Source organism: Chelonia mydas, chromosome 20, assembly GCF_015237465.2.
Source record: "Chelonia mydas isolate rCheMyd1 chromosome 20, rCheMyd1.pri.v2, whole genome shotgun sequence".
Classification (NCBI taxonomy): domain Eukaryota; kingdom Metazoa; phylum Chordata; order Testudines; family Cheloniidae; genus Chelonia; species Chelonia mydas.
In genome coordinates, this window is record NC_051260.2 from 14,340 (window position 1) to 86,035 (window position 71,696).

The window sequence follows — 71,696 nt, forward strand, 5'->3', positions numbered from 1 at the left end:
ACCTCTGGATAGCTAGGAGCAGGAGGAACTGCCCAAGTTCAGGATGAGAGCAAAGTGCTGGGTGTGGGGTGAGTGGGGGATGAGTGGCCAGGAAAATCCCGGGGCTGGTGGCTGAGGAGCTGGTGGAATGAGTTCTGGCTGTGCTTTGGGGAGTGAGGGTTTGGGGCAGACAGTGTTAGTGGGGGGGTGAATGAGTTGTGGGAAAACAGAGGATGTTGGGACAGGGGGTGGGCTGGGATGTTGGGGTGCCTGGGGGCTTTTGAGGACTATGACTTGGAATTGCGATGGGGTCCCTAACCTATTCTTAAAAAGAAAAGGAGTACTTGTGGCACCTTAGAGACTAACCAATTTATTTGAGCATGAGCTTTCGTGAGCTTCATCAGATGAAGTGAGCTGTAGCTCACGAAAGCTCATGCTCAAATAAATTGGTTAGTCTCTAAGGTGCCACAAGTACTCCTTTTCTTTTTAAGAATACAGACTAACACAGCTGTTACTCTGTAACCTATTCTTGCATCAGTGCACTTTGGGGCCTTATTACACCAGTGATTCTGAGAAATAACCATGCCAATTCTTGAGGGCGGGTGATATGACTCAGAAAATAGAAATGCCAAGTTTGAGGATGTAATGGATTAGTCTGGTTAGGTGACGCTGAAGACAAATGTCTTACAAACTTTATTATGTTATTATGTAAAACCAAACGGAAGTTTTTTTCAAAGTTTCTCATCAGGTCTTTCCTGATCACTACAGCCCTACCAAATTCACATCCATTCTTGTCAATTTCACAGCCAGAGGGTTTTTCAGTTGGTCAATTTCATGATTTCTGATGTTTATATCTGAAATTTCACAGTGCTGTAACTGTGGAGGTCCTGACCCCAAATGGGATCATGAGGGGGTTGCAAAGTTGCCACCCTCACTTCTGTGCTACCTTTAGAGCTAGGCTCTGAAGGTAGCACCCTCCCAGCTTCATGTAGTTAGAGGAGCTTCCTGGAGGTGGGTAGGATCTCCCCCATGCTGCAGGGAGTGTCCCAGCCAGGGGCTCCTAGCTATTAGTCCAGGCCAGGGACAGATTAAGGCAGGGGCCCCTGCCCAATTTGGGGGGCCCCCAGGAAAAATGGGTGCCCCAGGGCAGAAGCCCCTACTGGGTCATCCTGAGACCTGACAAGGAGCTGCAAGGGAAGAAGCCCCAAGCCCAAGCTGCCCGTGCTCCGGCTGCAGCCACCAGGAGGAAGCCCTGGGTTTGGTGCCGGAGCCGTGGTAGGAGCTGCAAAGGCAGGGTGGGGGGGGGAGGATGCAAAGGCCAGAGCCCAGGCTGCCCCAGCTGCAGGAGGAAGCTGGACCTAGAGCTGTGGCAGGAGTCGCGGGGGTAAATGGAAGGCCGGAGCCCAGCTCCTGGGCTGCTGCAGCACAGAAGTGAGGGGATACCACCTTCATTTCTGCGCTGCTTCCGGAGGTGGGTCTGATCTCCCCACCAAGAGTAGCCATGCAGGAGAAGGACAATTCCTGTCCCTCCCCAGCATGGCTAGACTAGTAGTTAGGATTCCCGGGCTCCCAGCAGCAGGGGAGATGAGATTTCAGGGGGCAGGGTTGATTTCACAGTCTGTGACATGTTTTTCATAGCTGTGAAATTGGTAGGGCCCTACTGATCACTAGCTCCAGATTCCATCAAAGGCATCATGGGAGTTGCAATCTCTGTGTTCTGAACCTCCAGGATGCTGCTCCCCACCAGTTCCCAAGCATTGTGGGAGTTGCAATCTCCAGCTTGCAATCTTCCACTACCCCAACCTCCTGCAGCTACCTCATCCTGCTCCCCCCCATTCCCTGGGTCACCCCACAACCCCCCAGGCCCCCAAATTCTCCTGGGCTCCCCAGTGCCTCCCAACCAACCAGGCACCCCCTCCTGAGTCCCAGCCCAGCCCCTCCCAGTCCTCCTTGCTCCCCCAGCCAAGGAATACCCACCCAGCCCAAGGGAACTCCACCCTCCCAATCACCCCATCCTGAACATCCCCAGGCCCCTCCATCTCCCTCTCTCCTGCTATTCTTATGCCCCTTACTGCTCCACCACTCCAACTTGCCTGAGTCCATCCTTAATCTCCTCAACCACATCATCCCACCTCACTGCCCCATACCTTCCTGGTCAGCCTGCTTCTTAATGTCCCACCCAGGCACCCCCCCCCACCATATTTCCCTCAGGGTTCCCCCAACCACCAAACCCATCCAGCCTCCTGCCCCACCATGAACCTCCACTTATAAAATCTCCCACCTACTTGAGCCCCCCCATTCCCAGGCAAACCATTTCAAGCCCTCCCCAATATCCACAAGGCTCCCCCATCCATATGGTCCCTCCCACCCCAGCTCCTCCACTCACTCACCCCAGTCCCCACTATCTTCTCCTCTGACTGTCCATTCCCAAACCCCACAAACCCTGTGGTGGCGGTTGGGGGAGGGTGTGCACTGGTCTTGGTCTGTGTGTGAAATTCCAAGGTCCCCACAGGAGTTCGTCTGCCCTGCCTATATTACACTAAGATGACAACAGCGCAATGGAACACACACACATTTCTGAGGTTCAGAAACTGGGTTAAGTCTAGTACTGGGAGCTAAGACCCTGGGACAGTGGGGAGTGGGGTGAGGAAGGAGCATTGATGTGTACTGAACTGGGTAGGTCTAACACACTCCTTCACTAAAGAATTTCCAGGTTCTGGATTTCCTGGTCCTGCCCAAGTTTACAAACTAACTTATTGACATAGTGTTTCCTCAAATGTTCTCCAGTAAAAAGGAGCTCCAGCATTAGAAACTCCCTCTGTCCCTCTCACTGTTGGGCTCATGAGAGGATGTGGAAGGAGGTGCTGTCTGTGACCTTTTATCGGGCTGTTTTCTCTGAGTTCCTAGCCACCTCCATCTACGTCTTCTTTGGCCTGGGCTCAGCCCTCCGCTGGCCCTCAGCCCTCCCCACCATCTTACAGATCTCTATTACCTTCAACTTGGCTGCAGCTACTGTGGTCCAGATTGCCTGGAATGTCAGTGGTGCTCATGTCAACCCAGCTGTGACTATGGCCTTCCTGTTTGGCTCTCGTATCTCTTTGGCAAGAGCTGCTTGCTATATGGTTGCCCAGCTGGCCGGAGGCATCGCTGGAGCAGCCACGCTGTATGGAGTGACGCCTGCAGAGGTCCAAGGAAGCTTAGCCATTAACATGGTGAGTTCTTCACCTCTCTTTTTGATAGTGTTGATGAGAGTGAATGACCATTAACATTGCTGTGAGCCAGACATGTGCAAGCTTCCCAACCACACCTCTTCCGGTCCCCTCACTCTTTACCTATGTGGCCCCCCTGCTAGTCCAGGCTTGGGTTAATATGTAGCTATATGTAGTGACAGATAGCAATGTCAATGCCCCTCAATCCTGACCTGAACCCTGCTGCAGGAGGAGAAACTGCCAACCATGCTGAATTATGTTGTAATTCTAAATTAGGAGGCCAGTGCTGTGGTAGGTATGAATTGAGGGGGATTTGTGATAAAAATCACTGCCATCTGCTCAAGATGGAAACACAAATGGGCTGATCTTTACAGTGAAACCTGCCAAGTGACCAGCTAGAAATGAATGCTCAGTACAGGCAGGTTTTTTAGATACAGGTCAAACAAAACTATACTAGATACCTTGTGGATCTGTGCCTATTTAAGTCAAGCCAAAGAAGTGGCTAGTGGAAGTGCTTACCCTTAGTAAAGGTTTGTGCATGTACTAAGCATTTATTACTGTGACTATCGCACTTTTACAGATGAGAAGTGAGGCTCAGAACGAGGAAGAGACTCACCCAAGATATCAGAACAACTTAATGGACTCCACAGATAGGACCTACAGCTGAGCATTCCTGCTGTTTACATATGTTTCAAATAATTTCCACGCATTCCCAGCTAAGTGGATTTTAGTTGCATGAGTACTTGCCTTCCTCTCTGCCTTTTCATGCTCCCAGCAATATAGTACCTAAGCCATAAGGAACAGATTTTCAAAAGAGCTCTGCACCCTAGAGCCCCCATGGTTCTCAATTGATGTGCATGTGTAGAATTCTCCATTGTTCTCAATGAGAGCTGCTGGATGCTGAGCCATTCTGAAAATCTGTCCCCAATAGCCTACGAAAACTGGTTACTACTGTTCCAAAATCTGCTGTCGATGCCTGATTTGTACATTCTGTGCTTATCACTCCTACACTCGGTCAGTTGGTACTGCATGGCTCCAAAATTAAGGATACAAACCATGAAAGATCCCCTTACCCCCACTGTTAGACTTAAGTCTCCCAGGAGCTTGTGTTACTGCAGATGCCTGCTTTTGAGATGGATTGTGTTGAGGCAGCAGCGTTACCTAGTGTGGCTGGTGGGCAGAAGTCGATGGGCTGCTGTGGTCTCCTAAGAAGTCCCTTTGCCATCCCTTTCCCCAGGTGCGGAGCAACATCACTTCTGGACAAGCAGTTGCTGTTGAGCTCATTCTCACCTTTCAGCTGGTTCTTTGTTATTTTGCTTCCACCGACAGACACAGAAATGCCAACTCCCCAGCCACATTCATTGGCCTATCCGTTGGTCTGGGACACCTGATTGGGGTAAGCTTGTTAGGCACTGCATAAAACATGGAGAGGTTTATACCTAATGGAGTGCATGCTTTTTATTTGTTTCTAATCAACCAATTCTGAACACCCAAGCAGCGCTTTTGGGAGGCAGGAGGAGGGCAGGAGTGCTGGCTGTGGGGAAAGCTTATTGTTATGCCAGGCCCAGTCTCTCCCCGTACAAGATGCTTGCTGTGGGAGGAACTCCCAACTAGGCCAATCCAGGCTTCTCCCATCATACAGCAATAATGACTAAACTATAAATTAGTAGAGAGAGATTTGTAAATGTCTAACTGCATAAACTACAACCAGAAAGATATGACAAATCAAACATGAGGTTCATTTGGACTTCATTCATCTTTAGACCATGTCATTCTCCTAATACTTTCTTCCCCATTTCTGTTTACTAGATCTACTTCACTGGCTGCTCCATGAATCCTGCAAGATCCTTTGGCCCTGCTGTCATAGTCAATAAGTTTACTGTTCACTGGGTAATATCATTATGTCCTTTCCCTTTCTGTCCCAGGGGTCTCTACCATCTCCAAAATACCTTGGGTGAGATGTTGAAATTTGGCCTTATTGCACCCCAGGTTTCTAGGAGCTCCTTATATCAATGTACTGAGACCCAACAGTGAGTAACATGAGTTGAGCTTTATCAATTATGTCTGCACTGAATGTGATCAATCCAGCACTTACTAAATCCCCAACTCCTTCCCCAGCAGGCACTGGGCTCAGTGTAAAGTCTGGGAAGGACACATAGGAGTCAGTCTCCTCTTTAGGTTTCAGAGTAGCAGCTGTGTTAGTCTGTATCCACAAAAAGAAAAGGAGTACTTGTGACATAAGCTTTCGTGAGCTACAGCTCACTTCATCAGATGAAGTGAGCTGTAGCTCACGAAAGTTTATGCTCAAATAAATTTGTTAGTCTCTAAGGTGCCACAAGTACTCCTTTTCTTTCTCCTCTTTAGATGTTCCAAAGACCTGGAAGGGAAGGTCCCCAGGAGTCTGAGTTAGCTGGGTGTACCACTTTGCAGGCAGGGACCAAGTTGTCTTCATCTTCTTGTAATCAGTCAGTGTTTCACTGTTAAGGGGCTAGCTACACCTTTTTTTTCCCCCTCCCACTATCTGGTCTGTGAGTGCACCATGTTGGGTGTTAGGCCTCTTGCCCTCACTTCTCTTGGGGTGAAAGCTTGTGATTCTTCTACTCTTAGCTCAGGGTCCCTTGTATACCAACTGCGTGTTGCCACATAGGGCTAGTTCAGTTTAATCACCTGCTTGTGCCTCCCTTCAGGAACCCATGATCAGTGACATTGACCAACAGGCCTCTTAAAACAAAGTTGTTTTTTTATGTAGCAGTTGGAAGAAACATAAGAACAGCCATACTGGGTCAGACCTATGGTCCATCTAGCCCAGTATCCTGTATCTGACAATGTCCAAGGCCAGGTGCTCCAGATGGAATGAACAGAACAAGTAATCAAGTGATCCATCCCCTGTTGCCCATTCCCAGCTTCAGGCAAACAGAGGCTAGGGACACCATCCCTGCCCATCCTGTCTAGTAGTCATTGATGGACCTATCCTCCACAAATGTATCTAGTTCTTTTTTTGAACCCTGTTATAGTCTTGGCCTTCACAATATCCTCCAGCAAAGAGTTCCACAGATTAACTGTGCATTGTTAGTAAGAAATACTTTATTTTGTTTGTTTTTAAACCTGATGCCTATTAATGTCATTTGGTGACGCCTAGTTCTCGTTTACTTTTGCCACACCCATCATGATTTTATAGGCCTCTATCATATCCCCCCAGTAGTAGAAGGTAAATCGTGATACTGGAAAGGGCTCCAGTTCCACTGCCTCCCCAGTTCTTGGCACCAGTTAGCTAGCCTCCCTCACCCCCAGCTATAGCTGCCAGTGTCTTGGCACCATCTTTAGTTTGTGTCAAGGGCTTCTTCCTCCAACTAGAGTGCTTCCTATTGAATGTTCCAAGCTGTTCTTGTTTTCAGAATGGGGGGGCACTTCTCCATTTTGCCTGGGAAGGAAAAGGGGATGGAGCCAGGAGTCTTTGCAACAAGGTTTTCGGTACTGAGGTTGACATGGTCAGTGTGACGGATTCCCCATGGGGTGGCACCTGGAACTGGGGTACCACTGAGCCCTCTGACCCACCAGCCTGGGCTTCTTCTCACACTGTGCTGCTGTGACAAGCTGCAAAGCCCTCCAAGCTTGCACTTTCACCAGCATTTACACAGGTAGGGACACACCCAGCTGCAGTTACATGCAGGCTCTCTAACCACCGGCCTAGGACCCCAGAGCAGTACCATCCTTCCCTGGTCAAAATCTGGCCAGTATATGGGTTTAACAGCTGGTCTGCCTCTCCCTCAATGTGAAGCAGACCATGCACGCTTGTGGTATCCAAGATGAGATTTTTTTCCCCAGACTCCTTAGTCAAACGCACACTGGTTTGGATTAAAACATAAAATAAGTTTAAGTGTTTATAAGTGATAGCAAACAGATTAAAGCAGATTAACTAGTAAATAAACAGAACCACAAACTGAGTTTAACATACTAGATAAGTAGGATATGAATTAGCAAATTCTCACTGTGAGTGATAAACAGGCTGTCAGATTCTTAAGGCACAAGCTGCCTTTGCTTTGCAGCTTGGGTTTCCCAGGTTTTCATATACAGGCTGTATAGTCTGTTAGTCTATAAGGAGGTGCCACAGGACTCTTTGCCACTTTTACAGATCCAGACTAACATGGCTACCCTGCTGATACTATATACAAGCTGAAAGAAAAGGAGTACTTGTGGCAACTTAGAGACTAAAATTTATTTGAGCATAAGCTTTTGTGAGCTGAATGCATCCGATGAAGTCAGCTGTAGCTCACGAAAGCTTATGCTCAAATAAATTTTAGTCTCTAAGGTGCCACAAGTACTCCTTTTTCTTTTTGTGAATACAGACTAACACAGCTGCTACTCTGAAACCTGTCATATACAGGCTGGGTTCTCTGCTGTCAGGACATCAGTTGTGTACTAAATGCAGGTACTTTGAGGACAGTGGGGTATACATTCACTAAATATTGTACTTGAGGTCCATATTTTTGAGATTTGCCTGTTGGGAACCCACCTGGGCAGACCAGAGACAATGAAAGTGTGGGAGGGTCACTCTGATGACAATGCATATTTACTGAGGTGGGGTAAGAGGCCCTCACAAAAACTGAGGAGCAAAAGCAGAGCTATTATGTTGCTGTGTTATTGTGGGGCTTTTTTGTGATAAGGCATCCGAGGGGATCATAAGTTTAATTCTAGCCAAAAAGGCTATGGGGAGGTAAGGGGTGTGATTCTAGACAGTGATTTCACATGGAAATAGAAAACAGAGCCGAGCAGCAGCTCTAATTACCTGAGCAACAGGCAGAGTAAAGCAACCCTTGGATTCACCCCACTGGGTACAGTTTGTAGCAGAATAACCGCAAAGTGAGAGCGGTTGCATGCACCAGGCTGGGAGCAGAGGAACTCACACCAACCCTGTGTGTCAGAGTAGGTGTTAAAAGTGTAAATATTTATCCCAACCTGCCTTTCCCTTTTCTCCAATCGCTCCCCCACATAAAGGTCATTGGTTTAAACCTTTGTGCTTGTGAGTACAGATTTGCCTGGCAAAGACACCCAGAGTGATTATGGATGCCTAGAATATTGGGTTGGGGGCTCAAACCAAAACTGAAGAGATGGTCCTAAAATAAGGACCCAGGCTTTGTCACTGCTGGTACATTGCAGAAGGGTTACAAACCCCATGGCCTTTGAATCCACCATAACTAGCAGTTGGCACAAAACACCTCACTCCACTATACAGAGGGGCATAAAAGGCCCCTCCTGTCTGTCCAACCTGTCTTTTTAATTAATTTATTGGGAGGAAATGGCCACCCCTCAAAAAAAAAATCAATAAAGAGTGAAGATGCAACTTCACAAGTTTAAAACATTAGAATTCTGTCAGCCACAATGAAGGTGCAGTCTTGCTATCACAGGTGGTAAGAGGGAACTGAAGGAAGGGCAGGCTTGCTTCACCTTTTAATCCTTTGCACAGGAGCATGAGGAGGCAAAAGGTGCATTCGCAGCCTTGCCAGACACTGAAAGTTTTCAAGCTTATACACATTGAGCTCCATACTGACACATATTCAAAGAATGTAAGTTATTTGGGGCTACAATCATTGCCTAGCACAATGGAGTCCTGGCTTCTAGGCACTATCACGATACAATAAATAATAATAATGTGCTATTTGTCTCCCTCTCCCTATCTCTGCAGATTTTCTGGGTGGGCCCTATGACAGGTGCAATTCTTGCTTCTCTGATGTATAATGTACTTCTCTATCCTGACCTGAAGAGTATCTCGCAGAGGCTGGCAATTCTAAAAGGCACCTTTGATGTGGAGGCAGAAGATATGGAGGAAGCAAAGCAGAACAGGCAGCCTGTGTCATTGATAAATGTCATACAAAGGGTTTAATCACACAGCATCCCAGAGATAAGTGGGTATCTTCCGAATAGGCCTGCATTCTAGAGTTGGCCAGGTACCATCCCATGAGCTGGCAGAGCACAATGATATTTGATGGTATCTGGTGGGTGCAGGATCATGGTAGGAAGAGACCTAAGCACAGACAACTTGTGCCTTCTGAGGGGGAGGATGTAAAGGGGATCACATGATCGCCCCCCTGTCTCCTCCTGGAGAAACTTCCAGCTATCTCCCTGGTCCAGGGCAGCCAATCCTGCCAGCTCCTGTGGGGGCTGGGGCCACAGCAGCGGGGAGCACATGCCTTTGGAGAGGCCAGGGAATCTGCTCCCAGCACCTTCCCCAGTGACCCCTGAGCCCAGTCCAGGGACTGCTGCGCTCTCCCCACCTCACCAGAGTTACCTGGGGTAGGGGGACACTCTGTCCTTCTCCTGCTCTGCCTCTCCCCCACCCCAGCACATTCATCCACTGTCCCTGGCAGCAGGGCATGGGCAGGGAGTGGGACAAAGCTGCTTCTCACATGGCTGAAGATGGCTGCTCAGGGTCACTGCTCTGTGCAGTGGTTGCCTAAGAGAGCCTGGCTGGGAGGTGGTGGCTGCAGGTCCGCTCCTCGCTCTGTCAGGATTTTCTAAAAAATGTGGCAGGGTGAATTTTTTTGCTTAGGAAATTTAAAAGCTAATCAGGGAACGCTACTGAGTAGTTCTATTTAGGACCTCAGGCACAGTTTGAACCAGGTGTTCCTCTCCCCAATAATGAAAGGCCAATGGAGCACACTGCATTTATGAAGGCTGGGCTCTAAGCCCCATTGGTTTAATAGAGAAACCCACTGCCATTGTAATAAAGAATAAGACTGGTCCCTTTCCTGAGCTTGTGACTCTTGAATTTACCCTGGGTATTTCATCTTCCTGAGAAACTTGAAATCCATCATAAATACACAGTTTGTTGAGCAGTGAATCCACTTTATGTCACTCACTGCATCAGGCTGTGGATACATTTTACAATGCACACTTCAGTCACGTACTGAGCATCTTTAATGAAGGCTCTAAGATGCCATAATGAGCTAACTACCTATAACTATTAGCAATATAATTGATCAATAATTTAGTAAATAAGATTAATGTATCAACTGAACACCCTCCTCCCTGCCAAATCCTGCTCCAACATGCATGGGGCTCAGTTTAACACCTAAGGTGGATTCTCAAGAGTTAGTGGCTTTTTTGTATGATCTACGTCCCCACGACATTACAGCCAATATGGGAGTTTTGAAAGCTTATCCAGGCATTTCACTTATTCATGGGAGCCATACTGAACCAAGGAATTTCCTAGCCCTTCTCCTCCAAGGCCGTTCTTCTAATAGCCATGAAGCAGGGAGCAAATGTCTGTCAAGAGCCCTTGATGGTTTCTCTTCTACAGGGCTGGTCAAGCCAGCAGAGTCCAAAAGCCATTGAATGATATTCCATTTGCTGGCAGTTTACATTTCCTTTGTTTGTTTTTCTTGGAATCAGTTCTGTATTTATAACTTTGTAAGTAAATTATTTTGCAAAAGGCTTTTCAGAGTTCTTTACACTGCCCCTAAAAACCTGACTACTAATGTGATCAGACCACTTGTTATGCCAGAGGATAGATGAGAGAGCTAGAAAGTGTATAGGTGCATCCCCTTACCACCAACAGGCCTAGATCTACAAAAGGACTTGGGAGCCAAGAAAAACACTGGCATAATGAGATCCACAAAACCTGAGTCGGGTGCCTGGCCCCCTGCACAATGACTGGGGGAAGACAAGCACCTAAGAATGGGATTCACAAAAGCCACCATGCAAAGCGAGGCACTCCGTACATTAGCCAATGGGAGATGCCAACACACAGGAGGATTTGTCCTAAACCTCACTCCTGTCATGAAGTTAGGCACACAAGATGCAAGTACATGTGACTGTTTGGATTGCCAGATGTCCAGTTTTTGACCAGAATGCCCGGTCAAAAAGGGACCCTGGCAGCTCCAGTCGGCACTGCCGTCCGGGCCATTAAAAGTCCGGCTGGTGGTGCAGCAGGAAGCTGGGCTAAGGCAGGCTCCCTACCTGACTTGGCCCCATGTTGCTCCCGGAAGCGGCCGCCAGGTCCCTACAGCCCCTAGGTGCTTGGCAGCCAGGGACTGGGAGGCTCCACACACTGTCCCCCACCCCAAATACTGGTTCTACAGCTCCCATTGGTCACAGGGGCTGGAAACCACAACCAATAGGAGTTGTGGGGGGGGGTGCCTGAACCCCCTCCTGCACCCCAAGCCCCTCATCCCCAGCCCCATCAGAGTCTGCACTCCCAGAGCCTATACCCCCTCCCACACTCCAACCCCCTGCCCCAGCCTGGAGCCCTCTTGCACCCCAAACCGCTCATCACGAGCCTGCATCCCTAGCCTGCAGAGCCCATACCCCCTCCCACACCCAAACCCTCTGCTCCAGCATGGTGAAAGTGAGTGAGGATGCGGGGGAGAGAGAGCAACGGGGTTGGGGAGGGCTTGGAGAAAGGCTGGGGTGTGAGCAGGGCCTCAGAGAAGGAGCAGGGCTGTTCAGTTGTGTGTGATTAGAAAGTTGGCAACCCTAAGCAGCAACAACTACTCGCCATGTACAACCACAACACTTTCAAAAATGTGCTTGGCTCACTCTCTTCTATGAGTTGTCATTTACCGCTTCCAGCTGGGGCCAAGCAAGCTGAGGACTACAACTCCCAGAATGCCCAGCAGGCTATTGCAGCTGCTGTGTGATTCAGCCAGCCCAGCTAGAGTCTGAGAGTTGGGTAACAGCTGCTCCAATCCACGTGAGAATGTACTGCAGATGCCCTGTGGCATCCGAGCTGTGATCCGCAGATATCCACACCCATGGATTTGCAGAGCTCTACGTACACCATCCTCCCTGACGCTTAAAAATCCTAGCTCCCATTCCTTTGTTCTAACCTCTCTAGACTACCTTCCTTCCCCTTGGATCATGCTTGCCCATAGCTGTATATTTTACAAACCAAGTAGCGAAACTGCCCATATGAAACTGGCTCATTTGATTTGTTTTATCGATTGATCACTAGCAGAGAAACAGATGACATAAGCAAAAATTGCTCCTCTCACAATTCTCAATTTGCTTCTCATTGTTTTATTTCTCATGCCTTCTGTTCAGACATCATAATGATGCCAATAATACTTTGCACATCAACTGCTAATAATACTTTGTGAAGCCAATGATCATCAAGTGCTAATTAGTTAAGCCTCAGAACATGACTTATTCCTCTTTGTTTTAACCACCTTCAAGCTTGTCTGGTTCTTGTGAGCATTTTTAAAATCAAAGGTCCTCAGATATTTCTTCAGGCTTTCTGGGATGCTTCTAAGTGGGAAAGTCTAAGCATATTGTGTCCAGATTGCACTACTGAGAGAGCAGAGCCTTTAACAGACCCTTTGCCAGAGCTGCCTCACCTTTGTTTCGTACATACAACTCTCTATTACTAAAGAATTTCTCTTTTCATCATGCTTTCCAGTCTTCCTGACCTTGCTATTTCCTCATGATTGCTGCCAATTTTAGACACTAACAGAAAATACTAAGAGCATTAAATAAGATACATTTCTCCAATAAAATGGGTGTCTTGTATTTTTTCCACCAAGATACAGAAGAGAGAAGAACAAGAGAGAAAATGTCTGTCTGGGTAATAATTACCTTGTAAATCTTTTTGTCTGAAGCTCAGCAGATGGCAAATATCCCCTCTACTTGGAACTTTAATGGTCAAGTTTTTATTGCTTTTCAGGATATTTGCAAAAGCTTTTTTATGCAATTTTTACAAGGATTTATATACATCAGACTGGAGCATAAGCATAGGGGATTAAAAGGATGCTGTCCAAAAAAAAAAAAAAAAAAAAAAAAAGCTACCAGCAGAAACCAACTGGACCTGACTGCAAGGTACTAAAGATGTGTTGATTTGTTAATGCCATGTTTAAACGAAGTCTGTAACAAAGGTTTAGGGAGGCAAATTGTGTTTAAGGGAGGGTAATCTAGATTACAGCAAGGGACTGGAAAGCTATGTTTCTATTTTAGGTACTTGTATAGATACTATGGTAATAGGAATTAAGTATTTCACAATTGTTAATGTATTTATCTTCATACTACCCCTATGAAGTAGGGATGTACTATTACCCCCATTTTACAAATAGGAATGGAGGCACAGAGTTTGTCTACATAGCAACGTAATACGCATGGCTGGTCACATTAGCAAGTGCAGCTATAAGGGGAAACACTCTAGAGATGAACAGCTTTAGGGTGACAAAAGTAGACACATAGGGTGTCTATTTTAGACATCCTCTGTGACAAAGTTCCTCCTCTACCTTGGTGGGTCTTGCGCTTATTGGCGGATTTGCTCGCCTTGGAGCTTCACAGTAGTCCTCAGTTTGGCCGTTTTCATGAACCCACAGTCCAGGTCGACTCCTCCTGTCTCTGACCAGGAGTTGGGAAAATCTGGGGAGAACCCGGCCCGCTCTCTACTCCGGGTTCCAGCCCAGGGCCCTGTGGAATGCAGCTGTCTAGAGTGCCTCCTGGAACAGCTGTGCAACAGCTACAACTCACTGGGCTACTTCCCCATGGCCTCCTCCCAACACTTTCTTTATCCTCACCATAGAACCTTCCTCCTGGTGTCTGATCATGCTTGTACTCCTCAGTCCTCCAACAGTCCGCATTCTCACTCTCAGCTCCCAGTGCCTTTTGCTCCCAGCTCCTCACACGCACCCCACAAACTGAAGTGAGCTCCTTTTTAAAACCCAGGTGCCCTGATTAGCCTGCCTTAATTGATTCTAGCAGCTTCTTGATTGGCTGCAGGATTCTAATCAGCCTGTCTGTCTTAATTGTCTCCAGAAGGTTCCTGATTGTTCTGGAACCTTCCATTACCTTACCCAGGAAAAGGGACCTACTTAGCCTGGGGCTAATATATCTGCCTTCTATTACTCTCCTGTAGCCATCCGGCCAGAGCCTGTCACACCTCCTATAGCACTTCAAGCAAATGCAAAAGTGGAGTAAAATTCCTTATACAAGCTGTGCTATTTAATAGGTTTTCTGAAGTTTCAATATGGAGTGGATTGCTTACCCATAAAAGGCCATCTCCCCTCCTTTCTTTTAGTTCAAGATGGCATCTGCTTCTTTAGTATGATAGCATTTGTAATTATGTCATCCCAATCCCAAGTGACTCAAGCAGAACTCCTTGTGTCATGCATTCTATCAGACTTTATGAAGCCCTGAAAGGCACACTTGCCTAATTCTCGATCCTCCCTTCATCTCTAGGAAAATCTAAACAATCTATACCTAAGTTCCCTCTAAACTGCATGGTCGCATGGCTGCGCAGCTGCCTATTAAGCCCTGTGCAGGGGCTCATGGCTACAGCAGGGAGAGGCGCCTCTTCCCCAGCACAAACCTGCCCCAGACTTGGGGCAGCCAGGGGAGAGGCACGTCCCCCCACCCCCAGCCCAGGAGAGAGAGCTGGATGGAGTCCTCTCTTCCAGCCATAGCCCCTAGCAGCCTGCATCCCAAACTCCTAGTCCCTGGCCCCACTCCAGAGCCTGCACCCCACAGCTGGAGCCCTCATGCCCCTACACCCCAACCCTCTGCCCCAGCCCTGAGCCCCTCATCCCCAGCCCAGAGCCCTCACCCACCCACCCACCCCCACACACCAATCCTCTGCCCCAGCCCTGAGCCCCTTCCCCCACTCAGCCCCCCACCACATGAATTTTGTTATGTGCACCAATACGGAGGTGACACATCACCTCCATATTGGTGCACATAAAATTCATTCCACACGAGTGGGAAAAGTTAGATGGAACACTAATCTGTACTAACACCACAGACTGGGCAAGAACAATTATCATTCGTGTTAAAACAGATCAGTAAGGATGGTCAGAAACTTAACCTGACACACAGATACCACACTGAAGTGTAGGAAAGCCTGTTACAGGCAATGGAGGGCAAGATGATCTCCTGACACTTACAAGATTGTAGGTGAGGGGAGAGGCCCCTACAAGTCCGTAAACTTCTCTTCTCCCTCAAGTTGTTACACCTGTTTATTTCTAACCTCTGCTGATTCAGAAAAATCTATTTTCTTACCCACTTTCTTACTACAGTCATTGATCTATCGGATCACATCCTGGGCAGGCAAGGTAAAAATATTTGTTTCCTGGACTGTTCTGGCAGTATTTCAAAGGGGGTGGGTTTGCTGTGGGGGGCAGCAGCAGAAAGAAAGTAAGAGTGGAGAGAATCTCAGGCCTAGCATGAACTTTGGTCTGAAACATGCCATGTTAAACACACAAATGAGGGAAATGCATTAGCCAAAATACAAAGCAAGCTGGGCCTCATTAGAAAACTGTGATTTTACTTTTTTCAGATATACCAACTGTACATGATTCTTATAGGCAGAAGTCAGTACAGTTTCCAGGAACTTAATACAGAGAAGCAATGTTTAGAAGCATTGGTACATGTTTAACAAGTCTTCTGGTGCAACATTGGGCTAGGTAAATTAGCATCCCCTCTCATATCCTGGAATTTGGAAAACTATTAACAAACATGTCCATCCCAAAAATCAAGAAGGGTAGTACAATTTTTAAAAGCACCCACAGTACCAATCCAATAATTCTTTGTGCTAGTATCTGCAGACAGTCTTATCTATAAAACTTTTCTTTACAGACAGCAGATATTTTTAATGTAGTTCTGCTGTATAAGTCATATACCAAGTGGCAATTCATTAAGAACAAACCAAACTCACTTTTGTAGAAGCCGAGGCCAAAATTACTGGCCTGTACTCAAGAGAGATACAAACTTCAGTAACACATTTACAGGCTGAGCCACTTTATAGTGCACAAATAAGTCTCAAGATTTATGGCAGGTTTAGGTGCATTATGGAACACTGGTTTTTGTAATTTTTCACATGGCCAAGTTTTAAGAGTTCTCACTTTCTAAAGTCACTGGCTTCACTAAAAATAGACTTGCAAAAGGAAGAACAAGTGTTCCTCAGCATTCACTGCTTCTCAATAGACAGGATCAGTACTCTTTCCCCAAAGGATTATGCTAGTTCTCCTGGAACAAGGTAGGATTACTGCTGGTGCAAAATGCTGCCTTATAGTTTTCGAAAAGTGTTTAAATGGAACTCCAATAAGGTGCTCTTAAACAGATGGAGGCCAGCTTCCCATTGAAAGATATATATTTTCCAAATTAAAATATTTGTGGCAATTTGCGCTAACATACTGACTAGATCTTGCCAGTTACTTTTCTCGCTAATGCTAGATGTAATATAGCACTAAATATTTAATAAAATACATTGCACAATAAAACTCGATTAAAAATCTCAATTAAGCTAAAAACAAAAGTCATAAGATTACACCCTAGTAAACAGGCTGCTGAGAGTAGTGAAGGGCAGTTAGTCCTTTATTGTAGTCATGCATGTGTGGGCTGTAAACGTTATAAAAGGGCTGAAACTCCATGTCCATTTTACTTCAGCATAGGAGAGGCAAAGAAGTATCCCTGGCGTCCAAGGTTGGTTGCTGACTTGCTTTTGCTCCCAAATCTAAACAAACAGAAATGGTAAGGATCTGTTCTAAAGCAATAATTCCCAGCCCTGCCATTAGAGCACCTCCTTGTGATGGACTAGTGAATTAGCACCTCTACATGTACAGTGACATCTTTTTTCACCATTCTGTGCTTTTTTAACACTCCTTTTTAAACTTTGATTTGTTTGTGGTCCCCCCTCCCTGCTCACGATGTCACATACTACTTATGATGCAGCTGCCTTTTGTTGGTTCCGAATGCCTGTACTTCAGACTCTAGGTTTAACTTAGTGCCATGGAAGCTAGGGAGGGAAGCTTGGACCTGTACACATAAGCTGTCCCTCTGACCAGCTGCACTAAGAGCCATGGAGGAGCATGTTATGAAGTTTGCATTGAGGAAGGGCAGATCCAAGCCCCTGTAACTTTCTCAACCCCTTTAGTTCTCTGCCATATATTCCACCCCACCCATGGAGTAGTGCCCCTCTCCACCACAGTAAGCAGTTGATTAGTCCCTTATAAAAAAACTACCATCATAAATACAAAAGGGAAGGTAACCACCTTTATGTATGCAGTAACATAAAATCCCTCCTGGTCAGGGGTACAGAATCACTTACCTGTAAGAGGTTAATCAGTTCAATTAACCTAGTTGGCACCTGACCAGAAGGACCAATGGGGAAAGAAGATACTTTCAAATCGGGGGCGGGGGGGAGGTTTTGTTTGTGCTTTCTGGTATATAAACACTCAAATATAGTGTTTGATATTATTTGGACTGAGACAGTAGCTCAGATTGTCTACACTACCACTTTTGCCTGTATAACTTATGTCACTCAGGGTGTGAAAAAAGCACCTCCCTGAACGACATATGTTACACCGACAGATGCGCTGGGGTGAACAGCTTCTCCTGCCAACATAGCTACCACCACTTGAGGTGTTGGTTTTATTATGCTGACAGGAGAGCTCTCACCCATCGGCATAGAGCGGCTACACAATCGATCTTACAGCAGGTTTCAGAGTAATAGCTGTGTTAGTCTGTATTTGCAAAAAGAAAAGGAGTACTTGTGGCACCTTAGAGACTAATCAATTTATTTGAGCATAAGCTTTCGTGAGCTACAGCTCACTTCATCGGATGCATGCTGTGGAAAGTACATTCCACAGCATGCATCCGATGAAGTGAGCTGTAGCTCACGAAAGCTTATGCTCAAATAAATTGTTTAGTCTCTAAGGTGCCACAAGTACTCCTTTTCTTTTTGCAAATACAGACTAACACGGCTATTACTCTGAAACCTGTCATTATGCAAGGCACTGCATTTAGCCGTATGGAGTGGAAATCTATCAACTGCATGAAAAAACCTGTACAGATACAGACAGACATCTTCCTTTCCAAAAGCAAACAGATCTTACAGCAGTGCTGCTGCATTGGTACAGCTGTGCCACTGTAAGTTCTCTAGTGTAGACATGGCCGTAGCATTTGATTTTACTATCCCAAAGTACGCAGCGCCACTTACTTCGGGGTAGTCTTGCTGAGCGTAGATCGGACCTTCTGGGACAGGGAGCTAGACGAAGGAGTCTTTATCAGTTGCTGTTCTGGAGTAGTGAGAGGACCCAGCATGCTCACTTCCGACAGAGGAAACAAGGGTCATATTAGAACAGGTTTCAGAGAAGCAGCCGTGTTAGTCTGTATTCGCAAAAAGAAAAGGAGTACTTGTGGCACCTTAGAGACTAACCAATTTATTTGAGCATAAGCTTTCGTGAGCTACAGCTGTAGCTCTGAGCTGTAGCTCACGAAAGCTTATGCTCAAATAAATTGGTTAGTCTCTAAGGTGCCACAAGTACTCCTTTTCATATTAGAACAGGCACACGATAACTCACATACAATGTTTCTTCTTAAACTAAGGTAATGGGATTATATTTTGCCCTGTTGACATATGGTAAATCAGAATAACTCTGCTGAAGTCCATGGTGGGACTCCAGATTTACACAAGTGAAAATAGCAGAACTGGCCCAATATGTTCTATAAAAATAGAGGCACAACAGCAAAGCTAAGCGAAGCAGGAGTCACTGCTTAGTACACGTTGTACGTAAAAATGTGTTAGTCTTCCACTAGGTTTGCTGAAGTTTGAGAGAAGCTTGTCTTTCCTGTCATAAGCTACTTCCCACTCCATTCCCCCCCAAAATGCCCTGGTAACATCGCACCAATTGACAATGCCACAGCTAGATATTTAACTCTTTAAAGCTTCTTCGTAGCTTGACATTCAGACTTGCAGCACTGAAGGCAGCAGGTGTTACAGATGCTTGGTTATCACAGTGAATGGTTACAGTTAAGGCCTAGGCTGGGGACTAAGAGCAAAATGTTATGTCCTCACTGTGAAAAAGTAAGACTCCTCCTGAGGCTGGGAGGTGGGTAAAACGGACCAAAGAATGCCTGCTTTGAAATGCCATTAGAGAGATGAGATGGGTGAGATAATCTCTTTTGTTGGACCAACTTCTGTTAGTGAAAAAGACAAGCTTTCAAGCTACACTGTGTAGCTGGAAAGCGTCTCTTTCACCAGTTGGTCCAATAAAAGATATTACCTCACCCCACTTGTTTTTCTATTATCCTGGAACCAACATGGCTATAGCACTTGAAATGCCATATCAGCGATAAAGAGCCATGACCATCAGTATCAAAGGCTGTATGGTAACTGTAAGGTGGAAGAGGAGTAGGAGGAATTATGCAGTTTGGCAAGCCTGTTCCAACACAATCTAACAAAAGGCTTTGATCTGAGGTCATTGTTTTAGTTAGAGTAGATGTTTGACCATAGTTGAAGATCTGATAGAGCAACATTCCAGGGCTACCTTTAACATCTGGTGTTCGAGGAGTGGAATAGGCATTAGAGTTTTCAATTATATGCGCTGGGTCAATGTTTTCTTGCTCCACCATCATGAACTGGCTCCAGTATTCCACTGGCAGTGACAGCAGCCGCTCTACCACCTACAGAAATACACTTTAGCACACAATTCCCCACTGTACCAGAAACCTACAACTCATTCAGCCTAAAAGTGGTATCGATGGGCCAGAGGACAACAGCCCCCCAGGTGCCAGTATAATCAGATTCTTTAACAGGACACTTCATGTGTCTTACATCCACATTCTACCTCAAGGTGTCATTGCTAATCACCTACCTTGGGTTGTCGTTTAGTGTCCTGCAAGAGTGTCATGGGGTCAGGATCTGGCACAGCATGGGCAACTATTGTGGGACCAAAGACTTTGGACAGGTTGGTGATGTCCATTTTAGTGTCTGGGCTCTGAGCCACTCTAGACAAGAAAGAAAGAAAAAGAAAAGGACATTGAGTAAATTTTGTTCACAGATAGAAAGCCCTGATAATGTAAGCTGATGTCAATTATATGTGAATTTGCAAACAGTCCCAGGTAAAGACTCCCCTGTCACTCAACCCCTGTAGAAACAGAACTACAGCATCATCTCTTTTTCCCTATTTCCAGAACTCCTAACCTGGCTGAACCCACCTCTGAAGATGAATCATGAGGAAAGCGAGTGTGTCTCTGTTAGCCTGAGGGAGTTCACCAACAGCCTGGTACATGGCAGCCACACTGTTGTCTTCATCCAGAATTTCTTTAAATAAAAAAAGAAAGCGATTAGAGAGGCCTATGGGACCATTTTCCTCAGACAGTAGTATGTTCCATCACAGTGCTGGAGAGTGTTAAGATTCTGGGTCCCATGCTCCTGAATTCTAATTCTGATACTGTCTAACCTTGAGCAAGTCATTTAAACACCTGTGCCGTGGTTTCCTTGTCTAAAATGGGGCTAATACCAGTGTCTCAGAGGTTTTGTGTTATGAAGCTTAATGTGTGTAAAATGCGTTGAAATCCTCTGGTAAACAGCACTGTATTGTGATCTCTCTGTTGGACACTGATTTCAAAGATTTTCTGTACAAATGTTAGAATAGCTTCAAGACTGCACTAAACTTGTGCACCATTCCTGAACAGGATACTGACTACCAGGACGATTGATTAGTTCCAAAAATCAAAACATAGGATTATTTAAGGATTAATCTAAAAATATGGGATCTAGAGAGTGAGTATCCACCTAATGTTAGCAGCCTACATGATAAAATCCACAGAATGAGATAGCTGCAGCAGCAAGGCAGATTACTGATCAGAGAAAGTTTGTCAAAGACCTGGATGAGATACTTCACTAACACCAGGCAGTGTTGTAGAGGTAGATCTGCGGTAGGATGGAAGATCTCTTTACAGTATACTCAGTACTGCCAATACATTCATACCCGAGAAGGACTGCCAATTCAGATGGATCTGTCTGAGAATGTTCCCTCAGGCACGACAGCTGCCAATGGCATTTGGCTCGCCTCACCTGCTGCCTCCATAAAAGTTTTGTTTAGCCGGAATGTGAGAATGGGTTCCTTTAGGCTGCGCAGGAAGTCTTTAAGAAGGCCACAGATGGCATGGATATCATCCACTTTGCTGAGCAAGGGCACAGTCTTCCCTCGAAGGAACTTCTCTTTCAGCTCTTTCACTGTCCGGTCACAGCCAGAAATTCGGTATAGGCCTGTCTGTTAGAGAGCAATGCCTAAAGTCAGGACTTCACCTGCCCAAACATCTTGAGAAGGCAAAGTCTAGATTCTTCAGTAAAAGCAGTCTCCTGTCCTCATTGTAAACTGTGAGATCTCTGAGTAGGGACTGTAACTTGCTCATCGTGACTCATGTATTGAACAGCACTGTGTACATCTACAGCATCATAAACAAGAGATCCTCAGGTTAACCAACTGTGGCTCTAATATCACAGCCAAATTCATTTCACTAGCATCCCCACTGATTTCAGGTGATTCTTACCTCACGTAGCCCCCGCTGCTCAATTTCATTCACACAATGAACTATAATGGAAGGAATCATTGGCGGAGTCATGGGCACAAAGTCCACCAGCGTCCCCTAAAAGGAGGAAGAGACTGATTTTGCAACATTGACATTTACAAGCTTCAGGACACTGGAAGTGCTCAGGAGATCCCATCAGATATAGGCTTAGGAAGAGTCACTAGATTCTCATTCCCCAGACCCACAGAGGTAGGTGCCATGGGTACAAAGAGAGGACAAACACTATGTAGTCTGGTAGAGAGCTAAACAGTATCTACCCAGAAATCCTCCATACAACACATTCTTACTCTATAGGAAATGGAGAGCCAAGAACTGAGTTTCACTTAACTCCACAGGTGCAACATGTCTTACCATACACTAGAAGCTTGGGCAAAAGACTCCTGCTTCACAGTGGAGAATGGACCATGCAGCGGAGATGAAGGGAAAGGAGGGCAAGTAATATTAACATATAATAAATCAGATACTCTGGCACCTATATATCAGGATCTTAAGTCCACTAGAAATGTCTAGACTGCATTCAGCTCTTTATAGCAAACGGAAGGACTACTACTGTGAGTGGCCAAAAAAGAGGGATCTAGCCTGAAACAAGCAGGAGATGCTTAAAGACAAGCTTAGCTGTGCCATCATTCACCAACCTGAAAGCATCTTAAGGCTCCAATTTAAGCAAAATAACTTTGCCAATAACTTCAGTTGACAGATGAGGCTGCACTGGAAACACTGATACATGCAGAGCGAGAAATAGTTTCTGTGACTGCTTGCAAAATCAGAACAAAATGCCTCCACCACATATTTTCAGAACCACCACATACAATTCTCATCCCTCCAAAAAACCCACATTCCTACTATTCTTGGCTTTATTTAACAGTTTCATTTATGTATTTCTATTAGATCTGTAATAAAGCAGACAATCCACATAATGCAGCAACAAGTTAACTAGTATATAAGATTCCTGGAGTCCTTAAGCAAGGTCTAGTTCTCACAAATGGGCATTAGCCCATTTGTTGTTGGCAGCTACAGGGTTCAAAGCTCATCTCACATAAAGCCATACCTCTCCAATTCTGACAGGAGTTCCTGTTAACGTTGGGATGCAGGGAAGGGGACAGCGGTCCCGACATTCTGGGTGAGTCACCACACGGCAGTCCCTGCACTTTAGGGACAGTTTCCCAAACTTTATCCGCTTTCCACATGGAACGCATGACTCTGGTTTGATAACCTGGAAATAAAGAGCCTGTGTGTGAGGAAGTGGTAATAATGCAACAAAACAACAGATACAGTTTAGCTGCACAGGTATATTGAATGAGTGTCTTGTTCTATATTGATGGCAAAGCACAGATACCATCATGTCAAATTCGTAGAAAGAATAATGGGGTTGGGAGTTAAATAGGCCCTTGTCAATGGTTGGTGATTTTGCTTCTAGCAAACCCTGCTCCTTTATTTTACCATCTTAGTTCCAGCCATCATGACATCTGTTACAGTCACTGGGACATGCATGGAAAGTTTACACTCTGGATCTCAAGGGCTTAACTGTCAGGTGTTAAACTTCAGCATAGCAGTACAAGAGGTCTTTCACAGCAGAAACTAAAAGATATATGCCTGCCTACAGGGCAGTCCCTAGGGGGGTGCAGGGCCCAAGACATTAGAAACTCGGAGCCTATCTGCCAGGGGGTGCTCCCCCCAACCCTGGCTCTGCCCAGGCCCCATCCCCACTCCACCCTTTCCCCCAAGGCCTCACCCTCACCCTGCTTCTTCCCATCCCCACCCAATTCCCCACACACACACACACACACACACACCCCGAGCATGCTGTGCCCTTGTTCCTCCCCCCTCAGCACCTCCTGACACCATGAAACATCTGACCCGCGGCAAGCGGTGAGAGGGAGGAGGTGGTGGTGCTGGAGGTTCTGGTAGGGGGGCTCCTCCACGCGCCCGCTCACCTCCTCACCCCATTCACCTGCCTCTAGCCTCACCTCCCCGCTTCACCCTGATTCGCCATACCCAAGGGACGGCTCTGCCTGCATATATTCCAGGGCATAGCTGAGGACTCCGGGTCAGAGCCCAGAGCTGAAACTGGCAACATCAGATTGATAACTGACACTGTGCACCAGCCTGCACTAAGAGGGATGTACAGCAGTAGGTCCAGTGAATCTCTTTCAGGACTGACTATAATCCACCCACAAGAGAACTGAAAGGGGAGAGCTGCTCAAGTTCCTACTGCCTGTACACATACCGTCTTTGATACAAATTCATGCAGCCTCATCCCCCCATTGCTCTGAGGAGTGTTAGATCCATCAGTTTCAGATCTGGGTTCCAGCTGCCTACTGCCCAAGCTCGAGTCACTATTCCAGGGCTGTAAACTGGCTGAAAAAAAGAGAGAGAGATCTGTAGAATAATTTTCCAGTCTTCTGTTTTCAGTATAAAGACTATATAATGATTGAGACAAGTGTCCTGGAACCGGCAGGAGATTATTGTGAATGACAGAGATATCCATGGCCTAACAAGTACTACCAGTTGCACCTGGCATCTGTGTTATGCCAAAGGTAGTGCACCCAGCAGAGGCTGTTACAAGATACAACTGGCAATTAATGGTTAATTATGCAGTCTTGTGTTCCTTTCTATCTCACAGGCAATCACTCTTGCAGACATGCTTTCCAAAGCCAAACAAGAAGTATGGTGTATTAGTGTGTTAAAACTGAAAGCAAAGCCATGTTACTTTTGAAAGCAATTAAAATCAGAGAATAAGGGCAACAAGCTTCAATTATTATTGCCCAGGAGCAGCACATCTTGAGTTAACTGAGAGAATAAGCATTAATACAGGCACATAGTTCTTATATTGGATACACATTGAGTTACCTCTAATCACTCTAGTATACAAAACTTTTGAGCTATTACTTTGCTTATGAATATATAAAAGCAATGCTAGAACCCCCCCCACACTCCCTGCGTTGGATTGATCAGAATACCTCCACACAGAAGATTTATGAAAGAGAAGTTTTATCGGTTAAAGTCATTTATTTGGAGACGGCCAGGAAGAGAAAGCTAAAAGCAAGAAGTTCAGCTTTTGTCTTTCAGTTTGATTTTCTCTGGGCTTGAAATAACTATGGTCTGTTTCAGAGGGTCTGAAAGGAAAATGCCCCCATGTTTAAATGGGATCAAGGCAAAAGAAAAAACTAAAGATCCTTCTGTAACCCAGCTTTCAAAGAGAGGTTTATTCTTTTTAAAGAACAAGCTAAATTTAGAGTTTCCCCAATAGCCAGGATTAGGACACCTGAGAGAGACTATTATTTGATTACTAGCTTTCAAGATACCAGTTTAATGCTAATTATAGGAGAAATGGGAAGCAGCAGGTGGAGGGAACAAAGATTTTCTTGGAATTTTGTTTCCATCCTCCTTACTGCATCCTCCTCTCCTAGATATTAACACTTACTAGCCCAGTTAGATTTAACAAATAAAGAGATGGCAGAGAAAAACTATGTGCCTAGTTTATTTATTGTGAAGTTGGTCATTGTGAAGTGTGGTTCAGCAAACAAGTTCTGGTCTTTGCTGTTAACTTTACTAGTAGCCATTAAGATCCCTCAGACTACCCTTTTTCAAAATAACTTTTCAACATAATCACCCCCATTTCTATCAGTGTCTGCAGAGACAGGCAAATAAAGATTCATGAAAATTAATGACAAGTAATAGCATTGTGCATTAAAACCAGGATAAGGGACAGCCTGCAGACATACATATACCTACCTGTCTTCCTCCGGCTTCTGAGATGATAAGGTATAGTCTGAATAGTGGAGATAGCTTCAATTGGGCCACCGTCATTAGGGACCATAAGTGTAGTTTTTGCAACTATAGACTCGTTTCCCTGAAATGAAAGAGCTATATGATTAGTGATGGCAATATGATGTGGCAAGGGATATATAGCTTTTATTGGCCCCAGCAGATCAATTATATTGCATTAATGTGTACAACTTAACCAGATGTCTAATTTAATCTTGTGTCAAATGCCAGAGGTACAGAAAAGGAAGATAATTTCCAAATTATGTGACTGGCATTAGCAGTGACTCCATGAGATGCTGTCCTGTGAAACTGTTATACTAGCTCTAATTTCAAAGAGTATCCTACTGCATTTGGGGGCTACACAAATACAGCCACCTCTGACAAGAGATTTTAGATGCACACAAACTCAGCTGGGTTTACATACCTGGTCCACTGTGGAGCCAATTGATCGGGTTTTTTTTAAAGGACCTGGAGGGCCTTCTATGAACTGTCTGGAAGAGCGCTGAAAAGAAAATGTGTGTTAAACAAGATTGGGGGTGTCAAACCTAGAGCATCACACTGCATTTCCTGAAGGTCTGGGGTAAATTCCATTGCAGTGTTTGCAGATATTGAAGTCCATAATGATTTCTATTTAGGAAGGATATAAAGACTTGTGAAATAAGGCAGCCTAACTGACCAGTAGAAATGATTTAGCACGCATTCTTCCCAAGAACTGTGACTGGCCAACTCAGTGCTCTACCACCAAGACCTTCAGGGGAAGTAATTTTCCCCCTTCAACATGAGGAATGCTATTGGAAAACACAGAGCAAATACCAAATCCTCCCCCAATAAGACAGTCATCTCTTCTGATGGTTCAGTCCCCCTTCCCTACCCAACCCACATGCTGACTGCAAGGTAGTAGGACAAATCCTGAGCCCACTATTATAATGGAAACACCTAACTTTGATTTCCCCCTATTTCATGTTACCAGAATGATGCAGTAGATCCACCAAGAAGCTTCACTCCAAGTAACTTCCGCTTGTAAGCTACAGGTGAGACTAGAATGGGATGTGGAAATTCACTCCATCATCTCCAGCTGACAAGTGAAAGTTACTTCCAAAGCTTTCATCTGAATCCACACAATAGTGATGAATTTTTGGATGCAAAGAATTAAGGATTTATTCATCTAGATAGTCTAGTTCTATAAACTAAGTCAGAAGAAGCCTTCTATCTCTTGCCCATGGTGCAGATTACAGTGCATTTCTGGGTGGTCTGATCTGACTGAGCTTGGACAGTGACCACCAGATCAGAGTGTCTATTATAATAGCTGAACTACCACATGTAGCCACAGTACTACCTATGGTTACTCCTGACTGCTCCAACCACTTAACAGGAAAGAATGTAACATACCCGTTTCTCTCTTTTCTTCAGTCTGACAGCCTTCACCAAAGAGGAATCCCAATCCTATAGGTAGGACAAAGTATTGTTAGCATACTGCAAATATCTTTCAGACTTTAGCCATGTCTTTCATTAAATCAATTTTAAAGAACAGTGGAGCAGCGAGCTTAGGACAAATATAATACAGGTTCATCTTATCATCCAGTTATGGATCTAGTGTTTCCTCTGGCTCCATTTGTGATTTCTGAAGGGTTATAACCAGGGAAGTCAGCTTCCCTCCAGTTCCCTCACCTCTGTGCTCATTAAGATTCTGATAGCAGGGATAGAAACAGAGGTTCAGAATTCTCACTGGCCTCTACTACCTCCTCCACCCCTCATTAGTCATTTCTTACACTCACTGCTCCCTTTAAATTTCATGCTGGAATTACTAAGGCTCAGACTTTAAGGTCAGAAGGGACCATCATGATCATCTAGTCTGACCTCCTGCACATTGCAGGCCACCCATTCCTGTAATGGGCCCCTAACCTCAGGCTCAGTTACTAAAGTCCCTAAATCATCTTTTAAAGCCTTCAAGTTACAGAGAATCCACCATTTACACTAGTTTAAACCTGCAAGTGATCACTGCCCCCACGCTACAGACTAGCAGGGGTGGCCAACCTGTGGCTCTGGAGCCACATGCGGCTCTTCAGAAGTTAATATGCAACTCCTTGTATAGGCACCGACTCCGGGCTGGAGCTACAGACACCAGCTTTCCAATGTGCCAGAGGGTGCTCACTGCTCAACCCCTGGCTCTGCCACAGGCCCTGCTCCCACTCCACCCCTTCCCTTGAGCCTGCCATGCCCTTGCTCCTCCCCCTCCGAGCCTCCTGCACATCATGAAACAGCTGATCGGGAGGTGCGGGGAGGGCACTGATTGGTGGGGTTGCCAGTGGGCGGGTTGCTGATGCGGGGGGGGGGGGGGGGGGGGACGGGACACGACACGGGACAGGACACTTCCAAAGCTTGGTGGTCGAGCACTGAGATGTGGAGGGGCTGCGGACATATTACTGTGGCTCTTTGGTACACTGGTAAATTCTGGCTCCTTCTCAGGCTCAGGTTGGCCACCCCTGCTACAGAGGAAAGTGAAACCCCCCACGGGGCCTCTGCCAATCTGACCCAGGTGAAAATTCCTTCCCAATCCCAAATATGGCAATCAGTTAGACGCTGAGCACGTAGGCAAGACACACCAGCCAGACACCTGCGAAAGAAATCTTTGCAGTAACTCAGAGGCCTCCCTATCTAGTATCCCATTACCAGCCATTGGAGATATATGCTGCTAGCAGTTGCAGATCACTACATACCAGTGTAGGCTGTCTCATCATACCATTCCCTCCATAAACTTAACAAACTTTGTCTTGAAGCCTGTTAGGATTTTTGCCGTTCCACACCAGACGTGAATCCCTAGTTATAACATCACAGTACTCAGTTTTTGTAGACAGAATGGTAACTAGATACTAGAAACCTGATCTTGTGGTATCACACCCCCCCACACTGATTAGAACACTAAATTAGAACACTCATATCATAGGTCTGTAACGAGAATCAACATATAAGGACACTATTTAACTTTGCTTAGCAGTGCAGTGTTTTTATGGTTGATATTGCAAGACAATGAGCTGCTGAAACAATATGGAGAGTAAAGACAGATAATTCTCAAAGTTTGGAGTTACATTACCAGTGACTCGTCAGTCTTGTCAAAGCTGATGTCTGATAGAATTGAGCCAGATTCATCTATTGTTGAAAGTCTAAGAAGTAAAGTAAAAAACCTATTAATCTGTGGGTTTCACTTCCAGTTGACCTCACGATTCCAGGGCAAGTTTACTGACCAGGCAATAGCTATGTATTCCAGTTCGGAACAAGGCAAGACCTTGATGCTATGAATGTAGCACTAATGTAGTATAAACATAATAATGATTTTTGCAATCATTTTAGTGCCTCTTGAGCCCCCTTATTTCTACTATAAGGAATATTTCAGTGCCATTATATAAATCAGTGACATGACGTCATCTGGATCACTGTATTCAGTCTCAAAGGATACAGCAGAAATATATTTTTGTAATGATTTTGAGAGGATATCAAAAACTTGTAACTTGTAAATGCAATTACCTGCGTTAATTAGATTTAGTGAGAAATATGAAATTCTTATAGCTTTCGATAAGAACAGTTAAAGTTTCAAATTTTTCAAACTAAAATAATTTATGTTATGCATTAGATCACTTTGAGGAAGAGGTCATGTGAAAGATCCTGGAATACAGGATCATAGGAGAAAAAAGCTGATGGCTTTGGGGTATTGCAAAGGAAAAGTCAAAAATCTCTACCAAAGTCAAAGATTACTGTAAATCTAGGGACCAGATATCCAAGAGTTTAAGTATTTGTGCTAATCAGTTGTTTTCCTTATGGTCAGGTTGCTACCTTCCCTACCTTCTGTTCCCAGAACCTCCAGTGGAAAGGTGAGGCCTGTTAAGGAAGGCCAGGGCAGATTTCTGTTCTTCACTTAGCTGAATGCTTCCAGATGCATCACACATCAGTAGCTCCCGAATCAGTTGGATCTGCCGCTCCTGTAAAGCGGAAAACATCAGCTGTAGCTAGGGGAGAAAGCTTCACTTCAGATTTATGGGAGACAGGCAGACCATAAGACATTTAATACAGCTAATGCAGGTAGGCTTTGAGGAAGTTTGCTACTCCAACACCATATTAAAAGCCCATAAAGCAGAAACTGGTGTCATAGCTTCCAACAGGTAACAAACTCAATTTAAAGTAGCAGCAGTGAGATTCTTCTGAATTAAATCACTATTCAAATGAAGGCTATACTCTCTTGCAATAGAAAACAATTTATTGAGGTCTTATTAGGTGCCAGTTATTGTCTTCATAAATCCAAGTAGCTTAGACCTTTTTAGACTGCTGAGAAACGCACAAAAGAATTATAGAGTTGAACAATTCCAGTCTGCTGAGGAAACCAATATGGAATCTTCCAAACAATACATTAGGATGAATTAAACTCCATATTAATCTTGCCAATATGCTTCAATTCCTACCTGCAGGGTTATAAATGTCTATAGTTACTAAACCCTAAAGAGCTGGAGAGACACTACAGCAAAAGGCCTCACAGAAAGTCACAAGATTCCCAATAGAACTTCCTGAAATTTGTTGATGTCTCACAATGCTGCAGTGACGCAAGTAGTCATGGTTTTGTGGCTCTCTGCAAATCCATGTAATATAGAATTTCTCTTCATTCCTGCCTCACACATGCCATTGGTGGGAGGCTGCCTATGTCCTCTCTACCTGAGACCAGGAGAGTGAAAAGAGTTCCTATCAGGCTCATTAAACTCCCAGAAGAGCTGCATGTAGCTTTGAAGCTACAAAGTGAACTCAAGCAGTCAGAACCACACTGAACACTCCTAATACTCTAATCAGATGAAGGTGCTTCATGTGCCATTTCCTATTGCCCAGTGTCATTAAAATCAGTGGAGTCTTCCATTTTGTTATATTTAAAGGTGATGGTACCATGGAAAACATGTATAGCTATTAAATATACTACAGGAATTAATATTTTTGTGCCAACACATTTAGGTACATAGAGGGCTCTTTTGTAACTTTCCACATCCTTCTCTGAGTGGACTTATCTATAGCACAGAAACACTCATTTAAGTGAACCTCTATGGAATTAAGGCAAAGCCTGTTCCACACACAAGTCACATCACAGGTAACATGATACCCACCAGCTTCTCAGAGTCTGCTTCAGCTCGCTGTCTTCGCTTGATCTCCACATCCACCTGATTGCGAGCATGTTTCAGCTTCACATCCAGTGCACTACACTCAGTTTCTGTTTTCATCAGAAGATCCTTGTACCTGGCCAGCTCATGATCTGCCTTCTGCCACTTCTTTCTGAACTCTTCAAAGTTCTTTGCCAACTGGATAAACTCTGAGAAGAGGACACTTAGTCTTAACAGCGAATCAACTGTCTTAACAACTCTAGAATCAACCAGTCGATTGTTGGTGACCACTGGTCTAGCTGATGTCCCCAGCAGTTACATCAGTTCCCCATACCAGAATCATGGATTCCTGTTTTACTGGCCATCCAGTCTCTAGCATGTAATGTAGACTTCAATATAAGAGTCGCTCCCCAGGTTTCATATGTTATGCTATATCAGCTTAAAGAAAACGATGACCTTCCTGGCAAGTTGTCATACATCCGGCCAAAACTACTGCTATTAAAGTAACATGAAGACAGACTACATTATGGTCACAGCTTAGTACACCAGAAAGACTTTCAATAGCAGATTCAAATATAACTGCTGTAATATGCTCCAGTAGATGTAGATTAGTATTATGGATGTCTGGAGCTGCAACTCCATTCAGCTAGATAATTTTACTTTCAAATCAATATTTGTATAAAGCCAATTTCCTTTAGCTGTTTCACACTGCCCTAAGGGGAATATAAATGTTCCACCCTGCAAAGCTACAGCAAGAAGAGATTTCACAAGTTTGCCTTCAGCCAGTGTTTTCCCCCCTGCTATTTATGGAAGCAGTTAGTCCCAGACAGTGTAAACTCTCCTTGGGCCCATGTCGAAGAAAGTTAACTATTGGACCCCCCGTAAGGTTTTCACCCCCTCCTTTGGTACTAATTAGCTTACTCTCCACACACACGCACACACCTTACAAACCTTGTAAACGCCAACTTTGAAATTCTGTGTGCAAGAAAATCAGGATGCTACAGCATGATGCATTCTTTCCAGAAGTTCAGCTGGTCACTTCAAGCATCCAGTCAGAGCAAATGAACCAAGTTTGCTCCCAAATCTATGTACCTGGAAGAGCACCACTACCTACAAAGCCATCAGTGGGCTCTTTAGTACTCGGGGCTGAAGTTGAAATGAGCTAGTAGTTGTCTATTCTTACATTGAACAACATACATGAGTTAACTGTGACTTGACTTACGGTATTCATTTCCTTCATTTAGAAATTCTGACTGGTGCATGAGTTGATCAAACAGATTCCGTAAATTCAGCATTGCAGTCTCCATCTTCCTGCCAAGAAATGAAAAGAGTTAAAGTGATCTATCCAGGTTTTTCCACTCCTCCAGACACAGGAGTCATTCATTGCCAGCCTAAGACAAACCTGTGCTCTAAAGTCTCTGACTTAACATTTGTAGCCAAATACAAAAGTCTCTCAAGAATGCAGTTTCAAACAGCTGTATGTTTCTGATCTTATTCCTTGAAAAGGTCTTCAAGTGTCCCCATAAATTGAAGATGGTCGAGACAGCTTTGTACAGAACCTCTACATTTCCCCCATACACACCCCCACAAACACTCCAATGCTTCAGATAACTTGCAATATACTGTAGGGCCTCATACCCCAACAAGACAATCACGGATTTCCTGCCAATTTATAATTTTGAAGGTATACAAAATGTTCCAATTCCAGACTAGGAAGAATATAACTCTTCAAAGGACACCATTATCCATACAGTTTCAGAGCTACATACATAAAAAATTAAACAAATGTCCTTGGGAGATCTTTGGGTAGATTTGGATTTTGCTTCATTTTTTAAATTACTGTTCTTATTGAAAAGATCTTTTAAAATGATGGCCATGGCAGTACCAGTTACATCACAGGAATGATCAAGACAGAAATTGCTAGCTCAGCAGTGCAGAAATTACTTCTCTAATGCAGGTTTCTGTTGGAATGCTTATGAGAACTCTGGCTAATATGTTAATACCAAGTACAGGCAGATGATTATATTGTAATATGTCCTGGCATCCAAGCTACGCAACACACCACCTCCACAATTAGAAGGGTAAAAGCAGTTTACATATAAAGCACTGAACAGGCATGCTTTAATTCCATTCGGCAGGGAAAATTCAAACTCTTTAGAGACCTGCTGATGCCTCAGAAGAAAAATTCTACTGCAAGAATGTTATTCTATATTTCTGTTCTTTCACTCTACATTCTTCATTAGTAGGGACACCTAAAAGAAAGGGGGACATCAGTTTTTAAATGTTCATATGTTCTCCTGCTTAATTCTGTTCATTTCACCATGACTGATGTCAAACCGGTGTTACAGTGCAGAAAAGCCTTATTAGCAAGTAATCTTTAGTTACAGGAGTAAGGCTTTGCAAGGACTGGATCTGGATTACGAGTTCAGATACCAAACCAGCATCAGAAGATGAATCCTCAGATCTAATTTTCATGAAAATGTTCTTAGTAAGGGTAAGGGAAGAGCGTAATATGATAGCAGAATTGTTTTGAAATGCTTTCCAGTGGACTGATTCTCATAACCATATTCCTGGACTTCAGCAAGGCTTTTGACACAGTGCCACATGACATTCTGATAAGTAAGCTGGAAAAATGCAGGCTCAGTGGAACTACCATTAAGTGGCTACATAATTGGTTAAACAACCACAATCAAAGAGTAACTATTGATGGAATTACGTCAGATTGAAGGGAGGTCTCCAGTGATGTTCCACAGAGATTTGTTCTGGGTCTGGTGTTGTTCAGCATCTTTATTCATGTTTTGGATGTAGGAATACAGAGCATACTGATCAAATTTGCATATGTCACAAAGCTGGAGAGGTTAACAGCATTTTGGAAGATACAGCTAAAATTCAGAGTAATCTTGATAAATTGGAGAACTGGGCTATTGACAACAAAATGAAATTCAACAAAGATAAATGTAAGGTGTTACGCTTAGGGAAGAAAAACAAATGCACAAATAGAGAATGGGGGATAACTGACATGGCGGCAGCACTGCTGAAAAGGATCTGGGAGTTATGATGGATCACAACCTCAACACGAGTCAGCAATGCAATGCTGTTGCATAAAAAGAAAATGCAATTTTAGGTTGAATTAACAGAAGCACAGCATGCAAGTCACAGGAGGTGGTAGTACCACTGTACTCAGCGCTGGTTAGGCCTCAGCTGGAGTACAGCGTCCAGTTTTGGTCTTTACAGAAAGGATATAGAGAAACTGGAGAGGATCCAGAGGCGAGTGACAAAGATGATCAAAGGGATGGGATGCAAGCCATATGAGCAAAGGCTGAAGGAACTGAGTATGTTTAATCTGAAAAAGAGGAGACTGGGAGAGACATGATAGTGGTCTTCAGATATTTGAAAGGCTGCCATAAAAGAAGATGGAGAAAAGTTCTATCTTGCCACAGACAGGACAAGAGGTGATAGGTTCAAACTACAGCATAGCAGATTTAGCTGAAAATTTAGGATTAAAACCGTAAGAGCAGTAGGACAATGGAACAGACTGCCTAGGGAGGTTGTGGAAGCTCTTTCGCTGGAGGTTTTCAAAAGGAATCTGGATAGCTATCTGTGTTGGATGCTTTAAACACAACAAAATTCAGCATCTTCGCAGGGGGTTAGACTAGACCTGAACTCTTTGGTTCCATATCCAAAATGATATGCCTCTTAAGAATCAAGCACTAACCAAGAAACTGTCTACAGCAATCTCATTACACCAATAAAGAGCACTAGTGGGTTAAATGTCCTTCGAATCACTTCAGCAGCAGTTCTTTTTATGGGTTCTTAATGGGCAAGTCTCCTGTGGTTATAAAAATAAGTGTAAGAAAAAAATTGAGTACAATTTTTTGTTACTTAAAAAATTTAGAATCAATCAGACATGACATCACTACACAATGGGTCCCTCCACATCAATCAACGGAAGTTGGAAAAAAATTCAAACAGGCTGCAGGCAGTACTGCCAGCTCCTCTATTGGGAATCCAAAGACCTTTCTCCCCCCACTATCCATTTAACTGAAATGCACACTTTATTATTCCCTTATCCCAAAGCAACTTTACAGACATAGGAAGCAGTTCACCACCGCCAGTCATTCTTGTCCATGGCTTTTTCCTCTGCTAAGCCCAACCTGGCTGTGTTCTTGCATACAACATCCTGCCGTCTAGCTGGTGGTCAGACTCTAAGTCAGACTGACCTTAGTTGTGTTTGCTAATTTTCTTTGCCATCCTATCATCTGTTTGTCTTCTACAGGCTCCACACTTTACAGTGATACCATTAATTTATACCTCACCTGACAGACATGTTGCTAGTCAGCCCTAAGAGAATCCTGGGATTCAGGTCCCCATGTTCCAAGGTTTATGTAATAGGATGTAGGTGGCAATTGTGTTTACTTACAGAAGTGAGCACTCTTGCAGCAGAAAATCATTACTGCATCACCAGCCAAACTGTGCCAGCTCTGCAGAACTATCTGAAGCATTCTTATTTAACTAAGAGTGTCTCAAGCACCTCTTGGAACTTTGCAGTCACCTCAATAGTTGGCAAGCCTATCTCATATTTCTGCAGGTGGAGGATTGTTCTCAGTAGAGAAGGATTAACAACAAGTCCACCACTGGACGATGACATGGTATTTGAACATTCCTGTTCTCACCATGAGTGCTTAGTGCTTCACTGTACAGTTCTCTCACCAGTAACATTTATGGGACAACATAAAGGTATACTAGCAAGCCCTCCAGTACATCTATGAGAGCTGCATTCTTAAAGTGTAAATAGATACACCCATTCCACCATAAATAGAACCCTAACATAGTCTAAATCCTACTTTCCTTATTCACAAGAGCAGTCCCACTAAAAACAATGGGATTACCTCAAACAGCGAATACAACCCTGATTTACATAGGAATAGAGTACAGATGTCTAAGAAAGAAAGTTTGATTGAAATTTAACTGTTCCTCCCCCCACCCCCATAAAATTACTAACTTCAGGAGGTACAGTGTTTTTCAGCTGGTTAAATGCCTTTTACCTCAACACCTAAAAAGTACGTAGGCAGCAAGTACAGCTGCCTGAGCAGTAGCACTTAAAATCTACATTCACCAAGTTATTTTCTAAAGGTACAATAATCCAGGTTTAGAGAGGAATGAGTGAAGAATTTCAACCACTTAAAAATATAATAGACAATATGGGGTGAGAGAAGAGTCTGGAGAAGGCAAAATGCAAAACAACATTTTAGAAGGGTTGATACAGTGTATTTAAAGCATCAATCACCCAGGCATCTTCCTAAAATATGATATTTACAGTGCTTTCATTGAGATCCAGACCTAAACATGAGACAGGAGATGGAAGCCAAGCAGTCCTAAGGGGTCAAAATTAATTTTAGTTCTCTCACAGGCTCATTTCAAAGTAATCCATGTCCTTAAAACAAAATACCACAATGCTGGGCAACTCTTCTGTTCCACAGTTAAAAGGGAGGTGCCTCTTCTAGACTATAAATCACTCTCTCTCTCTACACAAGGTAGAGATCCAAAAGGTCTAACTTAAGCCTTCTCATACATTTACAATGTCAATTGCAAAGAAGCCTCTAAGTAAGAGGAGTGTATCTGAAAGAGTCATTAGGATATAAATCTCCTCACTGCATTTTACACTTTATGCATCCCATGAAGTGAGCTGTAGCTCACGAAAGCTTATGCTCAAATAAATTGGTTAGTCTCTAAGGTGCCATAAGTACTCCTTTTCTTTTTGCAAATACAGACTAACACGGCTGCTACTCTGAAACCTAGGATCCCACTGAAAGAGCTACAAGTTTATTTAAACCCAAGGATTTAACAGAATTTCAATTATGCCTCTAGAGAAAAACACCCATGCAGGGCATCCTAAACATCCCGTTGACAGGTACAGGCTCACTCTGGGACGTCCAAAACACAACTGTCTTCCCCTACCAGGAATCCAGCAATGCCCACCACGCAAAGGGGCGTTCAACAGCAAGGCTCTCCCCAAACAGGACCCCGCCTGAGGACAGAGGCGGCTATTGTGGTCATGAGGCTCCCTGAGGTTAATCCACCATTGCCTGATGCGGGGAGGAAGGGTCCGTACAAAGAAGAGTCGAGTCAGGGCACGTTCCAGCTGCGTGGAAGGCATCGCCAGCACCCGGCATCGCCCTCCCGCCGCCGGGGCTTCCCGTCCCCTCGGGGCCGCGATAGCACGGTGACGGGGCCTAGCCGTGCTGGGAGATGCCAGCATCAGAGCGCGCGGGGCTGCTCCGGCCAGCTCGGACCGGTTCCTGCCTGACGGGCACCGACCCCGAGTCTCGGAGGGGCAGTGCGGCGCGGCGGCCGGGGGGAAGGCCCGCCACCACGACACAGGGGAAGCCGATGGGGCGACCCCTCCCCACCAGCCTGGGGCTCACTCAGCGCGGGTACTTGCCCCCACAGCGTCAGCCGGGAGGGGCCCCACGCCCGCCAGACAGGGTGACCCCGGGACCCCCGCTACTCACCCTGGCCGCCTCACACGCTCGGGGCGACGGTTCCTCACGAGCCGGCAGGCGCTAACTGTAGTGCAACCACCCAGCTCCGCGCGGCAGCCTCGCCCTCTGATTTGAATCCTCACAGCTGGCGAATCACAGAAAGCTATCCGCGCCTTCTCTGCCACTCATTGGTTCCGCTTCCACACGTAGAACTGGCACGCTGAACCTGACCTGAACACCATCTTTGTTGAGGGCCTGGCCTCCCGGCTCCACCCCCTGGTTTCTGAGAGCCGCAGGGCGGCGTGTTCGTCAGTGAGGGCAAGTGTTGCAATGGAGACCTCAGCACTTGGGACACACCTAGAGGCTTCAGTGGGCTACAGCCTATATGCAAACAAGGCACAGTACCCACCCCAAGCGTGTTGCAGTCTAAGCCAGTGATTGTCAAACTTTTGTACTGGTGACCCCTTTCAAATAGCAAGCCTCTGAGTGCCACTCCTCTTATAAATAAAAACACTTTTAAATATATTTAACACCATTATAAATGCTGGATGCAAAGCGGGGTTTGGGGTGGATGCTGACAGCTTGTGACCCCCGCTGTAATAACCTCGTGACCCCCTGAGGGGTCCCGACTCCCCAGTTTGAGAACCCCTTACCTAAGCTAATCTCTCAGTTCTACAGCTGCAGTAACTGAGAAAGGGCAGACCCAGGCTTGCTGTGTGGAGACTGGTTTCAGAGTAGCAGCTGTGTTAGTCTGTATTCACAAAAAGAAAAGGAGGACTTGTGGCACCTTAGAGACTAGCCAATTTATTTGAGCATAAGCTTTCGTGAGCTACAGCTCACTTCATCGGATGCATAAAGTGGAAAATGCAGTGAGGATGTTTTAGGGTTGCCTTTTGGAGCTGTTGCTCTTCAGATGAGACATAAAACTGAGGTCATGTGCGCTTGTTGTCATTGCATTTTCCATAAGAGTCAGGCTGTTAGTTCCAAGGACATGGCCATATTTCAACATGGGATAATTATAGTCTGCGTCTTTCCATTCACATCTTTTTCACTGGATACAGTATTTTCCAAACCAAACCAGCTGTTGTACAGACATATGGTGAAAGACAGACCCTGCGCCAATTAGTTTAGAATCTTAGGATCCAATTCTGTAAACACACACATGCTTAACTTTACTATTATTATTATTTGTTTGTATTACCATAGCTACCATCTATCAGAGGTATCCACAAAAACAACGAGGAGTCTGGTGGCACCTTAAAGACTAACAGATTTATTTGGGCATAAGCTTTCGTGGGTAAAAAACCCACTTCTTCAGATGCATGGAGTACTGCCATCGGTACTTCCACTGAAGTGAATGGAACTGTTTGTGGTAGTAACGTTAAGCATGTGAATGTTTGCAGGATCCAGCCTTACAATGTTACTCTATGAGAGTGAAACAGCAGTGTCTGCATTTCAGTCGTGGGTAATGAGAAGGTATCCTTACAATCTATGTTTGTATACTGGAATTCCACAGAATGCTCTAAGGCTTGCAAAAGGTGCTCTATAAACCAGGCTCTCCTAGGCGCCCCTGCAGTTCAGGCTACAGGGTATGTAGCAGGGTGCACCAGAGTGCTGTGCTGTAACACCCCCATGTGGACACTGCAGGTGCAAACTAAGCCCTGGTCTACACTAGGAGTTTAGGTCGAATTTAGCAGCGTTAAATCGATGTAAACCTGCACCCGTCCACACGATGAAGCCCTTTTTTTTGACTTAAAGGGCTCTTAAAATCGATTTCCTTACTCCACCCCGACAAGTGGATTAGCACTTAAATCGGCCTTGCCGGGTCAAATTTGGGGTACTGTGGACACAATTAGATGGTATTGGCCTCCAGGAGCTATCCCAGAGTGCTCCATTGTGACCGCTCTGGAGAGCACTCTCAACTCAGATGCACTGGCCAGGTAGACAGGAAAAGGCCCGCAAACTTTTGAATTTCAATTTCCTGTTTGGCCAGCGTGGCAAGCTGCAGGTGACCATGCAGAGCTCATCAGCAGAGGTGAGCATGATGGAGTCCCAGAATTGCAAAAGAGCTCCAGCATGGACTGAACAGGAGGTACGAGATCTGATCGCTGTATGGGGAGAGGAATCCGTGCTATCAGAACTCCGTTCCAGTTTTCGAAATGCCAAAACATTTGTCAAAATCTCCCAGGGCATGAAGGACGGAGGCCATAACAGGGACCTGAAGCAGTCCCGCGTGAAACTTAAGGAGCTGAGGCAAGCCTACCAGAAAACCAGAGAGGCGAACGGCCGCTCCGGGTCAGAGCCCCAAACATGCTGCTTCTATGATGAGCTGCATGCCATTTTAGGGGGTTCAGCCACCACTACCCCAGCCGTGTTGTTTGACTCCTTCAATGGAGATGGAGGCAACACAGAAGCAGGTTTTGGGGACGAGGAAGATGATGATGATGAGATTGTAGATAGCTCACAGCAAGCACGTGGAGAAACCAGTTTTCCCGACAGCCAGGAACTGTTTCTCACCCTGGACCTGGAGCCAGTACCCCCTGAACCCACCCAAGGCTGCCTCCCGGACCCGGCAGGCGGAGAAGGGACCTCTGGTGAGTGTACCTTTTAAAATACTATACATGGTTTAAAAGCAAGCATGTGTAATGATTAATTTGCCCTGGCATTCGCGGCTCTCCTGGATGTACTCCCAAAGCCTTTGAAAAAGGTTTCTGGGGAGGGCAGCCTTATTGCATCCTCCATGGTAGGACACTTTACCACTCCAGGCCAGTAGCACGTATTCGGGAATCATTGTACAACAAAGCATTGCAGTGTATGTTTGCTGGTGTTCAAACAACATCCGTTCTTTATGTCTCTGTGTTATCCTCAGGAGAGTGATATCATTCATGGTCACCTGGTTGAAATAGGGTGCTTTTCTTCAGGGGACACTCAGAGGTGCCCGTTTCTGCTGGGCTGTTTGCCTGTGGCTGAACAGAAATGTTCCCCGCTGTTAGCCACGGGGAGGGGGGAGGGGTTAGCCACACGGTGGGGGGAGGCAAAATGCGACCTTGTAACGAAAGCACATGTGCTATGTATGTAATGTTAACAGCAAGGTTTACCGTGAAAGAGCGTACCCATTGTTCTATAAAATGTGTCTTTTTAAATACCACTGTCTCTTTTTTTTTCTCCACCAGCTGCATGCGTTTCAATGATCACAGGATCTTCTCCTTCCCAGAGGCTAGTGAAGATTAGAAAGAGAAAAAAACGCACTCGTGATGAAATGTTCTCTGAGCTCATGCTGTCCACCCACACTGACAGAGCACAGACGAATGCGTGGAGGCAGACAATGTCAGAGTGCAGGAAAGCACAAAATGACCGGGAGGAGAGGTGGCGGGCTGAAGAGAGTAAGTGGCAGGCTGAAGACAGGGCTGAAGCTCAAATGTGGTGGCAGCGTGATGAGAGGAGGCAGGATTCAATGCTGAGGCTGCTGGAGGATCAAACCAATATGCTCCAGTGTATGGTTGAGCTGCAGCAGAGGCAGCTGGAGCACAGACGGCCGCTACAGCCCCTGTGTGACCAACCACCCTCCTCCTCAAGTTCCATTGCCTCCTCACCCAGACGCCCAAGAACACGGTGGGGGGGCCTCTGGCCAACCAGCCACTCCACCACAGAGGATTGCCCAAAAAACAGAATGCTGGCATTCAATAAGTTTTAAAGTTGTAAACTTTTTAAGTGCTGTGTGGCATTGTCCTTCCCTCCTCCACCACCCCTCCTGGTCTACCTTGGTAGTCATCCCCCTATTTATGTGATGAATGAATAAAGAATGCATGAATGTGAAGCAACAATGATTTTATTGCCTCTGCAAGCAGTGATCGAAGGGAGGAGGGGAGGGTGGTTAGCTTACAGGGAAGTAGAGTGAACCAAGGGGCGGGGGGTTTCATCAAGGAGAAACAAACAGAACTTTCACACCGTAGCCTGTCCAGTCATGAAACTGGTTTTCAAAGCTTCTCTGATGTGCACCGCGCCCTCCTGTGCTCTTCTAACCGCCCTGGTGTCTGGCTGTGTGTAACCAGCAGCCAGGCGATTTGCCTCAACCTCCCACCCCGCCATAAACGTCTTCCCCTTACTCTCATAGATATTGTGGAGCGCACAGCAAGCAGTAATAACAGTGAGAATATTGGTTTCGTTGAGGTCTAACTGAGTCAGTAAACTGCGCCAGCACGCTTTTAAACGTCCAAATGCACATTCTACCATCATTCTGCACTTGCTCAGCTTGTAGTTGAACAGCTCCTGACTACTGTCCAGGCTGCCTGTGTATGGCTTCATGAGCCATGGCATTAAGGGGTAGGCTGGGTCCCCAAGGATAACTATAGGCATTTCAAAATCCCCAATGGTTATTTTCTGGTCTGGGAATAAAGTCCCTTCCTGCAGCTTTTGAAACAGACCAGAGTTCCTGAAGATGCGAGCGTCATGTACCTTTCCCGGCCATCCCACGTTGATGTTGGTGAAACGTCCCTTGTGATCCACCAGAGCTTGCAGCACTATTGAAAAGTACCTCTTGCGGTTTATGTACTCGCCGGCTTGGTGCTCCGGTGCCAAGATAGGGATATGGGTTCCGTCCATGGCCCCACCACAGTTAGGGAATCCCATTGCAGCAAAGCCATCCACTATGACCTGCACATTTCCCAGGGTCACTATCCTTGATATCAGCAGATCTTTGATTGCGTGGGCTACTTGCATCACAGCAGCCCCCACAGTAGATTTGCCCACTCCAAATTGATTCCCAACTGACCTGTAGCTGTCCGGCGTTGCAAGCTTTCACAGGGCTATTGCCACTCGCTTCTCAACTGTGAGGGCTGCTCTCATCCTGGTATTCATGGCAGGGGAAAGCAAGTCACAAAGTTCCATGAAAGTGCCCTTACGCATGCGAAAGTTTCGCAGCCACTGGGAATCGTCCCAGACCTGCAACACTATGCGGTCCCACCAGTCTGTGCTTGTTTCCCGAGCCCAGAATCGGCGTTCCACCGCATGAACCTGCCCCATCAGCACCATGATGCATGCATTAGCAGGGCCCATGCTTTCAGAGAAGTCTGTGTCCATGTCCTCATCACTCACGTCACCGCACTGACGTCGCCTACTCGTCCGGTATCGCTTTGCCAGGTTCTGGTGCTGCATATACTGCTGGATAATGCGTGTGGTGTTTAATATGCTCCTAATTGCCAAAGTGAGCTGAGCGGGCTCCATGCTTGCCGTGGTATGGTGTCCGCACCAAAAAAAGGCGCGGAACGATTGTCTGCCGTTGCTCTGACGGAGGGAAGGGCGACTGACGGCATGGCTTACAGGGTTGGCTTACAGAGAATTAAAATCAACAAAGGGGGTGGCTTTACATCAAGGAGTATTTCAGGCAGGACTTCACGGAGGGTTCCAATAAGAAATGGTGCACCTAAGTAATTGTTCTTATTGGAACAAGCAGGTTTGTCTGGCCTCTGATTGATACATGGCTAGATTTACCTCGCTGCACCTTCTCTGTGAGTGACTGCAGTGTGACCTAGAGGAATGAGTCCCCTAGACGGGCGGATGTGGGGGGGAACAAATGAGTACAAATCAAATCTAGTCTATTTCTTGTCTATTTCTTTTTTTGATCCACTCCATCTATCTGTTACATCTTTGGCTGGCAGCAGACGGTGCAGGACTGCAAGCCATCCACATCTCATGGCTGCTCGGCAGAAGATGGTTCAATAAGACTGACTGCAGGACTAAACAGAATGACCTGGTCGAGTCACTCCTAATTTAGTCCCTGCACCCATGTCTGCCCAGGCGCTCCTGATCGACCTCACAGAGGCGACCAGGAGCACCTTGGACACGACGATGACGGCTACCAGTCCTATTGCACCGTTTGCTGCCACAAGGCAAGGGGTTGCTGCTGCTGTGTAGCAATGCAGTACCGCGTCTGCCAGCACCCAGGAGACATACGGTGACCATGAGCTGAGCGGGCTCCATGCTTTCCGTGGTATGGCGTATGCACAGGTAACTCAGGAAAAAAGGTGCAAAACGATTGTCTGCCGTTGCTTTCACAGCGGGAGGGAGGGAGGGAGGGCCTGATTACATGTACCCAGAACCACCCGCGACAATGTTTTTTTACCCCATCAGGCACTGGGATCTCAACCCAGAATTCCAATGGGCAGTGGAGACTGCGGGAACTGTGGGATAGCTACCCACGGTGCAACACTCCGGAAGTCGATGCTTGCCTCGGTATGGTGAAAACACTCCGCCGAATTAATGCACTTAATGCACTTAGAGCATTTTCTGTGGGGACACACAAAATCGAATATATAAAAACAATTTCTAAAAAAATGACTTCTATAAATTTGACCTAATTTCGTAGTGTAGACATACCCTAAAAGGTTCCTACTTTGGACTAACGTAATCCTGTTTGCAGGGGCCTAAGTTAATGCAAACTAGGAACTGTTTAGTTCATGCTCACACCATTCACACAGGGGAGCTACAGCGCAGCACTTTGGTGCACACTGCTATTCACACCCCAGTAGTCTGCACTGCTGAGCAGTGTAAAAATTTTCCGAGACATGACCAAACCCAAAGTCCTCTGTGGAAGCTTTCTTCCACAAATAGATTGATCCCATAATAAAAGATATTACCTCACCCACCTTGTCTCTCTAATGCCCTACGTAATAATTCTGAGTGTTGATACTGTATTTTACTGGTGTGTACAAAAAAGTCCATTCTTCCTGGTAAAACTGTTCTAATACCTCACTTTATAATTAGTCTAAAGCAATGAAAAATAGTGATATGGGATAGTAAAGAGAAAAAATGCACTGTGATAGGACAAATGCTCATTAACCTGAACAGGAACCGTGTGATATTTTACCTGCTTGTGAGGTCACAAATTTTGGCACCTTCTGAGTCAGGAAAAAAAAACAAGATTTATTGGCTCTGAGGATGATAATACTGTCTTTTTCATCTGATAACTCCAAGTGCCTCACAGATATTTAGATCAACATTTTGAAAAGTAGCCACCAAGTATGAGTGCCTTAATTTTTGGGTGCCCCATTTGAGACATTTTGGGCTTGGTTTTCAGAAGACCTCGTCACCCACTGCTCTAGCTGAAGTCAATAGGAACTCAGGTGTCAGGACCTCTGAAAATATGGCCTAAAGTGGCTCAAATTGGGCCTGACAACTCCTAGTGAAGTCAATGGGAGTATTTCCATTTACTTCAGTAGGAGCTGGGTCTGACTCTAGTTGAGGCACTCAAAATCAGCGTCCACTTCTGAAAATGTTAACCTTCTTAATCAGCATTTAGATAACACAGGAGCAAGCACTATATAAAACAAAAAGGAGTACTTGTGGCACCTTAGAGACTAACAAATTTATTAGGGCATAAGGTTTCGTGAGCTACAGCTCACTTCATCGGATGCATACAGTGGAAAATATAGTGGGGAGATTTTATATACACAGAGAACATGAAACAAGGGATGTCACCATACAGACTGTAACAAGAGTGATCAGGAAAGGTGAGCTATTACCAGCAGATGGCCCAGCACTTTACAAGGACAGTAGGAGGGAAAATAAACAAGGGGAAATAGTTTTACTTTGTGTAATGACACATCCACTCCCAGTCTTTATTCAAGCCTAAGTTAATTGTATTCAGTTTGCAAATTAATTCCAATTCAGCAGTCTCTCGTTGGAATCTGTTTTTGAAAATTTTTTGTTGAAGAATTGCCACTTTTAGGTCTAGGAGTACTAGTGGCACCTTAGAGACTAACCAATTTGTTTGAGCATAAGCTTTCGTGAGCTACACCTTATGCTCAAATAAATTGGTTAGTCTCTAAGGTGCCACTAGTACTCCTTTTCTTTTTGCGAATACAGACTAACACGGCTGCTACTCTGAAACCTGTCACTTTTAGGTCTGTAATCGAGTGACCGCCCCCACCCCCCCTCTCCTGCTGGTAATAGCTCACGTTTCCTGATCACTCTTGTTACAGTGCCACAAGTACTCCTTTTCTTTTTACGGATACAGACTAACACGGCTGCTACTCTGAAACCTATATAAAACAAAGTAGATAAATTAGATAGATTAATTCAGATTAGATATACACTTAGTTTAGGTTAGATTAGCCCCATTTTACAGATGGAGAAAATGAGAGATACAGGTGAAATAACTTGCTGAAGGTCTATCTGTCTTTTTAGATACTTATTATAAGGCCCACATCAAATTAGCATCTAAGATTCTCCCAGTTAGTTAAAAATAACAGTAGAAATCTCTTTTCCCTTCTCAGCTTGTCAAAGAAATAGCTTGACTAGTTTATAGTTTGGTTTGTGTGTGTAAGTAGGTTGTATGTCTTTGATTGTGAAGAAATTATTGAGGGAAAGCTGAGCAGAAGAGGACACAGTAAATCAGGAATAGAACCCAAGAGTCCTGACTCTCACCCAGCACCTCAGCTTTCAGGGAGGTAAACTGGATAATCTAAAATTCTTTTCCATCTGTTGAGTCTATTATTTTAATCACTAGATAAAACTGCCTCCCAGAGTCCTTTAACATACAAATTAGACCGAATCATAGAATCATAGAATATCAGGGTTGGAAGGGACCTCAGGAGGTCATCTAGTCCAACCCCCTGCTCAAAGCAGGACCAATCCCCAATCAAATCATCCCAGCCAGGGCTTTGTCAAGCCTGACCTTAAAAACTTCCAAGGAAGGAGATTCTACCACCTCCCTAGGTAACGCATTCCAGTGTTTCACCACCCTCCTAGTGAAAAAGTTTTTCCTAATATCCAACCTAAACCTCCCCCACCGCAACTTGAGACCATTACTCCTTGTCCTGTCCTCTTCTACCACTGAGAATAGTCTAGAACCATCCTCTCTGGAACCACCTCTCAGGTAGTTGAAAGCAGCTATCAAATCCCCCCTCATTCTTCTCTTCTGCAGACTAAACAATCCCAGTTCCCTCAGCCTCTCCTCATAGGTCATGTGCTCCAGACCCCTAATCATTTTTGTTGCCCTTCGCTGGACTCTCTCCAATTTATCCACGTCCTTCTTGTAGTATGGGGCCCAAAACTGGACACAGTACTCCAGATGAGGCCTCACCAATGTCGAATAGAGGGGAACGATCACGTCCCTCGATCTGCTGGCTATGCCCCTACTTATACATCCCAAAATGCCGTTGGCCTTCTTGGCAACAAGGGCACACTGTTGACTCATATCCAGCTTCTCGTCCACTGTCACCCCTAGGTCCTTTTCCGCAGAACTGCTGCCTAGCCATTCGGTCCCTAGTCTGTAGCGGTGCATTGGGTTCTTCCATCCTAAGTGCAGGACCCTGCACTTATCCTTATTGAACCTCATCAGGTTTCTTTTGGCCCAATCCTCCAATTTGTCTGGGTCCCTCTGTATCCTATCCCTGCCCTCCAGCGTATCTACCACTCCTCCCAGTTTAGTATCATCTGCAAATTTGCTGAGAGTGCAATCCACACCTTCCTCCAGATCATTTATGAAGATATTGAACAAAACCGGCCCCAGGACTGACCCCTGGGGCACTCCACTTGACACCGGCTGCCAACTAGACATGGAGCCATTGATCACTACCCGTTGAGCCCGACAATCTAGCCCGAAGTTGAGCCCGACAACTTTCTACCCACCTTATAGTGCATTCATCCAGCCCATACTTCTTTAACTTGCTGACAAGAATACTGTGGGAGACCGTGTCAAAAGCTTTGCTAAAGTCAAGAAACAATACATCCACTGCTTTCCCTTCATCCACAGAATCAGTAATCTCATCATAGAAGGCGATTAGATTAGTCAGGCATGACCTACCCTTGGTGAATCCATGCTGACTGTTCCTGATCACTTTCCTCTCGTGTAAGTGCTTCAGGATTGATTCCTTGAGGATCTGCTCCATGATTTTTCCGGGGACTGAGGTGAGGCTGACTGGCCTGTAGTTCCCAGGATCCTCCTTCTTCCCTTTTTTAAAGATTGGCACTACATTAGCCTTTTTCCAGTCATCTGGGACTTCCCCCGTTCGCCACGAGTTTTCAAAGATAATGGCCAATGGCTCTGCAATCACATTCGCCAATTCCTTTAGCACTCTCGGATGCAACTCGTCCGGCCCCATGGACTTGTGCACGTCCAGCTTTTCTAAATAGTCCCTAACCACCTCTTTCTCCACAGAGGCCTGGCCATCTACTCCCCATGTTGTGATGCCCAGCGCAGCAGTCTGGGAGCTGTCCTTGTTAGTGAAGACAGAGGCAAAAAAAGCATTGAGCACATTAGCTTTTTCCACATCCTCTGTCACTAGGTTGCCTCCCTCATTCAGTAAGGGGCCCACACTTTCCTTGGCTTTCTTCTTGTTGCCAACATACCTGAAGAAACCCTTCTTGTTACTCTTGACATCTCTTGCTAGCTGCAGCTCCAGGTGCGATTTGGCCCTCCTGATTTCATTCCTACATGCCCAAGCAATATTTTTATACTCTTCCCTGGTCATATGTCCAACCTTCCACTTCTTGTAAGCTTCTTTTTTATGTTTAAGATCCGCTAGGATTTCACCGTTAAGCCAAGCTGGTCGCCTGCCATATTTACTATTCTTTCGACTCATCGGGATGGTTTGTCCCTGTAACCTCAACAGGGATTCCTTGAAATACAGCCAGCTCTCCTGGACTCCTTTCCCCTTCATGTTAGTCACCCAGGGGATCCTACCCATCCGTTTCCTGAGGGAGTCGAAGTCTGCTTTCCTGAAGTCCAGGGTCCGTATCCTGCTGCTTACCTTTCTTCCCTGTGTCAGGATCCTGAACTCAACCAACTCATGGTCACTGCCTCCCAGATTCCCGTCCACTTTTGCTTCCCCCACTAATTCTTCCCTGTTTGTGAGCAGCAGGTCAAGAAAAGCTCCCCCCCCTAGTTGGCTCGTCTAGCACTTGCACCAGGAAATTGTCCCCTACGCTTTCCAAAAACTTCCTGGATTGTCTATGCACCGCTGTATTGCTCTCCCAGCAGATATCAGGAAAATTAAAGTCACCCATGAGAACCAGGGCGTGTGATCTAGTAGCTTCTGCGAGTTGCCGGAAGAAAGCCTCATCCACCTCATCCCCCTGGTCCGGTGGTCTATAGCAGACTCCCACCACTACATCACTCTTGTTGCTCACACTTCTAAACTTAATCCATAGACACTCAGGTTTTTCTGCAGTTTCGTACCGGAGCTCTGAGCAGTCATACTGCTCCCTTACATACAGTGCTACTCCCCCACCTTTTCTGCCCTGCCTGTCCTTCCTGAACAGTTTATAACCATCCATGACAGTACTCCAGTCATGTGAGTTATCCCACCAAGTCTCTGTTATTCCAATCACGTCATAATTCCTTGACATCACCAGGACCTCCAGTTCTCCCTGCTTGTTTCCAAGGCTTTGTGCATTCGTATATAAGCACTTGAGATAACCTGCTGATCGCCCCTCATTCTCAGTATGAGGCAGGAGCCCTCCCCTCACAGACGTTCCTGCCTGTGTTTCCTCCCGGTATCCCGCTTTCCCATTTAAGGTCTCCCAGTTTGGAACAATGATACCTCAAGAGATTTTCCCCTTAAACCTTGATCTGAAAAACAGTTTAAGATCCATCCCTTCTGCTCTAAAAAGCAAGAGCACGTTTCACATCCTACGTGTATGATCCATTCTGAGACATTTAACAATGTGCACCACGTTAAAATAAAAACAAATAAAAACCAACAATTACACAAAACAAACTCACATAACCATAAAATAATCATGCATTTTAATCTCTTAATGCTGAAACAAAACAGTGGGTAACTGAAGGATGGATATTAGCAATGATAAAGCAGAACTAAATGCTCAAAATTACTAAGTGGAGAAGCGAGTTCATAAAGTATATTACTGTGTATAATAGAGTCTGTTTCACAAAAACCTGTGTCTCGTAGGTTACAGAGCCTTGTCTAGCTTAATAATAATAATTTACTAGTTTGCACTTCTATAGTATTTTCCACCTGAGAACCTCAAAGCCATTTACAAATATTAATGAATAACGCTTCATTGCTTCACTCCCCATGAAAGTAGGTCAAAATTATCCATATTCTATAGGGAAACCGAGGCACAGAAGGGCAATTACTTGCCCAAAGTCACACTGTGAGTCAATGCCAGAACCAGAAGTAGAAACTAGCTCTCCCAGCACGTGGTCCTGTGGTTTAACCACAAAATCATCCTAAAGCATCTACACAGGCCTTTAAACCAACTTTGGGATCAATAACAACATTTTGCCCTTCTGTAGCACCAATCACCCAAGGAACTCAAATCATTTTACAAATATTAATGAATGAAGCATCACAATCATTCCTGTGAAGTTAGCGAGTATCATAAACCCCTTTTACAGAGGGCTAAATTGAAGTAACTTGGTTAAGATCACACAGGAAATGAAGCCAAGAATAGAACCCGCATCTATGATGAGATTACTTGTTACATAATTACATGATTACTCATCTATGATGAGATTACTGGTTCTGTGGATGAAGGGAAAGCAGTGGATGTATTGTTTCTTGACTTTAGCAAAGCTTTTGACACGGTCTCCCACAGTATTCTTGTCAGCAAGTTAAAGAAGTATGGGCTAGATGAATGCACTATAAGGTGGGTAGAAAGTTGGCTAGATTGTCGGGCTCAACGGGTAGTGATCAATGGCTCCATGTCTAGTTGGCAGCCGGTATCAAGTGGAGTGCCCCAAGGGTCGGTCCTGGGGCCGGTTTTGTTTAATATCTTCATAAATGATCTGGAAGATGGTGTGGATTGCACTCTCAGCAAATTTGCAGATGATACTAAAGTAGGAGGAGTGGTAGATACGCTGGAGGGCAGGGATAGGATACAGAGGGACCTAGACAATTGGAGGATTGGGCCAAAAGAAATCTGATGAGATTCAACAAGGATAAGTGCAGGGTCCTGCACTTAGGATGGAAGAACCCAATGCACCGCTACAGACTAGGGACCGAATGGCTAGGCAGCAGTTCTGCAGAAAAGGACCTAGGGGTGACAGTGGACGAGAAGCTGGATATGAGTCAACAGTGTGCCCTTGTTGCCAAGAAGGCCAACGGCATTTTGGGATGTATAAGTAGGGGCATAGCCAGCAGATCGAGGGACGTGATCGTTCCCCTCTATTCGACATTGGTGAGGCCTCATCTGGAGTACTGTGTCCAGTTTTGGGCCCCGCACTACAAGAAGTATGTGGATAAATTCGAGAGAGTCCAGCGAAGGGCAACAAAAATGATTAGGGGTCTGGAACACATGACTTATGAGGAGAGGCTGAGGGAACTGGGATTGTTTAGTCTGCAGAAGAGAAGAATGAGGGGGGATTTGATAGCTGCTTTCAACTACCTGAGAGGTGGTTCCAAAGAGGATGGTTCTAGACTATTTTCAGTGGTAGAAGAGGACAGGACAAGGAGTAATGGTCTCAAGTTGCAGTGGGGGAGGTTTAGGTTGGATATTAGGAAAAACTTTTTCACTAGGAGGGTGGTGAAACACTGGAATGCGTTACCTAGGGAGGTGGTGGAATCTCCTTCCTTAGAAGTTTTTAAGGTCAGGCTTGACAAAGCCCTGGCTGGGATGATTTAATTGGGGATTGGTCCTGCTTTGAGCAGGGGGTTGGACTAGATGACCTCCTGAGGTCCCTTCCAACCCTGATATTCTATGATTCTATGATCTCTCTTAATTTGTCATTTATTTTAAATACAAGACCATCCAACACAGTTTCCAGCTAGCCAGATTTCCAGCAGAGCTTAGTTGTAGGGTTTTGATTCATGTCTTGGACCCTATGCAGCTCCTGTCTGCACTGAATTAATCTCACCTTGCCAAGGGTGCCCCTAATGGCTAGACCATAATTACCTCTAGGCAAGTTGTGCCACTCTCAGGGTATACTTTAGAGCAGTGGTTCCCAAACTTGTTCCGCTGCTTGTGCAGGGAAAGCCCCTGCTGGGCCAGGCCGGTTTGTTTACCTGCCACGTCCACAGGTTCGGCCGATCGTGGCTCCCAGTGGCCGCAATTCGCAGCTCCAGGCCAATGGGAGCTGCTGGAAGAGGTGCGGGCCGAGGGACGTACTGGCCGCCACTTCCAGCAGCTCCCATTGGCCTGGAGCAGTGAACAGGTAAACAAACGGGCCCGGCCCGGCAGGGGCTTTCCCTGCACAAGCGGCAGAACAAGTTTGGGAAACACTGCTTTAGAGGAATCAAAGGTTTTTTTCTCTTGTAACAAACTGAAATCTCTTTTAAATTGTAGCCCATTATTCTATGGTTTTTTATTAGTCTCAGTTGTAAGTAATTTCTCTCTCTTCCTTGATATTACTGTCCTTTAGGTGGTTTTAAAGAGTGACCATGTTCATCTCTTGCGTACTGGTTTTCAATGTTACACAAATTAGTTTTCTTCCATCTGTCTTCATATGTAATTTTTTCGAGTCCTTCTCAGGGAGCCATTGAACCAGATTTGAGGCAGAGTCTGGCACTTTGGAGGAATGAAAGGTTAACCTGCCACTCCACACCCAAAGCTTTGAGTCGCAGAGGGATAGATCCACAAAGAGATTCAGGCACCTAAGCCCATCATTTAGGTGCTACTGAGATCCTCAGAACCCCTGCTCAGCTCCTCCCTATCTCTGTAGGCACCTAAGTTCCAGTTGATGGACATTCCCAAAACCACCTAAATCCTGATGCTGTGGAACTGCTCAGTGTCCTAGCTCACACCTAAATCCTTGTTGGATTCACAAACTAGGCATTCCTCCACCTATCTTGACTGCAGGGCCCAATCTGGTAGGCCTTCTCAGAGTACACCAACCAGATAAAGACTTGCACAAAAGACAGGTCGGGGAGGGAGCCCGTGCATCCAACCAGATCAGGAATTTTCTGGACTGGGTGTGTCTATGTGTGTCCCAGAATACTTAATAGCATTTAGGGCATTCACCTGGGAGGTGCGAGACCTGTTTTCTGATTTAGGGCAGGGCACTGATCTTGGGTCTCCCATATCACAGGTACGTGCCCTAATCCCTAGGCTATTAGCTATGCTCAGATGGATCTCTCTCAGTCCTCTCCTGTTCGAACTGTTCCACTTTGTATAAATAAATATTTGTGAGAAAGGACTGGCCTAACCTGGCTTAGGCACCTAATTCCAGGAGCAGGTTCATGGTTATGGGGATAGGTGCCCCAGCATTTTATACTGCCACTTAACTCAGGGCTGAGGATTCCACTGGCTGGCAGACACCTAAAAGTTCAGCATTCCCTTTGTGGATTTAGCTCAAAATGCTGTTCATGCTTTTGAAACCTTCCAAAATCTTGCTGCAATGTAATTCATAGACCTTCTCTCTCTCTCTCTCTCTCTCTGGTTCTTCGCCTCTTCTCTACTCCATCCACGAATCTCTCCACTGCAGCACAAGAGCCTTCTTCTCTTCAGCTCCCACTGTCTAGATCAGCCTTGTATCTTTGTGCCACATTGTCTCTCGTCTCAACTCTCATCTGATAAAGGACAGTCTTGTGGTTAAGGCATTGGACCAGGACTCAGGAGAGAGTTTCTGTTCACAGCCATACCACAGATTCATTGTGTGACTTTAAGCAAATCTGTATCTTTAGGAATTATGTCCAATGTTATGTAAATAGCACTGTCTGCAATGAAAGCTTCCTTCTGTGATAATATTCTAGCACAGAGAGTTACAGTGACACAGTACGGAGTAGGCATTGGCACCCTGACAGCAGGATTGTCTGGCTATGTGGACTCTCTCCTCAGGCCCTACGCTAGCAGCACTCCCAGCTATCTTTGAGAAACCACTGACTTCCTGAGGAAACTACAATCCATCGGTGATCTTCCAGAAAACACCATCCTGGCCACTATGGATGTAGAAGCCCTCTACACCAACATTCCACGCAAAGATGGACTACAAGCCGTCAAGAACACTATCCCCGATAATGTCACGGCAAACCTGGTGGCTGAACTTTGTGACTTTGTCCTCACCCACAACTATTTCACATTTGGGGACAATGTATACCTTCAAATCAGCGGCACTGCTATGGCAACCCGCATGGCCCCACAGTATGCCAACATTTTTATGGCTGACTTAGAACAACAGTTCCTTAGCTCTCGTCCCCTAACACCCCTACTCTACTTGCACTACACTGATGACCTCTTCATCATCTGGACCCATGGAAAAGAAGCCCTTGAGGAATTCCACCATGATTTCAACAATTTCCATCCCACCATCAACCTCAGCCTAGACCAATCCACACAAGCGGTCCATTTACTGGACACTACTGTACTAACAAGCGATGGTCACAGAAACCCCACCCTATACCGGAAACCTACTAACCACTATACTTACCTACATGCCTCCAGCTTCCATCCAGGACACAACATGATCCATTGTCTACAGCCAAGCTCTAAGATACAACCGCATTTGCTCCAATCCCTCAGACAGAGACAAACACCTACAAGATCTCTATCAAGCATTCTTAAAACTACAATACTCATCTGCTGAAGTGAAAAAACAGATTGACAGAGCCAGAAGACTACCCAGAAGTCACCTACTACAGGACAGGCCCAACAAAGAAAATAACAGAACGCCACTAGCCATCACCTTCAGCCCCCAAATAAAACCCCTCCAGCGCATCATCAAAGATTTACAACCTATCCTGAAAAATGATCCCTCACTCTCACCAATCTTGGGAGACAAACCAGTCCTCGCTTACAGACAGCCCCCCAACCTGAAGCAACTACTCTCCAGCAACTACACACCACACAACAAAAACACTAACCCAGGAACCTACCCTTGCAACAAAGCCCGATGCCAACTCTGTCCACATATTTATTCAAATGACACCATCATAGGACCTAATCACATTAGCCACGCCATCAGGGGCTCGTTCACCTGCACATCTACCAGTGTGATATATGCCATCATGTGCCAGCAATGCCCCTTTGCCATGTACATTGGCCAAACCGGTCAGTCTCTACGCAAAAGAATAAATGGACACAAATCTGACATCAGGAATCATAACATTCAAAAACCGGTAGGAGAACACTTCAACCTCTCTGGCCACTCGGTAAAAGATTTAAGGGTGGCAATTTTGCAACAGAAAAGCTTCAAAAACAGACTCCAATGAGAAACTGCTGAGCTTGAATTAATATGCAAACTGGATACCATTAACTTGGGTTTGAATAGAGACTGGGAGTGGCTGAGTCATTACACATTTTGAATCTATTTCCCTAAAGTTAAGTATCCTCACACCTTCTTGTCAACTGTCTAAATGGGCCATCTTGATTATCACTACAAAAGTTTTTTTCTCCTGCTGATAATAGCGCATCTTAACTAATTAGCCTCTCACAGTTTGTATGGCAACTTCCAACTTATCTGTATGTGTGTAAATATATCTATATATCTTACTATATGTTCCATTCTATGCATCCGATGAAGTGGGCTGTAGCCCACGAAAGCTTGTGCTCTAATAAATTTGTTAGTCTCTAAGGTGCCACAAGTACTCCTGTTCTTTTTGCGGATACAGACTAACACGGCTGCTACTCTGAAACCAGTACAGAGTAGGGGGACTGAAACTTAGTTAAGGACCACAACACCCAGTCCTGGACAACCTAGCTTAATTCTGGCCAGCCAGTTCTAGTTCTGGAAAATAAGACTTGGTCCTGGATGGAATTTTAATCTCAGGAATTAATTATAACCATTTGGAGATACTTTCCACTATTTCTGACAGCACTTTGAGTTATTGTATAATATTGCTCTATGCTTCTCAATAGCACCTTTCATCCAGAACTATCACAAAGCATTTTGAAGACTATATATAGAGATCATCTCACTAATGAATTTCTGAAGAGACTCTGCTTCCAAAATGTAGCCAACTCTGGGGTGGAATATGCAGCAACAGGTTAGGACAGGCAGTGAATAATAGCAAAGTTCAAGGGAGCTTAAGGAGGAAGAATATGATTATGCAGATTGGAAAGTGACTCCCATATTGGGACAATACTTCTGTTCTTGTGAATAGTGACATGGGGTCTTTGATAGCCACAAATGCTCATGTTCTTGATTTTACACCTAATCCAGCACTTACAGCAGCACATTATTCCATTGTCAGGGCACCATGTTTGTACTGACTTAAAGACAGTGAAGAGTGCCACGTATTGAATGACCAAAGAGGAGCTTCCTACAGCAGCTGGAGATCATCTGGTCAAGTACTGATCAGGTCTACCCATGATTAGTTTAGGAGACAAAATGATATCAGAGTCAGTGGTGATACTGCTGGATAGGACAAATGTATCTTTCATTAAAAAACTGTCATATAAGATTGCAAGAAGGCATCAATGGGGCCCAAGAAGAACAAAGCCTGTCAGAAAACTCTTACAGTTTTGCATAGACAGGTCAGTAGCCATCAAGACAGCTCTGACTACTAATCAGTCTGGCTCTGGTTAGCTCAGCCCCACCCAACACCATGGAGAATTTATAGAATTCCTCTTCTTTTCTCCTTTTCAGTAGCAGCATGATTGATTGTTGCAAGATGAGAATAGAGGAGCTGGAGGTCCCTTTCATGTACATTGTTATTTCAAAGGAGAAAAAATAACTGGCAACTAAGGCCCTTTTGCCAGTCTCTTTATTGCAAAGTAATTATCTTCCCTTTTGTTTGCAGTGGGGGAAACCTTGAAATGTCTTGTCTGAGAAACTGCTAATAGAATTTATGCTAATTTGATGATTACAAGAGGAAGTGCCTTGTATTTTCAGGCAGTAGAATTTTCATCTGTAGTTCTGCCACAGTCTAACTCTGTTGGGCGGCTCATTCCTTTAAAACCCCCACCCATGAGCCTGGGGGACTCCCTCACTATCTTTGTTTTGTGGGGTCTCTCTGAGACAGAACCTGTGCCTGTTGGTATCATCAGTGTCCTTGTGTCATGACACTATTTGACTGTATGACAAGGTTATACCCTCAGGCCATGACTCAATGGCATGGAGTACTGTGTGGTATCACAAGGTGGGTGGGGGTGAGAGTTTTGTGCCACTGAAAGTTTTGGACTGTCATTCAGACTAAATGTTTCGTAGTAGTAATGGGGGATTTTAATTACTCATACATCTTTTGGAAACGTAATAGGGCAAAACACAACATTTCCAATAAGTTCTTGGAATCTTTTTGTTTCAGAAAGTGGAGGAAGTAACCAGGAGACAACCATTTTAGACTTGATTCTGGCCAACAGAGAGGAATGGCTGTGAATCTGAAGGTGGAAGTATACCTGAGGGCATTCTGCACCAAAAATATTAAAATTCTGCACACGTTTTAAAATTCTGCAAATTTTATTTGTCAGATAAATGTGGAGGCTCTAGCATGGTATTGGGGAGTACAGGCCAGTGGCTGCACAGAGGTGGGAGATCACCAACCCTGACACAGCGCAAGGACCGGCCTGCCCCAGAAACACCCCAGGGCCCTGCCCCTCTGTGTGGGCAGGCAGGTTCCAAATATGGAGGAGCTTAATCTGAGGGGATCAAGGTGTGAGTTGAGGGATCTGGATGCACAGGGGCTTGTTGGGGGGTTCTGGGTGCAACGGTAATGGGAGTCTGCAGGGGAGTCCAAGTGAAGGTGGTTGGGGCTCAGCAGCAGGATGTGAGAGGGGGGGATAGAGCTGAGCAGGAGGGTCTGGGTGTGGGGGGCTCAGTGGGGAGTTCAGATGCATGGGGAATGGGGCTCAGTGGGCTGCAGATCCAGGTGTAGCTGGTTGGGGCTCAGTGGGGTGGGTCCAGGTCCGCGTGGCTCATCGGGATGATCCAGGTGCAGGGGGAGTGGGGCTCACCAGGGGGGGTTCTGAGTGCGGGGGGAGGGGTGAGGCTTGGCAGAAGGGTCTGGGTATGAGGGGGTCTGGACGCATGGGGGTTGGACGGATGGAGGAGAAGCTCCCTGTACAGGAATCCCTCCCGCTGCAGCTGAGGAGCAATGGATGCAGGGGGAGAGGGAGAGTTTGCAGAGCTTACTGCAACCATGAGAGAAATCTGGGGGTGGATCTGACCCAGCCCTGGATGCTGTGCAGGGGAAGAGGAAGTCCCTTCCTCTCCAGCCCAACTGGGACTAGCAGCTGAGCCTGGCGCAGGGTAGGAGCCACCAGCCAGGTCTTCCCCAGTCCCACCTCCTGCCCCACAGTGATTTACCTCTCTGCCAGCTGCCCTGGGCACCTGAAACATACTGCTAGGGAGGGTTGCATGACCGCTCTTGTGGCTTCCCTTTGCTTCCCTATCAGAAAGTCATTTCGGGGGGAAGGGGGGAGATGGGACACACATAAATTCTGCACATATTCAGTGGCACAGAATTCCTCCAGGAATAGTGAAAGGCAATTTGGGTGAAAGTGATCATGAAAAAGGCTAAGATTTTGTCACGAATTTCTTGGTCAAGATATTGTCAAGGTCCAGACTCCAGATAAAATAATACAAAAATAATAACAATAATGAAAATAATAATAATTAAATAAAAAGATTTTGTGGTCCGTTCAAAGTATCTGGCGGTCCGGATTTGGCCCGCAGTCCACCTACTGACTACACCAATCCCACTCTATTCAGCACTGGTGTGGCCTCAACTGGAGTACTGTGTCCAATTCTGAGCGTCACGCTTTAGGAAGGATGTGGACAAATTGGAGCGTGCAAAAGGGAGCAATAAAAATTATAAAAGGTTTAGAAAACCTGACTTATGAGGAAAGGTTATAAAAAACTGGGCATGTTTACTCTTGAGAAAAAAAGACTGAGGAGAGAAATGATAATAGTCTTCAAATATGATAAGGGCTGTTATAAAGAGGATTGTGATCAATTGTTACCCATGTCCATTCAAGGTAGGACAAGAAGTAAATTGGCTTAATCTGCAGCAAGGGAGATTTATGTCAGATATTAGGAAAAACTATAAATACAAGGATAGTTAATTCTGGAATAGGCTTCCAAGGGAGGTCATGGAATCCCCATCACTAGAGGTTTTTAAGAACAGGTTAGATAAACAACAGTCAGGGACAGTTTTGGTTTACTTGGTCCAGCTCAGCACAGGGGGACAGACTTGATGACATCTCAAGGTCCTTTCCAGCCCTACATTTCTATGATCTACGTTGACTTTTCTGAATGGGGGGGGGGAATATAGGCAATTATCCAGATCTCCTGAGCACCCCTCCAATAACAAACTATTTATGCACAGTCCCACACTCAGGAGCAACCTTACAAACACAAAAACCAGTGTGCTCAGCTGCATACTAATCAAATCTACAGTAACAAACCCGTGTGTATAGCCTAATGTTCACAAGTGACCTTATAATCATAGAATATCAGGGTTGGAAGGAACCTCAGGAAGTCATCTAGTCCAACCCCCTGCTCAAAGCAGGACCAATCCCCAGGTTTTGCCCCAAATCCCTAAATGGCCCCCTCAAGGATTGAACTCACAACCCCAGGTTTAGCAGGCCAATGCTCAAACCACTGACCTGTCCCTAATAACAAATTGACCTACATAGTTCTACATTAACCAACCTACAATTATAAACAGGACAGTCTTTGAGTGACCTTTCAAAAATAACAAAGCAGTGAAGGGAACGCTATAACAACAAACTAGTGTGTATGGCACTGCACCTATGAGCAACCCCACAAAAACAATGGATAAAAAGAGATTTTTAGGGTCATATTCTCAATGGGTTATTATTACAAACAACACTTAACAAAAATATGATTTAAAATTGTGAGGTTAAGTTTGGTGGAACACAATGGTTTCAGAGTGGTAGCCGTGTTAGTCTGTATCAGCAAAAACAACGAGGAGTCCTTGTGGCACCTTACAGACTAACAAATTTATTTGGTCATAAGCTTTTGTGGGCTAGAACCCACTTCATCAGATGCATGGAGTAGAAAATTCAGTAACAGGTATATATATACATAAGTTTCAGAGTAACAGCCGTGTTAGTCTGTATTTGCAAAAAGAAAAGGAGTACTTGTGGCACCTTAGAGACTAACCAATTTATTTGAGCATAAGCTTTCGTGAGCTACAGCTCACTTCATCGGATGCATACTGTGGAAAGTACAGAAGACATTTTTATACCCACAAACCATGAAAAAATGGGTGATTATCACTACAAAAGGTTTTCTCTCCCCCACCCCACTCTCCTGCTGGTAATAGCTTATCTAAAGTGATGACTCTCCTTACAATGTGTATGATAATCAAGATAGGCCATTTCCAACACAAATCCAGGATTTAACAAGAACGTCTGAGGAGCGGGGCGGGGGTAGGAAAAAACAAGGGGAAATAGGTTACCTTGCATAATGACTTAGCCACTCCCAGTCTCTATTCAAGCCTAAGTTAATTGTATCCAATTTGCAAATGAATTCCAATTCAGCAGTCTCTCGCTGGAGTCTGGATTTGAAGTTTTTCCGTTGTAATATTGCAACTTTCATGTCTGTAATCAAGTGACCAGAGAGATTGAAGTGTTCTCAGACTGGTTTATGAATGTTATAATTCTTGAGATCTGATTTGTGTCCATTTATTCTTTTACGTAGAGACTGTCCAGTTTGACCAATGTACATTGCAGAGGGGCATTGCTGGCACATGATGGCATATATCACATTGGTAGACGTGCAGGTGAACGAGCCTCTGATAGTGTGGCTGATGTTATTAGGCCCTGTGATGGTGTCCCCTGAATAGATATGTGGGCACAGTTGGCAAGGGGCTTTGTTGCAAGGATAGGTTCCTGGGTTAGTGGTTCTGTTGTGTGGTATGTGGTTGCTGGTGAGTATTCGCTTCAGGTTGGGGGGCTGTCTGTAGGCAAGGACTGGCCTGTCTCCCAAGATTTGTGAGAGTGTTGGGTCATCCTTCAGGATAGGTTGTAGATCCTTGATAATGCGTTGGAGGGGTTTTAGTTGGGGGCTGAAGGTGACGGCCAGTGGCGTTCTGTTATTTTCTTTGTTAGGCCTGTCCTGTAGTAGGTGAGTTCTGGGAACTCTTCTGGCTCTATCAATCTGTTTCTTCACTTCCGCAGGTGGGTATTGTAGTTGTAAGAATGCTTGATAGAGATCTTGTAGGTGTTTGTCTCCGTCTGAGGGGTTGGAGCAAATGCGGTTGTATCGCAGAGCTTGGCTGTAGACGATGGATCGTGTGGTGTGGTCAGGGTGAAAGCTGGAGGCATGTAGGTAGGAATAGCGGTCAGTAGGTTTCCGGTATAGGGTGGTGTTTATGTGACCATCGTTTATTAGCACTGTAGTGTCCAGGAAGTGGATCTCTTGTGTGGACTGGACCAGGCTGAGGTTGATGGTGGGATGGAAATTGTTGAAATCATGGTGGAATTCCTCAAGGGCTTCTTTTCCATGGGTCCAGTTGATGAAGATGTCATCAATATAGCTCAAGTAGAGTAGGGGCGTTAGGGGACGAGAGCTGAGGAAGCGTTGTTCTAAGTCAGCCATAAAAATGTTGGCATACTGTGGGGCCATGCGGGTACCCATAGCAGTGCCGCTGATTTGAAGGTATACATTGTCCCCAAATGTGAAATAGTTGTGGGTGAGGACAAAGTCACAAAGGTCAGCCACCAGGTTTGCTGTGACAGTATCGGGGATACTATTCCTGATGGCTTGTAGTCCATCTTTGTGTAGAATGTTGGTGTACAGAGCTTCTACATCCATAGTGGCCAGGATGGTGTTTTCTGGAAGGTCACGAAAGGATTGTAGTTTCCTCAGGAAGTCACTGGTGTCTTGAAGGTAGCTGGGAGTGCTGGTAGTGTAGGGCCTGAGTAGAGAGTCTACATAGCCAGACAATCCTGCTGTCAGGGTGCCAATGCCTGAGATGATGCAGCGTCCAGGATTCCCAGGTTTAGGGATTTTGGGTAGCAGATAGAATACCCCTGGTCTGAGCTCTAGGGGTGTGTCAGTGTAGATTTGTTCCTGTGCATCTTCAGGGAGTTTCTTGAACAGATGGTGTAGTTTCTTTTGGTAGTCCTCAGTGGGGTCAGAGGTTAATGGCCTGTAGAATGTGGTGTCAAAGAGCTGTCCAGCAGCTCTCATTCATATTCCGACCTATTTATGATGACGACAGCACCTTCTTTGTCAGCCTTTTTTATTATATGTCAGAGTTGTTTCTGAAGCTGTGGATGGTGTTGTGTTTTGCACGGCTGAGGTTATGGGGCAAGTGATGCTGCTTTTCCACAATTTCAGCCCATGCACGTCGGCGGAAGCACAATGGTTTCAGTCCTTATGAGTTTTGCCTGCTTTGGAGTTTAATTCACCTCTTCCTTCTGAGGATGATTTCTGTCACAGACCATTAGGGGGTGCCACAGTCCACTGTATAAATCTTCAGGCAGGATTGTTCCCTACAGTATGTTTTTTTGTATGGTGTAGTCTAGACTTATTTTAAACAACTGTGTCTCTGGAGAGGTTTTTGCTTTGCGTTCTGTGTTATTGATTTGTTTAAAGAGCCTAGAGCCTGATTCTGATCTAACTCACACCTGTGTAAATCAGAAATAATCCCACGGAAGCTGAATTAAACTGGTATAAATATTCTAAATAGCAAAATTGCTTGTCAATATCAGCAGAGAAGCAAGGGCCCAGTCCAAAGCCCATAAAAGACAATGGGAATCTTCTTATTGACTTAACTGGCTCTGAATCAGGACTTTTACAATAGAATCCTTGTCAATAGCTGCATGCAGCATCAAAGGAACATGGTGGGTAGTTTTTTAAAATTAACTTACAATTTAACTCCAATCAAAATATAACTAAGTGGAAGAGGAGGTATAAAAAATGATGAGTGAAAGCTTTCTGTTTTAAGCTCAGGGGATCCATAGATTTTAAGGCTAGAAAGCATGATTATGATCATCTAGCGAGTCTGACTTCCTGTATAACCCAATCCATAGAACCTCACCCAGTAATTTCTGCATCAAGCCCATAACTTCTGTTTGCACTATAAGTTTATACAATATTTTAGCATGTTAAAGAAAATTAAGAGTTTTTGTTAAATACCAGGATGTAGTATGTGTATTATTGACTGACCCAAACTCAATTTGACATCTACCAGAGATCATTCATCTTTTACTGAGTCCTAATGGACATAAGCAAGCAAGAGAATACTAACAGGCTGACTTTGCTACATGCACCATATAAAGCCATCCTCACCAAAGGCCTTTTTACCCATTTGAACTTGTTTACTCAGTTACTTTTCCCCCTGCGTTTAACATCAAACAATACTACCAAGTAACAGTGTATTAAGGGATCCCCATCACAAATGCAAGATATTTAGAAACGACAGCAAACTTTTGTATGGTGACCCCTTTCACATAGCAAGCCTCTGAGTGCGACCCCGCCACCTTATAAATTAAAAACATTTTTATATATTTAACACCATTATAAATGCTGGAGGCAAAGCGGGGTTTGGGGTGGAGGCTGACAGCTCATGACCCCCCCCATGTAATAAACTCACAACCCCTTCAGGGGTCCTGACCCCCAGTTTGAGATCCCCTGAGCTATAGCAACTGAGGCTGTGATGTTGGAAGTCTCAGAAGCTGATTGAAGTCTGCTGTGATGATTAGAGATCTTCAGGAAAATCCCAAGTGCTGAAGAATGAGATAACGGTGGTTCAACAGAGGGTATCCTCTGTTCTGAGCCATACCAAATCTGGTAGTAGGGTGCCCTTTGTAGCAGGGAATGGTGTGGGTTAACTCTGTAGGGGGTGCTATCACCACTGAGAGAGTATTGATTCCAATGCTACAGTGCAGTACTAATTCTGCAGAGAGTGACATTGGTGACTCAGTAGGGGGTGCTCTTTTCTTTGCCTCAGCGTTGACGTCCCAGTGCTTCGAGTGTGCTCAGTGCGAGAAATGGAGTAGGTGACAATAAAAGGCACTGATCTCTCTGGGGCAGTATTGACCCCAGTGCTCCAGTATGGTCCTGGGAACACTGTTCTGCTAGAGGTGCCATCTTTCAAATGAAATGCCTTACCAGGACTGTTATTTCAAATAGTCATTGCACATCATTGGCAGGATCTATAGCACATCTTTTTGGAAGAGCAAGGGCATTAGCATCAGTGTTCTGGCCAAATTCAAGTTTCAGAGATTACATTCTACCAGTCGTAAAATGCCTCTGTTGTTTCAAGTACATACAGTGTTGTTCCTCTGTCAGCTGTTCTCTAGTGTTGCTGCATTTCACCCCAGACATGTCTGATTTCAGAGGTGAGAGAAGTGATTTCTATATACAGTCTGCAAAGCACTTTGGGATCCTTGTGGATGAAAGGCACTATATAAATGTAAGATCATTATCATTGTGATTAACATAGCTCTTAAGCAACACAAACTATAGCCATGATTTATTGAAATGTGGCATAATGATACCTTATTAACTAAATTCCAGATTTCTGTAAGAACTTTAAATAACTCCCCAGCAGATACTTCTTTTGCAAACACTTCCACATTTTGGTGGGTTTGATTTTTCAGATTGTTGCACGATAACTGCACCTTTCCAGATGGTCACTGAGGTGCCCATAAATAGATGATTTAAGTATGCATGTCATTTTCAAAGAGAGACATACAGCATATAGTTCAGGCAATGATAGACAAATGCAGCATCCCTCACAGCAGAGAAGAGACAGTACTCAGCTGTGATGACTATAAAAGAGACTCCTTATTGAGGTTGCTGGTCACAGGCAGACCCCAGGGTTCTCTTTGACTGTCTAGGTCCCAGCCACTGCTGACAAGTGTCAGCACATAGGGTTTCTCCAAGTCCTGGCCAGCATTCAGCTCCAGCCTACGCTACACAGATTCTGTCTAGGCCATAAACTTTATAATGGGCCAGACCAAAAGCTGAGACCCCAACTTACTGGAGTGTTTGAAATATGGACGCAAATTTTGCACCTTGGGCCCCCATCTGAAGCTTAGATTCATTTCAGAAAAGGATTTGAACATGGGTATTTATCCAAGTCAAAAGGAATCTCAGATCCTGATGAGTTTTGCTAGGTACTCCCCATTATCTTATCATGTTTCCTACAGCTCCTATTGTCCTGCTAAAAAGAACAGGAGTACTTGTGGCACCTTAGAGACTAACAAATTTATTAGAGCACAAGCTTTCGTGGGCTACAGCCCACTTCATCGGATGCATAGAATGGAACATATAGTAAGATATATAGATATATATACACACATGCAGATAAGTTGGAAGTTGCCATACAAACTGTGAGAGGCTAATTAGTTAAGATGAGCTATTATCAGCAGGAGAAAAAAACTTTTGTAGTGATAATCAAGATGGCCCATTTAGACAGTTGACAAGAAGGTGTGAGGATACTTAACTTTAGGGAAATAGATTCAAAATGTGTAATGACTCAGCCACTCCCAGTCTCTATTCAAACCCAAGTTAATGGTATCTAGTTTGCATATTAATTCAAGCTCAGCAGTTTCTCATTGGAGTCTGTTTTTGAAGCTTTTCTGTTGCAAAATTGCCACCCTTAAATCTTTTACCGAGTGGCCAGAGAGGTTGAAGTGTTCTGCTACCGGTTTTTGAATGTTATGATTCCTGATGTCAGATTTGTGTCCATTTATTCTTTTGCGTAGAGACTGACCGGTTTGGCCAATGTACATGGCAAAGGGGCATTGCTGGCACATGATGGCATATATCACACTGGTAGATGTGCAGGTGAACGAGCCCCTGATGGCGTGGCTAATGTGATTAGGTCCTATGATGGTGTCATTTGAATAAATATGTGGACAGAGTTGGCATCGGGCTTTGTTGCAAGGGTAGGTTCCTGGGTTAGTGTTTTTGTTGTGTGGTGTGTAGTTGCTGGAGAGTAGTTGCTTCAGGTTGGGGGGCTGTCTGTAAGCGAGGACTGGTCTGTCTCCCAAGATCTGTGAGAGTGAGGGATCATTTTTCAGGATAGGTTGTAAATCTTTGATGATGCGCTGGAGGGGTTTTAGTTGGGGGCTGAAGGTGATGGCTAGTGGCGTTCTGTTATTTTCTTTGTTGGGCCGGTCCTGTAGTAGGTGACTTCTGGGTAGTCTTCTGGCTCTGTCAATCTGTTTTTTCACTTCAGCAGATGAGTATTGTAGTTTTAAGAATGCTTGATAGAGATCTTGTAGGTGTTTGTCTCTGTCTGAGGGACTGGAGCAAATGCGGTTGTATCTTAGAGCTTGGCTGTGGACAATGGATCGTGTTGTGTCCTGGATGGAAGCTGGAGGCATGTAGGTAAGTACAGCGGTCAGTAGGTTTCCGGTATAGGGTGGTGTTTATGTGACCATCGCTTACTAGCACCGTAGTGTCCAGGAAATGGATCTCTTGTGTTTGAACAACAAGAGGGGCCAGCCTTTTCTTAGACACACTGTGCACCCCTTAGTCCTGTCACCTCCTGAAAGAGTTCATACGCATCCCTTAACCTCCTTCTGCAGAGAGGGATGCTTCATATCTCTAGGTGTAAACATGTAAGGCAGTCCAGAGACAGCAAGAGCTTTGGCAGTGGGAAGCTCTAACCCAGCTAGAGACAAGATTCTCCCCTTTCATCAGCTCTGCCTTTCTATCTCTATGCTTTTCTGTCTTGCTCCCTCCCTCCCAGAGGAATTGATCAATCTTATTTCTCTCTGTCTCTCTGGAATCTTTCTATCTATTCCGGGGGTGGCGGGGAGGGTGTTTCTATTTATCTTTATGTTTTTATACTTTTCTTTCTCTGGCCTCTCTCTCTCTCTTTCCTTTTCTTTCTTTTAGGAATCTGTCTACATCTGTCTTAGTTGAACAAATAAATCATGATTAATAATATATCCCACTAATTTAAATCCTTTTTTCTCCTCAAAGGATAGCCAAGATTTCAGTTTTTTTAAAGAACTGAGAGTTTTGTGGAATTCTTTTATATTACTGTGGCTCATCGTGAATGGTTCTCAGTGAGATTCTGTCATTTCACTCTCCAAGCTCCATTGGTTCAGTATGACTGGCCAGACAAGGAGAGCAGTATTCGTTCTGTTCCTGGCTAGATGGGTGTGCAAACCATACTTAGGTGAATGTAAAATCTGGTTTCCATTAATGTCTGTTCAAGTGAAACCCAATTGCACAAATCTCTGCAAAAAGTGAACATGAAAGAGGCACCAGCAGAGCCACAACAAATACACTTGGGGCCACAGTCTTGTACCCTACCTTCAATGAACAGCATCTTACTCCAAGAGTGATCCCACCGATTTCAGTGGGCATCAGAATTCCTGCAGTCGTTGCTCAGTTTTACTAGCTAGCTATCGCCATATAGAGCCATCAATCTGTCATCACAGGGACCCATTTATATGGTGTATGTATCTATGGCCATACGTATCTTTGTCTCCATTATCACAGGAGCCTACCTCTCTTTTTCGAATGCATTCATGGTTGTGGTGCCAGAGTACCAGTCCCTATGTTATCTCTCCCTGCCCTTCAGAAGCTGAGAGGAGATGGAGAGTATGGGAAAAGAGTTGCATTCAGAAGTTTATTTCCTATTTAGGTGTTGGAGTCCTTCCTCTTTGGGAAGAGCTTTGCAGATTGAAATGTTTGGGGCAGCTGGCTATTTAGAGAGCCCTGGATGTGGGGATCTGACAGGGCTGGTGGAAGCTCAGAAAGAGACAGGAAGTGCCTGTTACTTTGTTAAAACCTGTAGTAGAGACAGAGCGAGCAGCCAGGATTCAGAGCAATCTGGCCTCCCTCAGTGGGGTCATTTACCAATTAGCCACCCCAAATCTCTCCTGATGAGAGGGTCCTTTGCAATTCACCTGGTGCTCGGAGGGGTTTTAAAATATCAGATGGGGAACTAAAAATTGGCAGAACTAAGGAAAAAGAGGGGAGATTTAACAAAAAGAGCAGGGGATATCACTCAGCAGGGCCTGGGGGAACTGTGAAGAAAGGGCATGGGATGTTGTTGGGGGAAGTAGGAGGAATACTACACAGGAGGGGAGAGGAAAGTATGTAGCTAAATGTGGTATGGAACCTAATGCTTAAATTAGCCTCTGTACCAGTTGACTGGAGGATAGCAAGTGTCACACTTTTTTTTTTTTTTTTTTTCAATCTTACTTACTGCTTGCAAGTATAGGATAATAAACCTGCACTTGGTTTAGGCCAACCTGGAGATTACCACAGGGCCTTGGAGGTATGGGGGCTTTTTGCACTATACTGAGGAGAGAACCTTGGCTCTCCATTTTTCCCCTCTGAGGGGGACAGCTCTTCTTGGAAGAACATTTATTCAGCACCTGGATCCCCTGAACTCTGCAGCCTTTAAGGCTTTTAGGGGACCTCATATCCTAGAGTAGACGAGTGAAATGAAAAAAGATGATTGCCATGTATTTGTTGTCATTGGCAATAACGTTGCCAGAGGAGAGAGGTGTAAGCCGGGGAACGGTCCTGCTATTATGGGGAACTTTTCTGGCTTGTAAATTATCCCGATGAAATAGGCTAGCGAAAGGCTCTGAGTCCTCACTCCCACTCCCTTTACCCAGAGGCCTGCCTGACCTCAAGGGCTCCCCTTCCACTCTCCTGTGTGGCAGAGTCCTCATAACCCCAACAAGGCTGGGCCCAAGATTCCTGGGGGGCTTGACCCCCAACCTTGTGGTCACTTATGGTAGGGGATAGGGTGGGGTGGGCAAACTTTTTGGCCCAAGGGCCACATCGGGGTTGCACAACTTTATGGAGGGTCGGGTAGGGAAGGCTGTGCCTCCCCAAACAGCCTGGCCCCCACCGCCTCCCACTTCTGGCCCCCCTCAGAACCCCCGATTCCAACCCCCCCCCCGGCTCCTTGACCCCTGACTACCCCCTCCCAGGACCCTCTGCCCCCAGGACCCCATCCCCTATCCAACCCCTCCCCCCTGCTCCCTGTCCCCTGACTGCCACGACCCCTATCCACACCCCCGCCCGTAACCGCCCCCCAGAACCCCACCCCCTATCCAACTCCCCCTGCTCCCCGTTCCCTGACTGTCCCCACACCCAGAACCTCCGCCCCATCCAACCGCTCCCTGTCCACCGACTGCCCCTCGGGGTCCCCTGCCCGTTATCCAACCCCCCCGCTCCCCACCACCTTACCATGCCGAAGCCAGCCACATTGCTGTGATCAGGAGCAGCGGGCCAGAGCGCTGCCCGCACGGCGGCGTGACTGTGGGGGAGGAAGGGGGCAATGGGGGAAGGGCCGGAGACTAGCCTTCCCAGCCGGGAACTCAGGGGCCGGGCAGGACGGTCCTGCGGGCCTTAGTTTGCCCACCTCTGAGATGGGGTGTCCCCACTCCAGGGTGCTCTCTCTGCATTGGATGCTTTCTTGACCCACTGATCATTATATATAGTTAAAAGCAAATACAATTTATTCAACAGCAACCAATTTAAAAAAATAAGGAAAAAATGGGAAAGGTTAAAGGAAAACACATAACCCCGCTCTGTGGCATGGGGACACCACAAACAGCGTCTCTAGAATGTAAGGGAAAGTTCACAGTCTGTCCTTCAGATGTCCTAGGCCTCCTTCTCAGGTCCTGGCTGTGCTGCAGGGGTGCTTTGGATTGGACACTTGCTCTGACGGTGGCCACACACCTTCAGGCTCTAGGTGGGAGGACCCATCTTCCCAGTGTCAGCCTTCCCCACCCCCTGTCAGGGTTATGCTCCCCACTCCAAGTCTGGCCTGCAAGTCCTCTTGGCTGGGGGTGTCTCCCTGCACTGGGCCCGCTGCTCAGTGCCCCGCTCGCTCTCCCCAGCTGCTCACCGCACTTGTCTCCAGACTGCTCCAGCCACAGCTCCAGCTCCATTCTGCCTCAGCACTGATGCTGCTCTGCCTCCAGTCCCCTTGGCTGCTTTTTCTGGCCCCTCTGGCTCTGGTTGCTGCAGTTCTCCTCCCAGCACAGATCAGCTCTCTGGGCTGCTTCTGTGGCTCTGCTCCCAGCACTGACCTGCTCCCTGGCCTGCTTATCTCTGGCTGGCGTGACCCTGCTCCCCAGCTCAGCTCAGCTCAGCTCAGGTCCCCGCTCTCTCCTTAGCTCACTTGGCCCCACTCTGTTCCCAGCAATTCCAGCTCACATTCTGAGGACTGAATCCCCCTGGCCTCCTGAGTCCCTCATTAGCCTGCCCACCATGTCAGTCTGGCTGACCTGGAGCATTGGTCTCTCCCCATTGTTTCTGGGGACTGTCAGTCTCAGGGTTCTGATTGCCCATCAACCCTTCCCCTTTCTTTTGGTACTGGGAACTAGCAACCAAAAAACCCACACTGAGTTTTAGTAAGTGGCAAACAGTCCCATTACATTGGGAATATTTGATTCTCAACTCTTCCCAAGGCCTCGTGGCCTCAGCCAACTTGAACAAGAGGAGCATCAAGCTGGTTGAAATGTTAGTCACTAGATCAAAACCAAGGAGCAAGCAGAGGACCAGGATTGTTAAGTCACAGACTTGCAGCTCCCTCCCAGTTTTTATAACTTCTCACTCAAAGGGAGGAGAACTTGGAAGGTTGCTTGCTCTCTGCCACTGTTACCCCAAAGCCTGAAAGAGAAACCAGCTCTCTGGGGAAGCTGCTCATTCCACAGGACCCAGGAGGATTTCTAACCCTGCTTCCAAAATACATACTTCTTCAAAACTGCAAAATTGCAGGGGGGGGGGGGGGGGGGGGGGGGAGGAGAATGTACCACATGACCAATCCCAGACGTCAATCAGAATTCAGGGAGAATAAACATGGGGGTTGATTCTTCACTGCCTTAATGACCATGCATAGTCTTTTATGCTGTGCCAGTCACACTGGCAATTGTTTAGTTCTACTACACACACATATGAATTATGGCATAATGTGCAGGGCCACGAGGGAATAAGGCGCGCAGGGTGCTGTCTGCTCTCACTGAAGTTAACAGGAGTTGAGAACATTCAGTGTCATACAGGATCAGGCCCCACACTGGGATTATCAAACAAACACACACCAAAGTTTGACACAGCATAAGTCAAGTGATCACAACACAAAGTTCACACTTCAAACAAATGTCCCCCCATTGCATCTCCCCACAATCCCCACTCCTCCCTCCTCAGAATATTGATGACATTGTCACCCACAGGGTTATCTGTATAAAGGAGACTAAGATCTCTGGGGCTGGGATATGTCTGTAAAGTAGCAGGCCCATCTATTGTGATGCATAAATGAGGAGTCATAAGTGCTGTTGGGTGGTGAATGGGAGTGACGTTGACATTAGGTGTGGCACCGGGTGTTGTCGGATTTGGGTTGTGGGGGTGTTGGGTGATGGCAATATTAGGTGTTGGTGGTACTGAGAGGTGGTGGTTGATGTTGAGTATTGGCAGTGGGGTGGGGTGGAGGGTAGAGGTAATGGGTGCTGAAATTTAATGGTTGCGTGGGGTGACTTCTCCAAACCTCCTGCATCCAGAATGCTGTTATCAAAAAATAGGGTCACCCCTTCACAGCATCTCTAAGTTACATTGAACTTTGTTTCAATTATCAGAGGTTAGTCAGTGTCCTCTGCAGTATTCAGATGACTAAGGCTGCACTGTAATAAATACTATTGAGCTTTATCACATGCTTCAGCCAGCTGGAAAATAGACAGAGAGTAGCATCCAACTTATTTTTGAACCCTACTGTACTTGTTTTTATGAATCAGCTCTTCAGTTTCTGGCTGGCTGGTCTTTGTATTTTCCTTTAAAACATTAAATATCTGTCAAAAAAGGGTTCTCTGTACAGCCTTATTGGCTGCCGTAAGTCCCACCCCAGCTCATTCATGCTGTTTGCTTGTCTTTCCCATTTCAACACCCTCCCACCACCACATGGTGAAATTCACCAGGATGGTTGTGCAGGCAGACTAAAAACTCAAAGAAAAAATGGGACCTCAGTAAATTCATTTATTCTGGTATCAATGGACCAGCTTTTCCTCTCACTCACGCTGGTTTAAATCAGGAGGAACTCCATTGAAGTCAATGGAGCACATTGGTGTAAGTGAGAGGAGAATCAGCCCTCACTATGGGGTAGATCCCCAGGTGGTGTAAATCAGTTTAACACTCTGCAGTGTAGCTGTGCTCATTTAGATCAGCTGATGATCTGAAGCTTTATCTACAGACAGGGGAAAAGGGGATTTTAATCGGGCTATGTACAAACATACCCATCTGAACACTGGTAATTGTTTCAGATTTTTGTGTATAAGGCTGTTTTTCTCCTGTGCTGTTGTCTATTTCCATTCCATCTCTCTTTTATTTCCCTTCCAATCACATGCACAAATATTAAAACACCTGCATAAGTGATGAGGTAATAACAGAGTTCAAAGACTTCTTGTTTCTGTGGGAAGTTTTAGCAAACGGATTTATCAGAGATACCCCAGGGCCTGATTCACCACTGCCTGGCATCTCAGACACTTCTACCTCTGCAAAAGAAGTGCAAGATGCTACTACAGGATGAGTGAACGGAGAATTCTGACTTGGTAAATGATGACACAAGATCTAAGTCTGTGGAGACCCAGGACTTAGCAGTTAGGAGGATCCAGGCCAGCAACAACTTGCTTTAGTGGAAAATGCTCTTTTTACATAACTAGGGGCAGGCCAACTTTAGCTCAAAAAGCTCCAATCACATTAACCCTTATTTCACCAGTGTTGAAGAACAGGTCCTAAAATCTGAATCCTTTGCTCCCACCCCAATCCCACCCATATCTTACACATTGCCATGCAGAAAGCTCCTGTAGGGACTGCATGCACACCTCTAGCTCTTCCCACCCACGCCCCTTCATCCTCTGCACTTGTACAATAGAACTGCATCAGTTTCCACTGACAGGGAAACATTTGCATGCCTAGGGAAAGGGGCTGGATTTGACCCCAAACACTGTATTTTGGCTCCTGATCCTGCAGTCTCTATATCACTGAATTGTTCTTACATAAGCATCCCACTGAAATCCCTAGCCTC

The 71,696-nt window shown here is 45.5% G+C and overlaps 2 protein-coding genes across 3 annotated transcripts; one reads left to right on the forward strand and one right to left on the reverse strand.

Annotated features, from left to right (window-relative positions):
- The first annotated feature begins 2,801 nt into the window (after positions 1 to 2,801).
- Positions 2,802 to 10,668, forward strand: AQP6 (aquaporin 6). Its single transcript, XM_007064714.4, has 4 exons — positions 2,802 to 3,191; positions 4,426 to 4,584; positions 4,998 to 5,078; positions 8,872 to 10,668. Exons 1-4 carry the CDS (start codon positions 2,829 to 2,831, stop codon positions 9,067 to 9,069), a joined length of 801 nt encoding a protein of 266 aa, XP_007064776.2. The 5' UTR covers positions 2,802 to 2,828; the 3' UTR covers positions 9,070 to 10,668.
- A 4,758-nt stretch (positions 10,669 to 15,426) lies between these two features.
- RACGAP1 (Rac GTPase activating protein 1) lies at positions 15,427 to 37,208 on the reverse strand. 2 transcript variants are annotated; one of them, XM_037884105.2, is made up of 17 exons: positions 36,910 to 37,208; positions 31,620 to 31,708; positions 30,404 to 30,606; positions 29,106 to 29,242; positions 28,360 to 28,429; positions 26,658 to 26,711; positions 25,693 to 25,770; positions 25,236 to 25,353; positions 23,728 to 23,858; positions 22,549 to 22,713; positions 21,462 to 21,557; positions 20,983 to 21,181; positions 20,121 to 20,226; positions 19,778 to 19,910; positions 19,451 to 19,586; positions 18,121 to 18,229; positions 15,427 to 16,635 (listed from the first exon to the last, which is right to left on the reverse strand). In XM_037884105.2, the coding sequence occupies exons 2-17, from the start codon at positions 31,702 to 31,704 to the stop codon at positions 16,560 to 16,562; spliced, it is 1,896 nt and encodes a 631-aa protein (XP_037740033.1). In that variant the 5' UTR covers positions 31,705 to 31,708; positions 36,910 to 37,208; the 3' UTR covers positions 15,427 to 16,559. The 2 variants fall into 2 exon arrangements, with proteins under 2 accessions (XP_037740033.1, XP_043388867.1); XM_043532932.1 differs by having other exon boundaries at positions 31,620 to 31,704; positions 36,910 to 37,036.
- Between the last annotated feature and the right edge of the window lie 34,488 nt (positions 37,209 to 71,696).

Excerpts from the sequence above, each read along its gene's own strand:
- AQP6 (XM_007064714.4), top strand. The coding sequence starts at position 2,829 with ATGTGGAAGGAGGTGCTGTCTGTGACCTTTTATCGGGCTGTTTTCTCT. Across the intron at positions 3,192-4,425 it reads GAAGCTTAGCCATTAACATG|GTGCGGAGCAACATCACTTC; the intron begins GTGAGTTCTTCA and ends CCCTTTCCCCAG. Across the intron at positions 5,079-8,871 it reads ATAAGTTTACTGTTCACTGG|ATTTTCTGGGTGGGCCCTAT; the intron begins GTAATATCATTA and ends CTATCTCTGCAG.
- RACGAP1 (XM_037884105.2), bottom strand. The coding sequence starts at position 31,704 with ATGGAGACTGCAATGCTGAATTTACGGAATCTGTTTGATCAACTCATG. Across the intron at positions 25,354-25,692 it reads TTGGCTCCACAGTGGACCAG|GGAAACGAGTCTATAGTTGC; the intron begins GTATGTAAACCC and ends CTTTCATTTCAG. Across the intron at positions 21,182-21,461 it reads AGCAGCGGGGGCTACGTGAG|ACAGGCCTATACCGAATTTC; the intron begins GTAAGAATCACC and ends GCTCTCTAACAG.